The sequence below is a fragment of the Myotis yumanensis genome, unplaced genomic scaffold (genome assembly GCF_028538775.1).
Source record: "Myotis yumanensis isolate MYYU_CA2020_CCGP unplaced genomic scaffold, mMyoYum1.0.hap1 SCAF_15, whole genome shotgun sequence".
In the NCBI taxonomy this organism is placed as follows: domain Eukaryota; kingdom Metazoa; phylum Chordata; class Mammalia; order Chiroptera; family Vespertilionidae; genus Myotis; species Myotis yumanensis.
This window is the reverse complement of record NW_027223766.1, coordinates 17,620,449-17,692,537: the sequence shown is the minus strand read 5'-3', so window position 1 is coordinate 17,692,537 and position 72,089 is coordinate 17,620,449. Positions and strand designations below refer to the sequence as shown.

General features: G+C 39.5%; 1 non-coding gene across 1 annotated transcript; it reads left to right on the top strand.

The window, feature by feature from the left end:
• The first annotated feature begins 55,159 nt into the window (after window positions 1-55,159).
• LOC138993612 (U7 small nuclear RNA) lies at window positions 55,160-55,222 on the top strand. Its single transcript, XR_011468324.1, has one exon. It is a non-coding gene; the product is annotated as a U7 small nuclear RNA (small nuclear RNA).
• The last annotated feature ends 16,867 nt before the right edge of the window (window positions 55,223-72,089 follow it).

Sequence of the window (72,089 nt, the reverse complement as noted above, 5' to 3'; positions counted from 1 at the left end):
TCCCAGGAGAGAAAGAAGCAGAATGGAACTGACTGGAGCAGTGAGAAGGGGGAAGTTTGGAGAGGATCAGTCTCAGTTCCAAGTAATTCTTCTTTTTCTTCTAAGTGCTAGACATTCTTCTGAGCATTTTTACCTGCATTCTCTCAATTCTCAGCCATGGTGATTGTCATTTTACTTAATGGATGAGGAACTGGAAATTCCAAGAGTTCAACAATTTGCCTAAGATTCACCAGATCATATGTGGCAAAGTTATCATTTGACTGATGCCTGCCTGACCATCAAGTTTGTGCCCTTAACCACTACCCCATATCCAGCGTCACTCAGACAGACCTGTTCACAATGATTAGAGTAAAACACATCATATGACCCGCACCATAAGATTTGAATCTTCTCTCTGACCCCACTCATTAGTTCTGCATCCTCTCTACTGGTGCACAGCATAAAAATGTATTTCCGTAGTCCTTTCGCCTTCCATTCAAGCAAGAAGACCAATTTACATTTAGCTGGTGAGTCAATGTCTCCAGCAGGCACACTCTGTAAGCCTCTCTGCTCAGGCTCCAGTGAGCTCGCTACCGCTGCCATAGTACATCACTGTTGTCTCAGTCCACATCACTCATCCCAGACGTGCACTGAATAGTGGGAATGCTACCTGACAGCCTTGTCTATATCTTTAGGTTTAGCAAGAAGTATTTGCTTGTTCACAGGTGTTAGCAAAATCTTCTCAATCAAACAACGTATACAGTCAGAATGCATACAAGGGAATGACCAATGAGCTGAATTTCCTTTTGCGTCTTTCCAATCCTTTTGTTTTACTGTTTGTCTCCAGAATGCCTCCTATTCTGTGGCTCAAACACTGAGGATTTTCTTTGTGACTAGTTTGCCTTGTGATGACTAAGGAAAAGTAGGTGATTATATTGAGAAGTGATGAGAGAGAAGGTTCACACTCCCTCCGGCTTCAATTATGAGGCCAGGTTACTTGTTTAGGAAAAATATCCTGAGTAAATAAAATTAATCACTCTTATTTGAGTAAAGATAACCTTAGATATCAGTGTATTTATTTATTAACGCCCTAGCACTATCTTTTTCTTATTGTCCATTGGGACATTATATCTTTTGAGTGTTGTTATTAAAAGAGAAAGACTAGATTTCTCAAGGAACATCATTTATTTTAAAATGAAACAGGTTATACATTTTCTTTCAGGATACAAGACATCAAATCAGCTCATTGATCATGAAAAAAACTCCATCTCAAAACAAAGGCATAAACCAGTCTAGTTTGTGCTCCATCTATGAAATATCATACAAACTAGGTTTGGGTTTTAACATAGCCCCATATATCAATCTGTAAGTTTCGTGTGAGAAATAGTGTCAATGTCAGTGCATTTTTACCAGTGATATTGCTTCCGCTGAATCCCACCGACCCTGTAAATAACCCAAGAGTGATGGAGTGATGGGACAGAGTGGACAAGGAGCAAAACAGTTCTTATTAGGGCCTTAAAACACCCATTTGTAACATCATTCATACTCACAACCCCTCATCTTACCATTTATTTTCCATGGCCGTATTCCAGTTGACCATGTGTTCCCACTTAAAGTGGCATGTTAGCATTTTAGTTTCCAGTTGCCTGCTTACTCTTCATTTTTAATAGCTTATATATTTCACTCAGTATATCATTTTTGGAAGAATTTGAAAGAAACTATAGGCATGCTGTAATCGGTACCATTAGTTTCAGCAAGCTGATTAGGTATAGGGACTCTGACTCACATTTTTGATGTGGTCCATATTTTTGGTGATACTTCACTGAAACATCTCTTTCTGTCCATGATGACAGCATCATGGGAGACAGAGCTCTGCTCTTTGCACCATATGCTAATCAATAACTCTACTGTGACAGTTATTTTAGCTATGTTGAAAATTCTACTTAAAAATGAAGTGGTTCTATCTTTATCTATAAGGACCTGAATGAAGAACTTAATGTGATGCTTGTTTTCCCAATGAAATCATAGGGGTAAGTCCTGATCAAACCAGGATTTTTATGGTTTGAATGGTAATGGGGCTCTGGAATCCAGCTTCTTCCATCTGTCTTTCACGACCTCACCTCAACTCTAGAACTTAGTGAAATACAAATATTGACTCAAACTCTTCTGTGAGTAGGTCCATCTGAAAACATCAGGTAGATCTCAAAGGTAAATAGATTTGGATCCCTAGCTGTATCACTCTGGGCCTGTATCACTCAGAAGTGTCTCCTCCACTCCTCTTAAGCAAGCATCAGGAGTCTGGGTCGACAACTCCCCAAAACTTTCTGGCTCATATCACTCTGAAACATTTATATGATCACATCAAAATGGGAATTTCCATTTCTCTACCTGGACTGGACTTGACATTAGTACTTGGAAGCAGCAGTTTCAAAGGCAAGAATCAGGACAAAAAATAAAACTACATGATGCTCTGATGCAGGAAGTCACATCTGCCCTCTTCCTTAGGGCTTTCCTTTCCAGTCTTCCCATTGCTTTCCACGGGTGCTGCCTGCAAAGACCCGCAGAATCTAATTAGTTGAGTTAGCATCTTGTCAAGTGATAAAGACTCTTAACAAGTAATGGCATTTTCTTACATACATACTCAGGAGAAATCGACATTTTTGAAGAGACAAAGGACAGAAGTCTGAAGCATTTTATGTTTGGAAATAACTGTCAGAATCTCTGCATGAGGATCCCTAGAACCTACACCATAATTGAGGATCTGTAAAAAGTTCTGAGGGTTCAGGAGGAAAAGCCTTTGCCTTGGGTCAGTCTTCTTAAATGTGTACAGATAGTAAGTCATCAGGAATGTCTTCCTCAATTACAACAGGCAGCAATACCCATGTAAGCAAGTGAAAACAGACGCCAGCCCAGCCCTCAGGGGATTTTAGATTCCCCTTAGTACATTTATAAGATGGATTCAATGTAATTTTCCTATAAAATGAATATATGGGAAGTGATTTTTCCAAGAACACACAGTGACAATGTAGGCAAGGAGTCTGAGAACCAGAACAAATGTCATAAAACATGAAATCTGTTCTCAACCCCTTCACGCACTAATGTGACTTAGATGAAGTCAATTTTCAATCCTTTTGTAAAAACAATATTTTCTGTGTATTTTTAGAATCATCTGTTCAAAAATTTTAAGATTTCTTGTCTCTTTTGAGTTATAACACAAGAAAAGTTAGAACTTTATTTCAGACTATCATGACATCCACTGAGCACAATAAGAAGAAGAATCATACTGAGGTAGGTTACCATTGTGCCAGATCAAACGCCATCACAGGGCATGCGTATTGAATATACACTCTCCTGACTGGTTTCTAGAGGCACAGACTAGGACACTGTGAAAGTCTTCATCAATTAGGGGCAGCTGTCAATAGTAAATATCTAATGAACCTGGACAAATTTCAGTTGTACTTTGCAGATGTTTGCTAATGAGTCTGTGTCTACAGCAGTCTGGGTCTGGATAGAGACCCCTGAAAGCCATAGTCCATGAAGAAACCAGAACTCTCTGGGTATAGATCCGATACAGAAGGTAGCTTCTGATGTATTCATCCTCAGCCAATTTTTCCATCTAGAGATAAGACATTGTCAACTTTAGATCAATTGCTTTTCTAAAATGTACTAAGTTGACAAAGGCAAGGAATATTAGCATCCCTGAGATGTCTTCAGCATGATTTCCCCAATCATTGATCCTGAGATTAGAGAGTCTTTTGATAATGTTGATACTTAACCAGACTGAGCTGTGCCCAGGGTGGGGAGGACCTCAGCATCCCAGACTAAACTCATCAGAGATGTCTGACAGCAGAATAATGCCCCCAAATTAAGCAGGAGTTAAATTTAAAAGCAGTAAGCTATAAGGCATAATGGCAAGCAAGACAGGAAAGCTAAAACACAGGACACCTAATTTTAAGGTCAAAGATGAAGATGAAGAAAGGCAGGCACTACACCCAACTACCGAATCCCTTCTCTGTGACAATTTACAGCCTTATGCTGGGACCAGAGAATGGCCCAGAGCAGGTTCATAATGAATCAGTTGCCTTGATTGTATACTTTTTGCTAACATTAATAGACATGCTATCATAATACTTTTCTCCTGTTTCTCAAGACCAATATGTTTATACATGCAAGATAACATCAATAATATTACAACCATATGTTTTTGATGCTTGCTTATCAGAGTCATACTCAAAGATGCATGGGGCCATTACAGCCTGTCTTGGGAATTCTCTAGTTTGGGGAAAGGAAATTTAAGACCTGAATCGAGTAAAAGGATGAAAATTGCAGTGGCTGGAAGCAATATTTGAAAGTTGCTCACAAAGAAAAAAAACAAGCTGTGGAGGTTTGGGAAACCAAGGAATTTGTAACCACAAATCATTAAGAGAAGCATCTGTATGATAAAACAAACAGCAATCACACAACCCCTCTACGTTTTAGTCAGAACAAAGTGTGATTTCTAAAAGTGAAATATTTGAGAATTTGTAACCAGATGACAATCTTTAGAAACCACTTGGATTGATTTTTATTTTTATTGTTTCTGCTTTCTGGGGCTTTCCCTCATATTCCAAAACAAAATCCTACCTGAATTGCTAAAAAGAAATTGTCCAGATGTGTCCGTTGGAAACTAAACTCATTAGAGGATAGGAGCGATTTGTAATGTCCTTTAATTTCACATTATTCACAGACAGAATTTAGCATTAATTGCTAGCTTCCAAATACTTAGTTACATTGTGCATTCATTATTTGAAATATTTTCTTACTGGAATGGCACATCTTGGTAGCTAAATATACTAAACATGTGTTTACTGGGTAGAGAGTAAATAACACTAAACATGTAATTAACAATGGATAGTTTTTAAAGTGCTGGGAGATTGACATTTTCTCATGATAGTTCTAAGAAAGGTAAAGAAGCAAGATAAGATCTGAATTTCATTTATTATAAAAGATATGATATAGAAATATTTAGCATTGTGCAATGTAGAATGTTATTCAGATTCAAATTACCATTTTATATACATTTAAAAATAATTGCATATATTTCAAACATAAGATACCTTTATTTTAAATATATGTGGTTTTCCATAAAATTTTCATTAATTATTCCTTTTCCTAAAGGTAGAGTCAAGGAAAGATTTCATAATGCTACTTGGTTAGTGTAACACAATACTCATTTTGATAAAAACATTATGGAGTAAGTGGTAAAGAATGTATTTCCCAAGTGGTTCTATACCCTCCATTTTTTTTTATCTTCCATTGTCATTTGATAATTCAGAAAATTTTCTGGTTTTTTTTCTGCACACTTAACAAAATAGAGGTGCTTTCTGCTTTGTTGATTTATACCTAACATATCCTCCATTTGCAATATTTTTTTCATAGTGTAGGATGAAGAATTCTACACTGTTTCAAGAATTCATGCTAGTGTATCTGAGGGTAACACTCCTATATTTATGATGACAAAGCTTTTGAATTTTGTAACAATGAAATCAGATGAGATCTCATAGTTTCTTCTCAACATTTGACTTTGAATTGAATTCTAGCCTAAACCAAGATTTAAACTATATCTAAAAATTGTAAGCAAATTATTATATTGAAATTTTCTTATAGTTTACTCATTAATCAAGTATTCATAAAATCTCTTTGAAATCATATCATGTCTCAATTTGGGTTCCTTGAAAGTAGACTGAGGCAGGGATTTGCATGATAAAGTTTTATTGGGAGGGTGTTCTCAGAGGAAGTGAGGAATACAGGACTGGCAAAAGGGAAAAGCTGGCTCACAGTGTGGTTGCAAGTGAAGTCTCCATTTATCAATTCTACAAGGGGTTTGGACTTAAGAAGGACCTTCTTAGTTGTCCTACATCCTGGCTGTGGGCATATCCATGGTGGGGATGAAGGGATGGAACATGAACTTGGGCAAAACGGTTCCTTGCAGGTCAGAGTGACTTCCATTGAGGGCATAGCTGTGAGCCTTCAGGGCTGATACTCCTGGAAGCTGGAGGATGGGCACATAGGCCCTGAAAAGGAGATCAGGGCCAGGCACAAAATAGGTTTTGGTTAAAATCAGTTATATATACTGAATCATGGAGGTAGAGCTCAGGAAAAGGGGTAGAATAATAATAATAATCATAATAATAAATCTTAATCTTCTACATCAGGATGATGTCTACATTTGTCTATCTATAACATAACCCCTTTTTGTCTTCTCCTTAAGGGTGTTCATGTATCAGATAGCTTTCCAATAAACATAAACATGTTCAATTACCTTGGAAAATAGGGTAACTTGTCATTCTTCTTCTGCTTAAAATCTATTATCTTCTTCTTCCTAGTCACATGGCTGCCCAGCTAGAGATAAAATTTCCCAGCCTCCCTTGTAATACCTGTCGTCATGTGATTGAGTTCTCAACATTGAGTTGTGAGTAGAATTGATTAGGAAACTTCCAGATCCCTTAAAAATGCTTTTATGTAACTGTTCTTCCTTTTCTTTTTTCCTGGTGGAAATTACTAGAACAACCCTGGAAATGTCAAGTTAAAGTTAGCAAAGATGTCCCTACTCTGTGGAGTAAAGCCCACCTACCTGCCATAGACTGGTACATATGCAAGATATAAATGTCTAGTTCTTGTAAGCTGCTCTGTTTTAAAATCTATTTGTTAGAAGAATTTAGCTTTTTACCTAATTAAACAAAGAGATTACTTTAAGAAGATACAACAATTAAGGGGTATAGGAATATCCATGCTTTATAAATGATCAAGAATAGCAAGGCCATTCATGATGCAAACAGCTCTAGAAACCAGATTATCTTGTTTTGGGGGTTTTGTTTTGTTTTTCAGTGTAAGATTTCCAATACTCCCTCCTCTGGTTCTGTGCTCATAGTGATAAAGTTAAACCTTGTCTTAGCTGGCACTTATTAATTTCTCTCTACAGTCCTAAGCCACAACATCTGCTTAGGAATACCTTCTATCTTATGGGTTTTTTTTATTTTGTTTTGTTTTGTGGGGGTTTTTGTTTGTTTTTGTTTTTTTGCTGATTGGCTACTCTTTGCATGCTTTACAGCTAAAAGAACCCCAAATGAAACACTGACTCTCTCTGTCTGCTTCACATTTCAACCTTTTAAGACAAAAGGTCTAACTGGTTTCCATGGTAATTATTATCCCTGTTGGGCAGAGCACTCATTCCAGACCACTTATGGGCAGCCCTTGGGGCAAGTATTGGAGGGGATTTTGCCAGTTTTGGCTGCTCTGCATCCAACATTCTTCCTAATGTTTAGAGTTTCCACTGTGTGTGTTTTTAGAAGCAGCCACAGAAAGCCAAAAATTTCTTCTGCTTGTTCCTTCACTTAAAGAATGGACACATGAACTAAGCTCAGAAACTCAGGTGCTTCCACCAGGAGGAAATGACATAAAGTCCCAGGGCCAGTTAGAGATTATTTGCAATGGTGGTAACATGGCCAAGATTCCAGTAGGCTGAGCAGTGGTAACTTAAGTAAACTGTACCTGAGATGTTCCTTTGGCAATATCCCCTGCTGCTCCTATACTCCTGTTTCCAAGGAATGCTTTTTTTAAACTTCCTATAAATTCTATAAGCTTTCCCATATCTGTTCCCCATTCAAAAAAATCTTTTCTAACAAGTTAGCAATTTATCTTGCTTGTACCCAAGATCCCTATTGTAGTGGGTCTTGGCACCCACCTGTGGTCCAATTAGCTGTGGCCCAGTTGGCAGGGCCATATGATTGGCTTTCTTCAGAAATGGTGGCATGAATGATGCAGGAAACCTGATGATATTAGGCTACATTCATTCAAAACTATCTCTATATATAAAAGGCTAATATGCTAAGTGTCCCTCCTACCGTCTGACCGGTTGCTATGATGTGCACTGATTACCAGGGGGCAGATGCTCAATGCAGGAGCTGCCATGATGTGCACTGGCTGGCACCATGGTCCTGGTGCCAACAAACCAACACTCGGCTTCCCCCAAGTGGGAGACAGGCCCAGCCACTACCCCGGAGCGACACCCCACCAAATCGCAGCCAATGCTGCCAAGACCCCATAGTGCAAAATGCAACCTACAGCCCAGCCCAGCCCGGAAATGGTCACTGTGGGCTCCGGGTAATGACATCATGTAGCAACGCCTGGCTTCCTCTCCCTAGCAGCTAGCCTTCTTGCAGTTTTTTCAGCCCAGGCACACAGGTGGAAACATTTCACACTTTAATCAAATGTCTGTGAAGTGTTTTCCCGTGACTCATCTCATTTGATCCTCACAGAAGTCCTAGAGCAGGTAGATAGGAGACTCAGTGGAATCCGATTTTCTTTTCATTAGCTAGGAAACGGAGATTTAGAAAGCTTAGAAACTTGACCTGATTGAAAAGTAAGAAATGGTGGGCCTTGAAAATGACTTCAGGTTTTCTCACTGCACAGAATATCGTCAAACACTGCTGCAGTGAAATATTTTACCGTTTGTTCTCCCTGCATGATCTACAATAATAATCTGCTTTGTGTTGATATTTACTGCTGTGTTGCTGACAATTACCTGAAAGAGAATTTGGGGTGCTTCACTGAGCTGGAAAAAGTTTAGCTAAATCATAAAGCAGGTCTAATTAAGCAAGTGTATTCTATATCTGTAAAAGGCTAAGTTGACTCGCACATATGCAATGCATATAAAGCTCTCGCTGGCGCCAATCGCACGGGTGTGTTTCCATCTATCACTGTTGATTGTGAATTTGGTTGACACTTCTATTATAGCGAAAGGGCAAATAGCGATATTAAAATATTTCTTCTAATTAATTTCCTTTTACTGTGCACAAATTCATGCACCGGGCCACTAGTTAAAATATAACAGAATAAGAGAAAAAGAAATGTCTTTTTGCATGCACTAGCTTACTTCTGTAAACAAAGAGCAAAGGTGCAATAACTTTGAAAACACAACGAATTCATTCAGTTATCAAAAGTTTTCTCTTAGTGGAGTCTCAAGTCCAGGAGAGGAAAGGAAAGCCAGCCCCTCTTCTGTTTACACTCAGCAACTCTTCCCTCTTCACTGGTGACTGGAGGTGAGCACTGTGACTCTAGCTAGAGCTTAAAACCTAAAACAGTTCAAAATCCATTGTCTGGAAAAGCCACATTAATGTGCGTCAGTTTATTCTTCACAAATGTCATAACCCATAACAAGTATCCTTATATATTGCCTCAAATAGAAGCACAAAATCTATTCTCTGAAAAATAAATATAATTGAGTATTATAACAAAATATTCTACTTTTTAAATAAGCATAATGGCCATTTCAGAATACGCTTCTTCCTGAGATTTCTGAAAATCATTGCTATCAGACTGTGTTGCTCTAATGTGGGCAAGTGGTGGATATAGCGCTTCTTAAAAGCTTTAGATAAATGACATGGAGTCTGTAAAGAATTTTAATGACTGACTTTCTGAGTCTTAATGTTATACAAGGTAATTGAACTAATATCACACTGATCAATCAAGATCCACCTTTTATTTCCCCTTATCAGTCCTTTTATTTTTTTCTCTTTTAAGATTTGCAACAGTACTTCGCTAAGCAATGGAAAATATATACATATTCATGGTAATGTAAGCACTATTGATTTTCCATTTTCAGAATCAACCCATATGTAAAACATATAGGAGATTTGCTTATGGTCACAAAAGTGAATATAACAGTCCTGACAACTATGCAGTAAAAGTACAACTGGCAGAATCTGAAAAATAGGAGTGGGTGTGAGAGAAAAGATAAAGGTAAAGGTCATGCAATAATAAACTATTTTTACAAAATGGAAGTGAAAGGATACTGAAGAAAATCGATGGAACTCAGAATAGAGGTTTAAATTTATCAAAGAGATTTAAAGTTACTAAAGTAGGACCAAGAAAATAGTGAAAAAAGGGAGACTAAAGTATCATAAGCACATAAAATGTTCATGTTTAATTTAATGGACAAGTAATATGCAATATCTAGAGTTGACAAATCTAAATTTGATTTTACTTTGCATTTCAACGTGGCTTGGTAATAGGTATTGATATGTAGATATTCTGCTAGTCACCCATATGCTTCCATAGTACAGTAGGGCCCACAATGTCATTGGGCTCTGCTGCACTACACCTAGGTTAAAATAGTACAAACTGGCAGTCTGCTATTTACAGTTCCTTTCACACTTTTTCATTTCCTCTTTGCTTTCACTTTTTAAAAAAGTCCTGTTTTACTGCAAACACATTGATAAGAAATGGATTATGGATTATGGGTTATGGGTTATATTTCCCCTGGGTCTAGTATGGCAGAGAACAAACCCCTGGAGGTCCCAGTGGGTTGTTTTTGTTTGTCTGTTTGTCTTCTTGTCTATCTTATTGTCCCCTCCTTCCCATTCCTATGATGGTGCCTTCACGGGTGATGAAAGTGCAGACAGTTCTTTCATAGCCATCTTCATTTCCAAATGCAGAGAGCATTTCTATCTCCTCCCACTGCCATTTGTAAAAGCTGTCACTGCTTCACTTCTATTTCTTATTCATCCTTTTTCTCTTCCCTTCTCTCTCCTGACTCTCTTCTTGCTTTTCTTAGTATTTTTTGTAAGAGGCTGATCATGTAAATGTACGCATATATAGATATACATAGAGATTACACACATATGTAAATGTATGCATATATAGATATACATAGAGATTACACACATATGTAAATGTATGCATATATAGATATACATAGAGATTACACACATATGTATATTAATGTATATGTACACATATACATATATACATATTGCCCATGTACTCTTGTAGACAGCAAAAATAATATGCAACTCTGCGTATAATTTACATTATTGTTATTTCAGGTTTGTGATAATATTGCTGAATAATCAGAGTAAGTTTCCTTATAGTCAGAGACATTGGACTGGAGTTTTAGAAACTATTAGCAGTTTTTTTACTCCAGTAAATATTTGAGAGTGAAAGCATGTTGGTTTAAAAAGTAGTAGAGTAGATCCTTAAAGTAAGGGCTACATTTTTTTTCCCTAGAAAAGAAGTATATTTACCATCCAATGCACACATTGTTGGGCAATCTACTAATAAGGACTTTTTATAATTGTTAATAAAGAATGTTATATTTCAACAAGATAGAGACATCATACAAAACATACTTAAGAAAGATAGGATTACAGATATATGATAAAGTGAGATCAGGACAGAAAAATGTAAGCTGATACATCTGGCAAAGAAAAGTTGTAGATATAGATAATTTATGAAATGGAGAAACTTGGCAAAATATTAAAAATGAGCTTTAAATGTAAGCATCAGACAAAATGTATTAAATGGTTGTGATGTGAGCTTTCAATAAAATATGTTGAAACCAAGGTGCAGGGTATAGTTCTGGATACCACATTGCAAAATATTGCTTTTTCTGATAATGTGTAAAAGTTGAAATTATACAATAATATCAAGGTGAGCTAGTGGTCATCTGAATGAGTTCAATGATGGCTTTAAGTTGTACACTCCTGGAAGGCCGAATTTGTTTAGCTCACTCTGGGATTCTTAGCATTTCAATGTGTATAGCTTAAGTCCTTTACTGATGCTTTGAAATAATGACCATATCTAATATTAGAAACACTGCTATATTAAAATAGCAAGAATATCCACCAGAATGTTTCCTTCAGGAAGGATAAAACTCACAATCATTTTCCATTGTGGCTCTAAGGGTCTTCAAAGTCAGACAGTGCTTCTACAATACATTTAAAGATAGCTAACAAGTAGGGGCAAGGAAATTAAAAATGTAAATATAGCAATTATTTTCTTGAAAGCAAATGCTGAATTGGCTTTAAAATATTTTTTAGTCTCTTTTTTTTTTTTTAATATATTTTATTGATTTTTTGCAGAGAGGAAGGGAGAGAGATAGAGAGTTAGAAACATCGATGAGAGAGAAACATCGACCAGCTGCCTCCTGCACATCTCCTACTGGGGATGTGCCTGCAACCCAGGTACATGCCCTTGACCGTAATCGAACCTGGGACCTTTCAGTCCGCAGGCTGACACTCTATCCACTGAGCCAAACCGGTTTCGGCATTTTTTAGTCTCTTTTTAAGAAGAATCTGCCACATAAGAAGTGAGTCCTTGGACTACCATAGTGGGGGACAGTGGCCTCGTAGTTCCCAGGACTCCATCAGGCAACCACCTTTGCAAACTTGGCGAATGTGTTTGAAATTTTCACATCACTACTTCCTCATTAAAGCACAGAAAGACAGTTCTCTTTCTTCCTCTGCAAAAGTTTTGGTTGTTAGTGAATTTCCACAGAATGGCTGATTTCTAGGGATTCGTCCTCCTGTCTAACCCCTCCCTGAATAGCAGGCCTTCAATGCCATCTCTCTGCCACCTACAACAGAGCAAATCCATGAATGTTCTTCCTTGGCTTACCTATTATCTACATTTTCTACTTCTTTCAAGCAATAACTCACCACTTATTTATTTCCAGGGGCTTTTCCTAGCAAGCACCATCATAAAATGAGTCTTAAAGGCCATCAAAATATGAGAACTATGAGTTGGACCAGATTATGATGTAGGCTTGTATGTTGCTTTAGATGAGTCTATCATTCTTTTTTATATAAGTGTATCCTGCTTCCCCAGCTAGACTATATGCCCCTCAAACGGGAGTGCACTACATTTTATATATTCTTGAGCTACTGCATTTAAAAAAAAAAATAATCTGGGCATTCCATAGGCACTATTAGAGACACTCAATAAATTAATATAATCTCAAAATTTATTTGGTCCATTTATATTGTCTGCTCTGTGTCTCTCGTCAGATCTAACACCTAGGCCTGGGCTAAAACTTTGAACAGTGTCTGGACCAGAAGAGCTTGATAAATATTTGTTGGACAGAAGAAATAATATACACTTTAAAAAATATTTTTTATTTTTAAAAGATGCATTTTTAACATGGAAATTTTCCTTTCTCCTTTCCTAGTCACCTTAACCTTTTTGGACAGATCATAAGGATCTCTCTCAAAGAGAGTTCATTCTGCGTTTTAGCTCTTATAGCCAGATTTTGGGGGATAGAAGGCTCTCGATTCTGATTTAATTTTGTGCTGAGATTTGGACACGATTCCTTTGGCGCTCACCCCTAAATGGCGCTCTGGGTAGACTAACGCATATAAGGTGGGTTTCATTTTACATATTCTTTTCTTTTTCTGTTGAAGGTATCTAAGCCATTTCTTTGTAGGAGACAACTTGCAACCCTCTGCTATGAAATACATAACATTCCATGTTTACATATCACATTTTTTGCAACCCCTCCCAAGAGCCTAGAAAAGGTACAATATCAAATCAGAGCTGACACAGCCTTGGGGTGGTTTCTCTACCCTAGATTCTAAAACTTTAACAAGCTGAAAAAAAAATGTATGCTTTCTTAAACCTTCCTCCGACTTGAAGACAATATCAGAGATAAAAAATAAATTTATAGCAAAAACACTAATAAGTTAATTGTCTTTTTACTTCTAATTGTAACAGCTATCTGGCTCGTGTGATTTATAAAGTTGTGGTTTGATTGGGTGACCCCTTTTCATCTTGCTGGTAATTAGACTCTGGGATATCCACTTACCCTTCTGGATCCTAAGTAAATATTTTGATTGCATACCAGACTGTTTACAGTGCTTTTAGCCTGGTACCCACTGTGAGGACATAAAGTTAAACCCACTTTACAGCAATTATGAAATTAGAGATTAATTACTCCCGTTGGATTGGAAAGATTTTGTTCCAATAAGATGTAAATTGTCCAGAACTAATAGTCTCAGACAAACACGGTTTATGTGGCAATCCAATAATCCAAAGGAAAAAGTGATTAAATAAATTAGACATCGTAGTATTCACTAAGGCTTTGACTTACACACCCAGCTGATGCTGGTAAAATGCATCAAATGATTTTAAGGAGATAGAAAACTAGTCACTCCCAATAGCACCCAAAACCCAGAAAAGCAAGTGCTTTGCCCTAGAGACACTGTAGAGACTGACCAAGCCAGTGAAGACCAACATGCTAGTCTCCAGGGCAGCTTTCCTTCTCCGGGGCACCATGCTGCCTCCTACTGAGGGAAAGCCAATGTTTCCATGCCACACCACCCATCCCCAGCATCAGCTCCATCCTGATCCGCTCTCGATGAAAATCCAGCCCAGCCTGGCAAGGAGAACTCAGTCACTGCCTGTCAGCTTCCTTAGTCCCCCAGGACCATTGGCAGGGTTCCTGCATGAGGCTTAAAGCTGATTACATTCAGGAAGCCACTGCTAAAACATTCCCAGCAAGAATGAAAGAGAAGTAGGATAACGTTGGCATGAGAATTTGCTGGGTCTTCTTGGAAGACACAATGTTACCAAGAACATTGTGTGTGTGTGTTTGTGTGTGTGTGTAAATTTATCTTTATTGTTGAAAGTATTACAGATGTCCCTCTTCCTCCCCCATACCTCCCCCCCATTGACCCCATCTACTCCACTCCTGCCCCCTCCCCAGGCCTTCAAGTCATTGTCTGTGTCCATGGGTTATATATGCATTTATGCTTATAAGTTCTTTGGTTAATCTCTTCCCACCTCATCCCCCTTCCCTCTAGGATTCATCAGTCTGTGCATGCTTCCATGTCTCTTGATCTATTTTGTTCATCAGTTTATTTTATTCATTAGCTTTCACGTATAAGTGTGATCATGTGATACTTGTCTTTCCCCGACTGGGCTTATTTCACTTAGCATAATACTCTCCAGTCCCTCCATGCTGTCTCAAAGGGTATTTTTGTATTTGTAATTCAATAAACAGCCATTGACTATATAATATATGCTAGATCCTACCCTTGTGAAACCCAAATATTTTAGGGCCCCAGTAGCCTGTGCCCACAACTGAGGACATGTTACTGTGGTAGCTCAAACAGTGCCTTCCTGGGTAACTATAGGATGTCAGTCCCCTTTTCCTGGTTCCCCAGCCCTTTACTCTGCAATGGAATCTCCAGGAGAAACAGGCTGTACCTCATCCCTGTCCACGCTGTCCTGGCACTGCTAATTCTACTGTATTGTCATGTCCCTTCTCCATAAGCCCCATCAGTGACTTCCCATCACCTTTAAAAGAGGATTCTCAACATTTTGCTCCAACCTACACTCCCCTACGTAATCATCCCCAGCCTTCCCGTCTGAGGTCCCCTGTCACCACCCCTTTGCCTGCTCCGCTCCAAGGCTGGCCTGCTAGCTTTCACTCACAGGTGGTTCTGATTACTGCCTCAGGCTCCTGCATTAATGGTTCCCTCTGCCTAGGACATGCTTCCCCAGGGATTCCTTCATCTGAATAAATTCCTTTAATCTCAGTCCAATATCACAATCTAAATTAGCAACCTGGTGGTCTAGTGGTTAGGTTTCAGCATTCTCATTGCTGTGGCTTGGGTTCAACTCCTGGTCAGGGAACGCCTTTCTTTGCTAATCAATGAGTATAAAGTTTCAGTTATGCAAGATGAATGAAGTCCTAGACATCTGCTATACAACATAGATGATGAGATAGTATGTTGCACTGAAAAACCTGCTAAGAGAGCAGATCTCATGTGAAGTGTTCTTGCTATCATAAAATAAAACTTAAGTTTAAAAGTAAATTAGCTATCTAACACCCTTCAATATATCACCCATCATTCTATTTTCTTCATCACACCAATAGATCTCTAAGAAAAATATGACGCAAACCACAAAGGTAATGTTAAAGTTCCTAGTAGTAGCTTTTAAAAAAGAAAGAGGTGAAATTATTTTTATTTTATTTTATTGAATTTATTAGGGTGACATTGGTTAATAAAATTATATAGGTTTCAGGTGTACAATTCTATAATTCACCATTTGTATATTGTATTGTGTGTTCACCACAAAAAGTCAAGTCTACTTCCATCACCATTTATCCCCCATTTATCCTCTTCTACCTCCAACCACCCACCTTTCCCTCTGGTAAATTAGCATACTGTTGTCTGTGTCTAAGAGGTTTTTTTGGTTTAATTTTTTTGCTTAATCCCTTCACTTTTTTTTATCAAGCCACCCAACCTCTCTCCCCTCTAACAGCTGTCAGTCTGTTTTCTGGATCTATGAGTCTATTTCTATTTTGTTTGTTTATTTTGTTCATTAGATTCCACATATAAGTGAAATCATATGGTATTTGTTTTTCTCTGACTGGCTTATTTCACTTAGCATAATACTCTCCAGGTGCATCCATGCTGTCATAAAAGGTAAGATTTCATTCTTTATTACAGCCAAATAGCATTCCATTGTGTAAATGTACCACTACTTTTTTATCCACTCATCTACTGATGGGTACTTGGGCTGCGTGCAAATCTTGGCTATCCTATCTAATAATAGAGAAGCATGGTAATTAACCATACCTCCGCTACCCTTCCCATTGGCTAATCAGCGAGATATGCAAATGGCGGCTGGCAGCCAGGCAGCTTGAAGCGAACAGGAGGCTTGCTTGCTTCAGTGACGGAGGAAGCCAACGTTCCCCGCCTGCCTTGCCGGCCTCCTACCTTGCAGTTTAAGAAACATTGTTACAAATATAGAAACTAAACAAAACCCCAGAAACCTGCTTTCAGCCAGCCGGGTTTCAGCCAGCAGGACTGCAACATTGTTTCAATTATAGAACAAATGCAGATCCCTGCTTTCAGCCAGCCGGGATCTCAGAGCTGGAGTGAGCAGGACCACAACAGTGTTACAATTATAGAACCCAAACAAACCAGATACCTTCTTTCAGCAGCCGAGGCCTCAGAGCTGGAGCCAAGCCTCAGAGCTAAAGCTGGCCCAGAATAAAAAAGAAAAAAGAAAAAAAGGACAGGTTGGGAGCTTCAGTCATCCGCCAGCCTGAAAACGGCCCTCAGCCCCTCACCCAGACTGGCCAGGCACCCCAGTGGGGACCCCCACCCTGAAGGGGGTGTGACCAGCTGCAAACAGCCATCATCCTCTCATCCAGGCTGGCCAGGCACCCTAGTGGGGACCCCCACCCTGATCCAGGACACCTTTCAGGGCAAACCAGCCGACCCCCACCCGTGCACCAGGCCTCTATCCTATATAGTAAAAGGGTAATATGCCTCCCAGCACCGGAATCAGCGTGACAGGGGGCAGCACCCAAACCCCCTGATCGCCCTGCGGCTCTGTGTGTGACAGGGGGCGGGGCCACAACCTCCCTATCTGCCCTGCTCTGTTCGTGACAGGGGAAGGCGCCCTGCTCTGTGCCTGATAGGGGGGAGCTCCCCAACCCCCTGGTCGCCCTGCAGCTCTGTGTGTGACAGGGTGTGGTGCCCCAACCCCCTGATCGGCCCTGCTCTGTGTGTGACAGGGTAAAGCCATAACCTCCCCATCGGCCCTGCCCTGAGTGTGACAGTGGCGGCGCCCCAACCCCCTGATCGGCCCTGCTCTGTGGGTGATAGAGGGCAGCGCCCCAACCCCCTGATCCGCCCTGCTCTGTGTGTGACAGGGGACAGTGCCCCAACTCCCCTATCGGCCCTACTCTGTGAGTGACAGGGGGCAGCGCCCCAACCCCCTGACCGCCGTGCTCTGTGCGTGACAAGCGGTGGTGCCACAACCTCCCTATCGACCCTGCCTTGAGTGTGACAGGGGACGGTGCCCAACCCCCCAATCGGCCCTACCCTGAGCGTGACTAGGGGTGGCATCGCAACCTCCCAATCCGCCCTACTCTGTGCATGACAGGGGGCGGCACCCCAACTTCCCAATCGGCCCTGCTCTGAGCCCGACCAGGGGCTGCACCTAGGGATTGGGCCTGCCCTCTGCCACCCGGGAGCAGGCCTAAGCCAGCAGGTCATTATTTCCCGAGGGGTCCCAGACTGGGAGAGGGCACAGATCGGGCTGAGGGACACCCTCTCCCCCCCCCCCCCCCCGAGTGCACAAATTTTTGTGCACCGGGCCTCTAGTCTATACTAATAAAAGGGTAATATGCTAATTAGACCAGACGTCCTTCCAGATACCCTTCCAGACAAAGCCACGGTGGCGGGGGCTGAGGCAGAGACAGTTAGGGGCAATCTGGCTGGCAGGGGAGAGCAGTTAGGGGTGATCAGGCAGGCAGGCAGAGGTGGTTAGGGGCGATCAGGCAGCAGGCAGAGGCAGTTAGGGGTGATCGGGCAGGCAGGGGAGCAGTTAGGGGCAATCAGGCAGGCAGGCAGAGGTGGTTAGGGGCGATCAGGCAGCAGGTAGAGGCAGTTAGGGGCGATCAGGCAGGCAGGCAGAGGTGGTTAGGGGCGATCAGGCAGGCAGGCAGGCAGGCAGAGGCAGTTAGGGACAATCAGGCAGGCAGGGGAGCAGTTAGGGGCATCAGACAGGCAGGCAGAGTGGTTAGGGGTGATTAGGCAGGCAGGCAGAGTGGTTAGGGGCAATCAGACAGGCAGGAAGGTGAGTGGTTAGGATCCAGTGGTCCCATATTGGGAGAGGGATGTCCCAGATTGGAGAGGGTGCAGGCCAGGCTGAGGGATTCTCCACCCTGTGCACAAATTTCGCACACCAGGCCTCTAGTTGTAAATAATATTGGAATGTACATATGGGTGCATATATTCTTTTGAATCAGTGTTTTGGGTATATTCAAATATATTCCCAGAAGTGAAATCACTGGGTAATGAGGCAGTTCTATTTTTAATTTTTGAGGAAACATATTGTTTTCCACAGTGGCTGCACCAATCTGCATTCCCACCAGCAGTTCACAGGAGTTTCCTTTTCTTTGCATCCTTGCCAACACTTGTTGTTTGTTGATTTATTGATGACTAGAGGCCCGATGCATGAAATTCATGCAAGGGGCTCGGCCCTCGCAGCCACGGCAGCTTGCCTTGGCCCTTGCAGCTACGGCTTCATCCAGAAGGTCATCCGGAAGGACATCTGGCTGTCTGGTCTAATTAGCATATTATGCTTTTATTATTATAGATAGCCCTTTTGAAAGGTGTGAGCTGATATCTGATTGTGGTTTTAATGTGCCTTTCTCTGATGTTAGTGACATTGAGCATCTTTTCATATGTCTAATAGCAATCTGTATGTCCTCTTTAGAGAAATATCTATTTAGGTCCTTTGTCCATTTTTTAATTGGACTATTTGTGGGTTTATTGGTGTTCAGTTGTATCACTCCCTTATAAATGCTGGATATTGTTTAATGTATCATTTGCGAATATGTACTCCCATTCAGTGGGCTGTCTTTCATTTTGTTGATGGTTTTGGTTTCCTTTACTGTGCAAAACTTTTTAGCTTGATGTGGTCCCATTTGTTTATTTTTCCTTTTGTTTCCCTTGCCCAAGAAGACATATCAGAAAAAATATTGTTACAAGAAATGAAATTTTACTGCCTATGTGTGTATAGGGCAGCTAGGTCCTGACAGGTGTGTATGACAGCCACAGGAGCCATTTCTCTCAGCTACGGCTTAGGGACTTTGCCAAGACCACTCTCTCTCTCTGCCTGGATTCTCTCCTTAGAACCTCACAAACTTCCTTTACTTTTTTATCTCTACTCTCCTTTGTTATTTAGGGTTCTCTAGAATAAAACAGAACCAATAGGATAGATCAGGGGTCCTCAAACTTTTTAAACAGGGGGCCAGTTTACTGTCCCTCAGACTGTTGGAGGGTCGGACTATAGTTTTAAAAAAAAACAACTATGAACAAATTCCTATGCACACTGCACATATCTTATTTTGAAGTAAAAAAACAAATGTTTCCGGTGGGCCGCATGTGGCCCATGGGCCGTAGTTTGAGGACCCCTGGTAGATGATAGATAGATAGATAGATAGATAGATAGATAGATAGATAGATGATAGATAATTGATAGATAGATTATATATATATGAGAGAGAGAGAGAGAGAGAGAGAGAGAGAGAGAAGAGAGAGAGAGAGAGAGAGAGAGAGAGAGAGAGAGAATGAAATTATAAGGAATTGTTTCACACAATTATGGAGGCTAAGAGGTCTCGTGAGGGGCTGTGTGAAAGCTGAGGACCCAGGAAAGGCAGTGGTATAAGTTCCAGTCTGAGACAGAACATTGAAATTCCAGCTCTAGAGTCAGGCAGTGAAAGAGAATGTTCCCTTTCTTTTTTGTATTCTACTCAAGCTCTCAACAGATTAGAGGATAGCCACCCCCACGAGGAGGGGGTGGGGGGGATCTGCTTTACTCAATCCATTGATTCACATGCTGATCTCTTCCAGAAACACCCTCCCCTCACAGGCACACCCAGGAAATAATGTTTGACCAGATATCTCCATATCCTGTGGCCCAGTCAAAGTGACACATAAAATTAACCATCACACCACCCATGTTTGTGTATATCTGAATTCCAATTATTGACATTGCCTAATTTGTTTTTTAATGGAAGGAAGGGTCTTGGCAGTTGTGGCAAGATTAAGAGTTCATTGAGAAACATACATCACATATAGTATATGACATATGACACATAGTAGGCACTCAATAAATATTTGTGAATTGAAAGAATAGATGAATAGATGATGTTCCTTAGGCCAGGTATAAATCAACTGGGAGAGGGGAAGGGGAATGGCTATATTCTGTCACCTCTTAAGTTCAGCCTCACTCTGACACACGGTATCATGACCTTTTCAAAAGTAAGAACCTTAGCCCCAGCTGGTTTGGCTCAGTGGATAGAGCATCAGCCTGTGGACTGAAGGGTCCTGGGTTTCATTCTGGTCAAGGGCACATGACCAGATCCCCAGTAGGGGGTGTGCAGGAGGCAGCCAATCAATGATTCCCTCTCATCATTGATGTTTCTCTCTCTCTTCCTCTCCCTTCCTCTCTGAAATTAATCAAAAATATATATATTTTTTAAAAGAACCTTAAAGTCCTTGTCTTCAATTAGATTATAGTTGGTAGAGGTGATAGATAAATACATAGATTATTATACTGCATAAAATCCCACAGATAAGCCATGTGGGCCAGGAAAGCATGGATCCTGGCAGTGGGTGAAGCAGGAAGGACACCAGGTTGGGATTATACAGAACTACGTTCAAATCCTACCTCCAAGGCTGAGTAACTCGGTAATCAAGGGCAAGTTATTCTCAACCTTCTTCATCTATAAAGATAAAATTTACTACAGGATGAGTTTCCTTCTCCCTCCCAACTCTCTGGTCATTCTCAGTTCTCCTAAATTAGGAATGGACAGGCTGGTTCTCAAGAAACAAGCACAGAACTATTCTCCCCCTCTAGCCTCCAAAACAGCTCAGAGAAGGATGTTTTTACAGGTGCGGCCTTTAAATATCTCACCATAAAGGAAAGCTATTTTGGTGGGGTTTCTATGGGGATTTCTTTGTTTATAATCTGGAATAGTTTTGAAAAAGAAACCATCTATGTGGTTTAAAAATGGTTTACTCTACAGCAGACTTAATAGCAGAAAATTACGCTTGCATTACACAATACAAACTTCTCTTCATGTTTTAAGACTATGAAATTTTAAAAATAAATAGCTTCTTTGTGTTTTATTCTTTTGCACTATTAGCAAAAGCACATAGAAAGAAATTATGCTATTTGGGTAGGCCATGAGGAGTGATATCTTTTGGAGGAGTGAAATTTTTTGTCTATGGCAGGGAAGCAAAGTTACCAAAATTATTTTAAAATAAAAACTAAAGCAACCAATAAAAAACAAGTCCAACACAAAAGCAAAAACAAAACAAAACAAAACAAAAAACACCTGTATCTGTCACATGTTCTGAGGTGACCAAGCTGACAGTGATCTCATAAACACTGTGGTCGCAAATTTCAAGTGGACCCTGGGAGCTGCCACTTATGACTCAATCTCCTCTCCAAGCCAACTATTTCATATTTTCCTGTTATGAGTTGAGTTGCATCCCCCTAAAAAAGATATGCTGAAGTCTTAATCCCAATAGCTCAGAATGTGACCTTGTTTGGAAATAGGATTGTTGCAAATGTAATTGGTTAAGGTGAGCTCATACTGGAGCAGGGTGGGCCCCTAACATGATATGACTGTAGTCCTTGTATAAAGGGGAGAGAGGCACACAGAGGAAAGATGTCATGTGACAACAGAGCATGGAGAGAAAGTGTGTAAGCCAAGAAGTGCCAAGGATTGCCAGCAAACCACCAGAAGCTGGGAAGAGGCAAGGAAGGATTCCGCTACAGTTTTCAGAGGGAGCACAGCCCTGCTGACACTTTGATTTCAGATTTCTGGACTCCAGAATGTGAGAAAATACATTTCTGTACCACCCAGTGTGTGGTACTTGGTTACAGCAGCCCTAGGGAACTAATACATTTCCCCTCACTCTTCCAACATCCATCATTTCTTCAACTTCTCACCAGCTGTTACAATCAGCTGATATACTTCAGTGAGAAAGTAAAAGTAATCATAAAATTGTCCACATTACCCCTCCTCACCCCAACCAACTGAGCTACATCGATGCCTTCTCTCCTGTTCTAAGGAATGCACTGTCCCTGCTCCATCTAAGGCTAGCCTACCTACCCCACTCCCACCTGTTCACTGGGCCTCTCTCTTATCTACTCTAGCACTTCACTCTTGCAGTTACATCCATCTACTCCTACAGCATCTAAATTTTCCTTCCAACTGCATAATTCTCTCAGCAAAGAGACATGCTTTAAAATGCTTTTAAAATGTGGAAGTCAGGGAGGAAGGAAGGAAGGATGAAAAGAAGGAAGGAAGGGAGAGAGGGAGGGGAGGAGGGAGGGAGGGAGGGAAGGAGGGTGGGAGTAAGGAGGGGGATCCTTTCTTTTTTAAAAATATATTTTTATTAATTTCAGAGAGGAAGGGAGAGAGAGAGATAAAAACATCAATGATGAGAGAGAATCATTGATTGCCTGCCTCCTGCATGCCCCACACTGGGGATTGAGGCCACAACCCGGGCATGTGCCTGACCAGGAATCAAACCATGACCTCCTGGTTCATAGGTCAACACTCAACCACTGAACCATGCCAGTGGGGTGGGATCGTTTTCTTGATCCCACATTCCCTTCCAACAATAGCCCCATGTCTTGTGCCCATCTCTAGAGAAATATGTCAGAATGGTTGTGTATCCTCACAGACTCTACTTCCTCAACACTCATTATCCACTAAAATAATTCTTTACAGAGTTAAAAAGGACCGTCACCTTGGGCCCTTGCTCCTTATCCTACTTGACCTCTCAGCTATTTTTTCCATAGTTGATCACTCTTTTTTAGACATTCTTGTCATTTGTCTTCTAGAGACACCATATTCCCTAGTGTCCATTGTTGGCTGCTCTATCTGCCAATCTCAAAGTGTTTGAGTCCTCAGGCCCCATACCTTATGAGATTTCATCTGATAAGCTAATAACTAACATTTGTACCTCAAGCCAAACCTCTGCTTTACCTACAGATTTATAGTTTCAGTCACCTGCCTCGCATTTCCATGTGGATCACTAACAGGGATCTCAAGGACGGCATGCCCAAACCCAAATTCTATTGACTCCCAAACTCTTCCTCCAGCAGCATTTCCCATCTTGTAAATGACACATCATTAACCCAGTTGTTCAAACTCAGAAATTACACTTCTTTCCTTCTCTCATATCTCACATTCAATCTGAAAAAAAAAAAGAGTTATGTTAACTCAACCATCAAAATGTAGAATAAGTCTGCTACTTACCACCGTCACTGCTTACACCATACATCAAACCACCATATTTTGCCTGGATTGTTGCCATAGCCTTTTAAATGGCTTCCCCACTTCTTCTCCTGTAGCATCTTTTCTATGAAGAAGTACTCTTTTCAGCCCTCATCTCTCTCCTGTCTTTCATGGCTTCCTATCATACTGCAAAGAAAATCCAAAGTTCTTCCCATGGCCAAGAAAACCCAACATGACTAACCAGTGCTCACATCTCTGATAAAATTGCTAACATTCTCCTCTTTACTTACTCAACTCCCTTGAAGACACCAATTTAATTCCTGCCCTAATACTTTGGAACTTCTCAGTCCATGACCCTGGAAAATGCTTTGTCCAGAGATTCCCCTGTCTCATGACCTCATTTAATTCAGGTTTCTAGTCTTGTGCCACCTCCTCAAAATAAAACTTTCCTGGTCATCTGATCTGAAATCCCCTATTCCATTGTCACTGTCTCTGACACTGCTTTGTTTCCCTTTCTGGCCCTTGCCACCAACTGGCATTATGCATTTGTTGACTCATTTGTTTGTGATTAATCTCCCCACTAGAACATAAGCTCTACCAGAGCAGGGACTTGGTCTACATGTTGTCTTATCCCTAATAAGGAAAGCAATTCTTGGCACAGTGTAGACAGTATATGAGTGTTGATAAATGAATGTCTGAGTGACTTTTCTTCCTTTTGATACTTATTAAAATTCAAAGGGATGTTCCTTCAGGTAGAAAAAAATTTATCTCACTAGTTGTGATTAAAATAATTAATGGAGCCTTACGAAGCTGTATAAGAAGCAGAGACCCTCTTTTCCTGTGTGTAATTATTAGGGAGATAGTTTCAATGTTTTTCAGTATTAGAGTAGAGAAGAAATGTATAGTTTTGCTTGATGCCAAATCAGCAAGGGCCATAAGTGGTAAAGTTGTTATTTAGAATCAGATGTTAAAATGTCAGATTAAAAACATATTTAAAAAGCAAGGAGTGATAGAAGAAAATAGATGTTCTTTGCTTTGCATTTACTGAGATTAACTGAGATACCATTTGTAGGACAAGGCTTCAATGAGCAGTTTGTTTCTAGTGACCTTAGCACTGAAACTATAATCATTTCACAAAGGATTCAGGAAAGATTGTGTAAACACCATCTATGTACACTTCAGATTTTTTCATCTGTTATGGGGAAAGTATGAATATATAGTCATAAAACACTACAGCCCTAATATGTTAAAAATTAAAGGAAATTTAATTTATTTATAAAATTTATAACCATAGTCTAATGATAAATAGGGTTAAAAGGTTTGCACAAATGTATCCATTTATGGGCAAGCACATATGTTCATTCAGTTTAAATTGAAATTTTTAATCTTAATTAATATTTCCAGGTGTGGTAGGAAACAACCAATTCAGCTGCCTGGCAGGGAATTTGCAGATACCAACTTCTTTTTGTCCTAGGTTCCATGTTTAGTATTGAATAAGAATTGGAGTCAGTGAAAATTTTTACCTTTATGAATTGCAGAATATTCAGCTTTCAAATTATCAGTGGACTCTTTTAACACTTCCTCGATATCACTGCTGTCAAAGTCACTATTATCCTTTATTAGGCCTATGTGACTGCATCAGTTTATTGGAAGGCATCCATCGCAATTGCCTATTCTCAAGCCCGTTTCACTGTAATTGAACCTAGCCCATCAGTTGGAGTTTGGTCTTCAGTGCGATTTGAAAAACAGCATCATTTAGTAGGAATTACTTTGACTTTAGAGCCAGATAGCAGCCTCTGCTCAGCCATTTACTGCTAACGCTCAGTTATTTCATCTGGAAAAGAGATAATAATCCTGACATAAAGACATATCGGAAATATTTGAAGGGCCATATATAAAGTCTCCAGTATGATACGTACTCAATAAAGGAAAGTTGTTACTTATTTTTTATTTCCACTGCACAAGTGGAGGCAAGTGCACTTCAGTCCTATCTGTAATGGTTCTGGCTGTTTCTGAGACAATTGGAGCAAACAGATGAATTAGGCACTTGAAGGTATTCACAGAGCACCTGAGCCATTATTTTCAAAGGACCCATCACCATTTCATTGCTGCTGATGATACAGAACGTAATAGAGAGCCTGATTAAATGTCAAACCACTTCATTGGGTTACTGTGGCATTTCTGAAGCCAGATTTCTCAGTCATATTTTTCAGAAGCACAGTGAAAATGAGGTCCACCAAGCCCTCATGAAAAGAATGCTTACTTCCACAAGGACATTCGTGTAACTTCAGATTCTCTGTCCTATCCAGGAAGGCAAATCACAGTGCTATTTCGACAATAGATGATAGTAAGGGTAGTGTTTACTTTTTAAAAAAATACACCATCGTTACAACCATGTTATTCATAAAATAATTACGTTTGTCATTTCACTGCTGATCATGACACATTAATTAGATTGTGGCCACACATCCATGGAGAATGCTGCTATATACCACCAGAGGAATAGACACCCTGGAGGTGAACAGATAAGCGATAATGTATGAAATATATCAAGATAAAAGAGACAGATAAGAGAGTTTACGCATCAATGATCTGATTCAGGAACTATGTGCTTCATAATGCAAATTAATGGCTCCAGAAAGTGGCATCCAAGGAAGGAACTCATGAAAATAATCTATGCCAAGGGGAAAAAATCACTATCTGTAAACTCATCATAATCTTCATCCTGATGAACAACCGTAGCTAACACACACGCACACACACACACACACACACACACACACACTGCTTAGCAGCTGCTAAAGCCAGATAACCGAACTCAGATGTTTTTCCCTAGTTCCTTCAGACACTCTTCAGTTTGTTATGCCCAGATTTCAGGATCCCCAAGAAACCACATCAGGGAGCCAGCCAGTCCGATGCAAAAGCATAAGAGTCTTTATCCGAGCTAGCTCGGCTCCCCCACCTTGCCGACGCAGCGACAAGAAGCAGAGAGAGAGAAAACTCTGTATGGAGACGGGTTTTATAGGGGGTTGGAGTAAGGGGAGGAGAAAGGACTGTGCTCGGCCGATTGGCCAGGCGCAAGTCGGTGTCTTGTTCCTGGGTGTGGCTAGCAGAGTCTTAGACTTCCGGGAAGAAGCTCCTTGCCAAGCACATGGCCAAGGTAAGATGGAGGGCGTAGCCCTTACCCTGGGGCAAGATGGAGGGCCTAGCCCTCGCCCATTCAAGTTCATTGGCTGACTTCAGCAGTGCAAGAAATAATTAGCACCTTTATTCTGCAATCTTAATGTTGGTTGGCAAAAGAAAAAGATTAATAGAATGTATATGATTGTCAAAGATAGGTGCTCTGCTGTTAGAAAAAGAGAATTCAAAACAATTTTTTTTGTCTCTATGGTCATTTTCTACCTTAAAGTGTCATGTAAAACTGAAAATCTGAGATTTGAATACATTGAAAATCTTAGCTATCTGTGTATTGGTTTATATATTTTCTCGCTTTTAATTTTAACCTCATTAAAACTCTAAGGATTCAGTTCTCATCTCATAAGGAAGACTGTTTAACATATCATTCATCACCATTTTCTTCACACATAAATTCCCTGCCTTATTTAAAAGATGTCAGGTGCAGTAGTACCATGGATCCAAACTGGAAATCACTCCCGAATGAGATAGATTTTCCTTCATGCTTCAGCAAGATTTCCACTTCGGGTGCATGTTAAGAAAGAATATAGCCTCAAGTGTTCATTTATGAAAACTTTCTTTTCTGGAAGGCAGAGGTTTTTTAATGATTTTTAATACAGAGAAAGCATCACATATTATCATCATCAGTAATTGGATGATCATTTCCTCCAAACAGTTGAATTGCATTTGCTTCTGCAAGTCTGGAGTAAATAAAACTGTCATTATTCCAATGGTACTCTACTGTTGGCTCTACATTCTTACATTCTTTCTATGCACATTCCTCAGGTATTTGTAAAGAATTTCTGATATATTTGAACATTTGAAACATTTGGGATGCATAGTACTTTAAAAAAAAATGTGTTTGAACTTCATGTCCTGGCCTTTTCTCTTGTCTCAACTCATGTCTTCTTAAAATCAGAAATGTATTTATATGATTAAATAAGCCATAAGCATATTTTAATAATTTTCAGTAACTCCATAAGGGTAACATCTGGCTGTTTACATCAAAAGGCAAAATCTGGTATTCATAAGAATTTATAAATAATATATATATTAGATCAGATGAATTCCCTGTCTGTGAAGTTTTTACTCTGCCACCTACTGTGAATATATAAACTTGAAAGGTTAATCGAATATTCTCTAACCATAAATAAGTAAATTCTTATTACTTAATGCTGTAAATAGGTTTCCAAATTAATTTCCACTTTGCATTGCAATTCTGCAGAATTCCACCTCCATCATACTAATAAGTACACTTTGTACTGAATGGGGCCTCTTCATGACCAAAACTACTTCTCGAGGTAAAGTATGAATGTAACACAGAAAATAGTCCTGAATAATTGGTCTGTGGTCTAAAGCAATTACTTCATTTTCTCAACATAACTACCATATTTGTGGGAGTTTTACTCCCCTGAGACAAGAAGTCTAACAAGTTTTTATTAAAGTTATTTGGGTCAATGTTTTTTTTCATCTTTCCTTTTATTTTATTTGTGTTGAAGCTCTTTTATGGACATACCATTGTGCAGGTGTATTAATTAAAACTAGATGGGAAATTGGCATATATTCATACCTTACATCAGTAATTACAATAGTCAAAAATCTGACGCAGATATTTCTAACTGAAACTACTGAACACCTCTGACAATTATTGATTCCACATGAGTTACATGAAACCCCTACCAGGAGACTAGCCACATTAGAACACTTAAGAGAAATTAGTAGGGAAGCCTAGAATTTTTTCAAGGCAGTATTGAGGCACCAATAGAGGTAGGAGACCATAAGATTACAGTGGTAAAAACCTAAATGATGGTGGTATCTTTGCTTATAAATTACGAAAAAGATTGACAGATAGGGTTTTTCCAGGGTAGGGGGTTTGCCAGCAAAATGCTATAGTAACCAATGAAGTAAGGGATGTGAGGATACCAGCTAAAAAGTGGTTGAAATTATAGATGATGAAATGTAACCTGGGTAGAAAATGAAGACATGAGTGATAGACTTGGAAACAGTGAGGTGAAGGAGATCTTCTAGCCTAAGAATAGAGCCCTAGCCTCCTTGGCTCAGTGGATAGAGTGCCGTCCTGTGGACTAAAGGGTCCTGGGTTCGATTTCTGATCAGGGCACATGCCCGAGTTGCACGCTCAAACCCCAATACACTAATTGATTCTCTCTCATCATTGATGTTTCTATCCCTCCCTCCCCCTTCCTCTCTGAAAGCAATAAAAAGATATTTTTTTTAAAAAGAAAGAAATAGGGATAGTGAGTGGATGTAGCTGAACGGAATGGCTGGACTGCTCTTAAATGCATTTATGATATTTTGAAAAATATGTTTGACTTTGATTTTCATGGTGCGCAGTTCCAGGAAGTGGCATACTTCAAAGTATGGAAATGGAGTTGAAGTAAAGGTTAGTCACAAGTTGAGCAGGCCCTGAATATGAGAAGCTAGGGAATAGAAGGTCTCAGTGACCCAACATGATGGGAAGACCCAGCACAGGGAGGAAGATGGTGAGCCAGGGGCAGAAGAGGTCAGTACATAGAGGAAGTGACCTAAACATCCATACTGGGGGAGATAAGGAAGAAAAGCTCTGTCTGTGCATGAATGGAAAAAAACCTGCCAGAGCAGCGGTTTCTCAAGAGTGTGGAGGAGGGATGAACTGCCGGGCAATAGTGTAGTGAGGAGTGCCTGGCACCCCCTAGACCAGGGGTGGGCAACCTTTTTGTGAGTGCGTGCCAAAACCAGCAAAATCTCTGACTCAAAATCCTTCTGCGTGCCAACCCTCATTTTTTGAGAACATGTTACGCCTACTTGATATTTCTTAAGGTGTACGTATGTGAAGAACCTTGAAGAAATAATAAAATTCATTCGAGCGACAAAAACACAGTATATGATGATGAAAAATACATTTATTTTTTAATGTGTACATGTACACTGATAGTCCGACAGAAAACTTTATGGCTCCGTTTGATATTATCAGTGGGACTTTTGCTGCTGCATCACTGATGACAGAGATTTTACATCAGGTTTATATTTCGTGACCTTCGGAGATATGCACGAGCTACTACTTTCATCCGTCAGGCTACTCCTATTACGAGACTTAACAAAATTCATCACTGAGAACAAAGATTCACGAGCGTATGTGGATGAAACCAAAACACTGGTCAGATCTAGGAAGGCAGGGAGAGTTAAGGCAGAGGCATAGAAATTGCTCTCCCCCTCTCTTGTCAATCCATGTCTATGGTCTTTAAGGTAACTTGTTATGTAAAATTATTTATTTATCTAAGATGCACCTACACTGAATTTATCTGAAAAATAAAAAAGTCGATATTAAGAAAAAAATTGTAAATGGAAGATTTTAACAGAGGGTTTCACGTGCCAGCAAAAGTTACTGGCATGTTTGGCACGCGTGCCAGGGGTTCCCCACCCCTGCCCTAGACCCTGCTACCTGTAGGAGGAGCAGCCCTCAGTGGAGAGACCTGAAGTGCTCGCTTCAGGAATGTGCTAAGGCTAAGCTGCTGGAAAAGAGAAAGCAAGAGCATTGGGAAGGAATTTGGGGGTGGGGGTGGGGGTGATTGTTTATCTATTACATGTAAATGAGCTTTGGCTACTAGTGTCTTTTGCAAAACAATTCTTTTAAATACTTCTTATCTATTTGCCTCCAGGAAGTTCTATGTGCCAATAATCAAGCTAAAGTTCTTTCCCAGAAATAATTCTCAAGCTTTATTTGTTTATTGTTTCTGTGTAACTGTATTTTTCTCTTTCAATGTAAAGCCTGCCACTCTGAGGTTCTCTGACTTCTAAACGTGGGTGGAAATGTTGCAGATGGTGGGAACAACGCCAGGTGTCTGGCCTGTGGAGTCAGATCCAACCTGAGCACAGCAACCTTGGTTCTTGGGTTCCGGCTAGGAAAGAATTCAGAGCAAGACCCAAACTGTAAGAGAACATTTACTTATAAAATTACAGAGGTAGAAAAAGTAATTTCTAGAAGAAATGGGCTTAGCAAACAAGTTAACAGAGGTAAAGAGAGGGCCCTTGAAGCTTGGGAGTGAGGAAGCGAACGGTAATGTGCCTGGGGGAGCAGGGAGAGGAAGGCAGGGACATTACCATTCGCTTCCTCGCTCCCAAGTGCTCCCTGGAGGGAGAGCGCACTGGGTCCCCCCTGCTAAGGGCTATAAGGGCGGAGATTTTAGGAGGTCCAGGGCAAGGGCTTACTTAATAGAATATTCAGCAGTTTTCCAGGTGTGACCTTTCAGGGTTGTGGCCTCCACTGATGGATGGGCGGGCACCAGGGCAGGGCGTCATTATTCAATGCAGCTGGTCCTGACGTCAGCTGTGGCTGGTTTTGTTGCTTATCTGGGCCTGGAGCTGAAATACAACTGAGGCCTAGAGGTTATCTCTAGGGAGGAAAGGTCAGGCATATGACCAGCAATATGCAAGGGGAGGAAAATTCACCCTGGGGGCGAGGTCCCACCCCACAGTTGATTGCTCATTACTAGGCACCTGGGGCTTTCCATCCTCGTGACCTTCTGTACCTCCTCCATCGGTCCATCGGCTCGCTCTGCTCCTGTCTGTCTACCTACAGCAGAAAAAGTGTGGAGGGAGACAAATTGAGTCCGGGAGAGGCCATAACTGCCTGATCAGAACCATCAGGTCCCTGACCAAATAGAGGTGGGTGTTCATCAGTTTGCCTTAATGTTCCAGTTAGAACTGGTTCTGAAACTGCTCTGCCGCCATTTCATAGTGATTCGTAGCGGAAGGGAACCCATTTCCTTTATTTTATTTGAACTTCTAAGTAAGAGATAAGCATAAAACACAGCTAGAAAACTGTTTGCGATATCATAAATGCCTTTTTCCACATTTGCACCTTGGAAAACAGAAACCGTTTCCATGTGATGGTTATGATGTGCACATGGGCAGAAAACAGCAGCTTCGGAATCTGCACTTTCTGGACCTGTTTTAATCCTCAGTGTTGAATGTAAGCCACCCGTGCATTCTGTTTTCAGAGTGTGTTTTAAAGAAAATACATTAATTGATGCATCTACTTAAAAGTCATTTTGTCAGTAAATAATCCTAATTGTTGAGTTTCATTTGATATCACAGATTGCTAAGTGTCTAAGAAGTCACTGTCATTTCTAACCATCTACTTAAAATAACTGAGGACTTTTCAAAGTCCTTTACATATTAAGGATTAGATTTTCCCTGAGAAAATTCATGGGATCTAAAATGACCTTTCGTAGAGGAATAAGTTCCAGAGAGACTCAGATCAAATTTCATCAACAAAGAGAAAGACCCATAACAAACTTATGTGTATCTGTGTGTTTATTTTTTATTTGTTATAGTACTAGCCCTTCTGTTCTTAACATGCCGTCTGGATCATAATAGGGACTAGAAAGTTTTCTTTGTTCCCCAAATTGGAGAGAGAAAATTAGAGCTCACAATGAGAGCCTGTGAGGCTTATTACTATTCTGTTTCTTTAAAAACAATCAATATAGTTTTAACATACATTATTCGGTATGGTCCTGGGCTTTCTAAATTATGAAACAGAAATGAGTGCAGACAGTTTTTCTTTGCTTTGCTTTTCTTTTTTAAACATCGGCTATAAAGTTAGGTAAAGCAACGCAAGCATCTATTCTGTGAGGCACAATTATCTTTGCCACATATTAGCTGTGTGCTTTTCCCCACCTCACTAAAAAAAAAATAACAACAAACTCAACATGCTGGTGGGCTTGCTCACCAGCCGGAAAAGGGGGCAGGGAAAGCTGCTAGGAGAATGAGCTTTTGTTACTTAGCTTTGTGTGTGTGTTTTCTTACAGGCTGGTCTTGACTATTACTTCCTTCTTTGTGCCTTATCTGTGGGCGAAATAATCCTTTGGAAAAATGGAGGGTAGCTTGACCTCTCATTTATCTCTGTCCAGAGTTACTGTCACCAGGCTGATGAAAAGTAGGGAAAAGGGCCCATCAGCAGAGCCTGTTCATTCGAAGTTCTCTGTCTGACTCGTTTTTGTTTGGGGAGGATAGACTTTCTTTCTGCTAAGTGAACAAATTATTTTCTTTCTGTCCAGCTCGGCCTATAGAATGATCAGGGCCCCTGAAGAGTAAATTAGACTCTGATGACTGGTAACGGAGAAGTTGGAAAGTCAGCAGGGTTGTTAAAATAAGACTTTCTTTCCAAATGGCATTGGGTGTGCCAGAGCCAACTGTTCGGGACAGAACTGGATGGATAAGTCTCAATTAGATTTGCCCAAATCAAGGGGGAAAGATATGGACAAACCAGACAGCGTAGGTACATGGAGACAATCAAAGTTGGCCTCTGACTGGAATGCCTAAAGCATACTTTACCCAGCAATTTGACTTTCTTTCCAAAGTCCCTTGGCTTTTCCCCAAAGGTATTTTGTGTTTTGATAACGCGCATGATTTTCAACATTCTCCTTCCCCTTAAACTGCAAGCCATGAGTATCTGCAAGTTCACACATATAATAAAGAAAAGTAAACATGTGAAAGTATTTGTTATCTTAGAATATGTTCATGGGAACCTTATTTTTTAGGCCACATTTGATAACAATGGAGATTGTGCTGAAATTGTGGAGGGCATTAATTTTACCTTGATGGTAGGGGATGAGGGAAGAAAATTATGAGTACAGAAAAAAAATGATAATGAAGAATTCTAATAATTGAAATGAGAAAAAGTGCATACAATATATTATTCTCTGTGGGGTGGGTGTCCAAAAAACTGTATGATCCCAATTTGTGATATACATATGTTTCTATACCAAATAACAACACTGGCTATTTGTGAATGCAGGAATGTCGAAGATTTTTTAATTTGTATGTATTTATTTTTAAATTTTACAACACAGTTAACAATATAACTGGCACCAGTTGCTTTGTAGATTATGGCTTGGCAGGGGCAATACACCACATACTTTCCCATCTGCAAAATAGGGCAAGAAATACTTCATGGAATTGTTGTGAAGACTGGTAAGTTGTGTTAACAGGGTAAATAATTATTCACCAGTACTCTAGGAGTCTGGGTAAAGCCAATGGGTGTGGAAAAGGGCCTAGAACAGTGGTCGGCAAACTGCGGCCCCTTGAGTGTGGCTCTTCCACAAAACACCATGTGCGGGCGCGCACATACAGTTCGATTGAAACTTCGTGGCCACACTCAAGGGGCCAAAGAGCCGCATGTGGCTCGAGAGCCGCAGTTTGCCAACCACTGGCCTAGAAGAAAGAGAGATAAAGTGCAGGAGCAGAGAAGGAAAGAGCTGAAATCTGATTATAGTGTGTGTGGGACATGGCAGGTCAGATGGGAGAAGAGCCAGATTGTTACAGGTGATTCTGCTGAACCTCCTGCAGCTACACTCCCTGAGCACCACAAAACTCTTCTAACTTCCTGTGACAGAGGCTAGTGAGTTCAGGGACTGCCCACAGTCCCCTCTTTCGGCACCGCCTCTAGTCTTTGACGTTTACCCGTTCATTTCCCACGCTGTGACCAGCTCCTAAAGTCAGAGAGCACCACTGCAGGCCTTGCTTGGCTGCTCCCGTGTCTCTTTCTCTCATCATCTCTAGGTTTTACCTTCACGCCATCAACCTCAGGCTCCATGTCCCCTTGGGTGTGCCTCCCCTCACCTGTCTTCTTGAGCAAGGATGCTCCAATTCCCAACTCCTGGCATGTCACCTTGGGTCGCACCAGCACTCACATCTGCTCCACCAAGCCAGAGCATGATTTCGGCAATACTGGATTAAACGGTGCTCTTGCACTTGAAACAGATTACAATTCTGATTTGTCTGTCCCTTTAACATATGAAGCTTTTTCTCTCCATTGCATCTCCTTGTTTTGAGAGAGCACTTAGATACAGACAGAATGGTTATTAAAAGTCTTAAAGAAGTAGTTTGGTAATTACTATTTTGGGGAGCATGTGGTAGAAAAGTAAAATGAGACACGGAAGATAAAAGCCATACAAATATGTTTGCTCTATAATTTTCTTTTCCTGAAATATTAATAGCTAAAATGTCTCTTACCTAAGTGCTTTCACAAGCATATGTAAAAGTAATAAAAGCAGAAAATTTTATTATAATGTTAACACATGTTTGTTCATGCCCTCATTTTTTTGAAAGTTTATATTTTTAACTTTTGTTTTGGTATACACGTCTGACAGTGACATGGTTGCCAAGTTCAAGAATGACAAATATTCTAAGTTTAAAAATTTTTTTAAAGAATATTGATGATTTTCAAATGTGGAAAGACATTTTTACACCTACCTGAAGAAAACAAATTTAGTTTATTTAAACTTTAAAATGAGAGTAAAGCCAAAAAGCAGTAGCAGTTTGTCTTTAAACATAGCCAGATGAGTCTCTGTTTCCAAGAAACAATTTTCTCTTGGTGACCACTGCAAAAGAATAAAAAATTCTGTCATTTTGTGAGTCCCTTGGGTAATTAGTTGAGTCATTGCCCTAAAAAAGAGACCAGAATTCTCTTAAAAATCCAGAGTTGGCTCACTAACTATTGATGGCTGGGCCATTCTCATGTATGTTTTCTTAAGAAAAAGAGAAACTTTTATAACCATCCCATCTATTTCTAATCGATAGAAATCAGACCATTTCAGTATCTTCAAATTTAAAAAAAAAAAGCCTCTTTAAAACCAGGTGGACAGAATATCCATTCTGAAATATAAGGTTTTATTAGAACTCTTCGGTTTTGTCCATGTTTTCCAAGGCACAGTTCTAGATATTTTATGAATCATACCCAAAACAATCAATAAGGTCATTTTCCACAGAAGCATTTGTAAGAATCACCTAATGAATTTCTGTCCTTTTTTATTTTAATGGCATATCTATCTATGTTCCCACCGTTAAGCAAATTAAATGAAATTTCAAGGAAACTCTATCATTAATTGAATTACATGTAAGACAGCACATATTTGGTTGCAAACAAGGGTAAATATTTCCACTCGGAATTTTCTTATTAATGCTAATTCAGTGTCAGTTTTATTTTTAAAGTTCAGTGTTCATTTAGGAGAATATACGTTCCGTCTGTCTGTTCAGCTCCTACTTTGTCACCCCTGTGAGGAAGACCTATCGATCAGCAATCACCTGAGCACCTGTCGTGTTTCTTGCGCTGTGTTCAACACCAGAGTGACATGGAAGAATATTTGATGTGGTCTCTGAACTCGAGGCAGTTCAAAGCTAATTGAGGGAAGGAGGAATAATGCCCATTAAGTTAATTAAAGAACATTGCAGTAAACTATATGTGACCTCTAATAAACTCTCTAGATGTTCAGTAGAGAGAACAGTTGGTATAACTTGGAGCTCTTTTTTCCTCGGAGTGTGTTCTAGCATGGTCAAGCTCGGAAAACTCCTTTACTTTGACTATTTAGTATGTTAATATGTCTTATGAATGTTAGAAAATGTAATATTGTATTAACCCATCTATTCAAAAAAATGTTTATTGGATGCCCAATATGGAAATTCAGCAGTAAGAAAAATAAGCATGTCTTTTTTTTTTAATCCTCACCCAAGGATATGTTTTTATTGATTTTAGAGAGAGAAGAGGGAAAGACAGAGATAATCATTGATTGCCTCCTGTAGGTGCCCCATAGGCCCTGCAACCTAGGTATGTGCCCTGACCGGGAATTAAACCTGCAACCTTTTGGTGTGCAGGACGATGCTCCAATCAATCAACTGAGCCGCCCGACCAAAGCAAGATGTCCTTTATATGGAGTTTTTACTAGTATGCAGGTTAGGCAGCTAAGCCCTCACCAGCAACGTCACATCTGAGCAGAGAGAGAACCAGGCCCAGTGGTTTTGCGGAGGAAGGTCTTTCAGGGCCAGGAAACCAGTGAGTAGCCAAGGCAGGAGCACACAGGTCTTGTTTAAGGAATGGCAAGGAGGTTCTGGGCTAGAATAAAACAGAGGAGCCACCGACCTACCTAAGAGATGGCAAGTTTCCACATGAATTTGACCGCTGAACCCTCACCTCTTTTTTTGAGAGAATCTTACTCGGCAAAGCAGAACCATGTGGCCAAGAATAATTAGGGGATCAGAGGCTGGATGTGCTCTAGGCATTAGAACCTGAGCTGGAGTTTCTGGTTGACCATGTTGAGAAAGACATTGGAGGAAGCAAACGCCCGAAGGAAGTGGGGAAAGTAGAGCAGGAGGTGAGACAAGAATGTCAGCATGGAACCTGACACCAGGTAGTTATTTGTCTAGTTTATTTGTTCAGACTGATCGTCTGGAACATGGAGTATGTTACTTGTATATTTCAAGCTGAAAGTATATTTTGCTGGAATTAGGGGCAGCTTGAATTCACAAGAAACTGGTTTCATTTCTCCTTCTGACTTTGAATGACTACGTGTCCCTTTCATTGACGAGGACAATTTTAAGTCATGATGTCTCTCTTGGGAGTAAATGCCAGGCATTGTTCACAGTGATTTGTCTGGAATTATTTATTGAACTCATGCAACAAATCGCTCACTTATTCATTTAATCATTTCATCCGTGAGTCAGTCGGTTAACATTTATTAAACATCTACTGTTGAGAAAACATTTTGTCAAGGACTGCGTGAGTCAAAACAGTTGGATACGCAGACATACAGTCACTGCCCTCAAAGAGTATTTGGTTTTCCGTGAATTTTAATAAGGCTGACATTTGTTTTTGGGGGACAAATCGTTGTAACACTCCAGAAATTAATACCAGGCTGGCTATCATTCTAGAATTCTCAAGGATACGCATCCAAATGTACTATCCAGGATTGTCAAGCCACTCAGCGCGTATTAAATTATTGCCCTGGTGTGAATATAAGATAAGTCGGAAGAAACTAAAGATTTGATGGTGAGCTGGAGTTTGTCTGCTAAGTTTTTGTAGTAGCATTTGTTTTTATGCAAAGAGGAAGAATGGAAACTATGAGCGTTTGATGTTGACAAATGTTGGAAAACAAACGTGTTTATGCGCTTGGCAACATGTGCTCTGCAATCTGCTATGGGGTCGAGCTCGTTCGGGAAGGCTTGTTTTCAGGAATACACATTGCGAAAAGCACAGCCGTTGATGAGGCCGCATTGAATTCACGCCTTCCACATTTTCCACAATTAAAGACATGGAAACATATGAGACATGCTCATTTCGCTGCATGAGTAGGCTGTTCATCCTTCCTTTTTAACATCTTTGCTCCATTTGCAGACAAAATCTCTTACTTGCATTGCACTTTTAGAACATTTTCTTTGTCATGAACAAACTCCTTCCATTTCTCCTGATATACCACTGTCTGGAGGGGGGGAGGGGAAGATAATAGAGGGTAAATGGGTTTTGTCCAACAGGAAAACTGAAAGCTCCTCTTCCTGTTTCCATCATAGTCTTGCACATTAAGTGCACAGTATGTCTGGCCGGCATGGCTCAGTGGTTGAGCGTCAACCTATGAACCAGGAGGTCATGGTTCAATTCCCAGTCAGGGCACATGCCTGGGTTGCGGACTCAATCTCCAGTGGGGGGTGTGCAGGAGGCAGCCAGTCAATGGTTCTCTCTCATCATTGATGTTTCTGTCTCTCCCTCTCCCTTCCTCTCTGAAATCAATAAAACATATGTAATTTTTAAAAGTGCACATTAAATGCACCAAGAGAGGAGGACCTCAGGGCAACAAACTGATTCAATATTTTCTCTGTCCTCTGGACCTGCCTGAGTTCTGCATCCTCCCAGAGCTGACACATGTAGGACACCACAGGAGTCAGTATTTAGAATTTAGTAATATAATAATCTCTATATTAAACTACATCCTTCTACGATGATCAATATTGCTCATTTAACATGAAATATTTAGTGCCTAATGGTTTTGAAAATTTAGTTATCAATTTATGTCTCCTCAACTATATTGTAATCATTTTAAAGGGATATAGCTGCAAACATCGTCATGAACCTGGACAGAGAGAGAGCCGTGTCTTTCTGGATTTAGCAAAGTACTTTGGACACGGAGGTGGTTGTTTCCTATGTAGGGTCTAGTTGCTGATTGCACAGAAGCAGCATGCTACTTAGGTTCTGTCTGTGACATTGGCACGGAACCTAAGCTCTTTTCCCTGCTCTGCATTTAATTAAATATTGGCTCTCTGGGAAGTGACTTCATGGCTCCTATCTTGGTGTCCTTATGTATAAAATAAAATAAATCTACATTCATATCTCTTCCATAATAGTTGAAACTCTATAAATCCTTAATAATTCTATAATTCCACAGTAGCTCAAAATAAGGACTATTAGCACATTGATTTGGCTTTACACTAGCAAACAAAGTGCCTAGTACACAGTTTTTTCTATTGAACTAATTGGGTATTTTTCTTCTTTTATATTTTATTTTGAAATAATTTTAGGCTTACAAGAGTTACAAAGATAATACAGAAAGTTCCCATATATGCCTCATCCAGCTTCTATTATAAACACTGTGCATGATCATAATAAAATTATCAAAATCAAGACATTAACATTGGTACAATACTATTATCTGAACTGTAGAATTTTTTCAGCTTTTACTAGTTTTTCCACTAGCGTCCTTTTTCTGTTCCAGAATCCAATCTAAGATTCCTAGATTGGTTGTAATTTTTCCTTAGCCTTCTCCCTAATTAGATGTTTTGGCTGTTTGAAATGGGTACTTGTGGATTGTGCTAGCGTTGAAAGGATTCTATTGCTGCACATGGAGAAAGCCCTCCTCTGGTTCTTTTCCCGTGAACAATGCTATTGTTTTTACCTTTTAGCTCTTTGTCTTCTCATAAAGAGTCCATCTTGAATCTCATCCAACTTTCTGAAGACTTCGAAAGGTGAAGCTGAATCTGCAAAATGGAATTTTTCATTTTCTTCTTTGCCCCTTAAAATCATTCCTACCTGGGAAGCCATCCACGTGCGAACTGAAGTAGGTCTTTGTGCAGAGCAGCTTTGTGGATTCTGAGTTAGTGCCAGGAGAGGTTTTCAGTAGGTTGCCTAAGTGTAACGAACTGAAGTGGGTCCTCAAAAAGCAATCCTTATCTGCAGGAAACATGGATCTATGGCATTATATGATTTCATTCTTCTGTTATCAGTAGAAACACGTTAAGATCTTTGGCTCACTCACTACTCAGCACAGACACACTTCACAGTGGAGATTTTCAACCTTGAACTTTAGGAAGATTATCATCTCAGAAGTTTAAGTGCACAACAGTTAGGTCTGGGGACACATCCTGGCACACCACCAAGGGCTGCCAAACAGCACACCTGAAACTTAGTGATTGGCTCCTACTCAAACCATTGGCCACTCTAAGGCCGACAGTAATTGTGAGGCACACCTCTGGTCTCCTGTGTGCCAGGTTTTCATGGCTAACTGCTGAGCAGATGTCTCAAGTGAGACATTCAGCCTGGATAGTAATTGGGAACTGCTGAAAGCCTCCTCCTCCGGGGGAAATTCTGGAAGTCATGTCTTTCCCTCCTACTGTTTAAAAACTGCACATTGTCAAATTATACATGGCAGATGGATTATAGTTTGTCCTTTTAGTGACAGGAAAAGCTGTTTCTATACCCTGGAAAAAGCATCCACTTACATCAAGAAATGATTCTACTGCTCCTCAGCTATATTTGGGAAAAAGTTTTTTGTTCTGTTTTAACGAGTGACTATAAAAGCCTTTCATTATATTACGCCATAATGAAATAGCTGGCTTTCATTAATATATTGTACTAGAAATGCTATAGGCATCCTATAATTACATGTAAGACTTGGCTAGTCTTATTAGCTCAACTGTGTTGTCCTTGCAGTGTGTGGGAAAATTACAAGATACATAAAATGTGCGTTGTGAGTCATCTTGGCATTATTGGGAAAATGCTCTATTTATTTAAAAGGCAAATGTGGCATTTATTTTTCTGTTTGAGCCATTAGAGAAATTCAGTGCCTATTCTTTCAGTGTCAGTGTCTTTCCATGCCTCGTTTTCTCCTTCAGTTTTTATGTCCTCGTGTCTTTCTTGCTCTTTCCCATTGCTTTTCATCTTTTCTATATCTTTGTTCTTTCTATAAATGCCATTGATTTCCTCCCCAGAAGTTCTTCAGGGTCTTTTGACCTTGCTCCAGTTTGGATGGATAAATTTCAAAGAATGATTGTCATTAAGTTTTGTCATTGCTGAGTGAATAAGTGAAAGACAATATTAAATAGAAAATCATGTTTTGTAATTCTGAATGAAGCACCTAAATGTTCTCATTTCCTGTCTAATTTCTCCTTTATAATCTATTCTGTCTTGGAAAATAATTATTTCCAGTGTAAAAATCGACCTACACTTCCCTTTGTGGTCTACTGTTTAATCTACAACCTTTGGGGAATTTCCTGTTGTATTTCTGCTGTTTTCCTCAAATGCAAAACATTCAAACCCAAAAAGATCTTTCTCCCCCATACTCTAATCTATTCATCGTCTCAGATGTCAGTAATGTTGTCATGCCACAGTACCCCAAGCTCCAAACTTCTGAATAAACCTTTATTCCTCCATCACCTTTGTGTCATGGGAAAGAGTTACTGAGTCCTGCCAGTCTTCCATTGAATTATCTCTGGAGCCTCATCCCTTCTTCTCTTTCATTTCTGTCACTGCCAAAAGCATGTTCATACCCAGACATGTAGGCCCTTGCAAGCCACAAGTGCTTAAGTGTTCTACCTGCTCCTGACTTTTTCCATATGCCTGCATCCTTCTTAGAGAACTGTTGTCAATTAAGTCTTTAAAAAGTGGAAACTTAGTCGAATTTGCAAAATATCCTAGACAATGCAGTATAATTTCCAGTTTATTCAGTTTGCCAAAGGCCCATGAACACTAAAGAAATAGTATGGTAACCCTCCAAGGATTATCAAGTTAGCAAATGAAGAATGAATCATGTTAAACTTGCAAGACAGGAAGATAAGTGTTTATATTGAGACCAGTGGCCCAGTGCATGAATTCGTGTACATTAAAAGGAAATTAATAAGAAATATTTTAATATCACTATTTGCCCTTTCTCTATAATAGAAGTGCCAACCACATTCACGATTGACAATGATAGATGGAAACACATGCGTGCAATTGGTCCCAGTGAGAGCTTTATATGTATTGCACATGTGTGAGTCAACTTAGCCATATATATATATGATAAACTTAATTATATATATATGATAAACTTAATTATATATATATATGATAAACTTAATTAGACCTGCTTTCTGATTTAGCTAAACTTTTTCCAGCCTAGTAAAGCACCCCAACTTCTCTTTCAGGTAATTGTCAGCAACACAGCAGTGAATATCAACACAAGCAGATTATTATTGTAGATCATGCAAGGAGAACAAAGGGTAAAATATTTAACTGTAGCAGTGTTTGACAATATTCTGTGCAGTGAGAAAACCTGAAGTTATTTTCAAGGCCCACCATTTCTTACTTCTTTTCAGTCGGGTCAAGTTTAAAAGCTTTCTAAATCTCCATTTTCCAGCTAGTGAAAAGAAAATAGGATTCCACTCCAGGAGCTCTGTGAGGATAAAATGAGATGAGGCACAGGAAAACGCTTCACAGACATTTGGTTAAAGTGTGAAATGTTTGCACTTGGCTATAAAGCAAATCGTGTTCCTGGGCTGAAGAAACTGCAAGGAGGCTAGTCATTGCTAGGGAGAGGAAGCCAGGCATTGCTATGTGATGTCATTATCCGGCGCCCACAGTGACCATTTCTGGGCTGGGCTGTGGGCCGCATTTTGTGCCATGGTAGCATTGGCTGTGATTTGGTGGGCTGTCGCTCTGGGGTGGTGGCAGGAGGAAGCCGAGAGTTGCTTTGTGGGTGTCAGGTCCGCACTACTATTTCTCTGCAAAAGGCCAGTGTGCATCGCAGCAGCTTCTGCCCTTGGTGGTCAGTACGCATCATAACAACCGGTCGCATGGGCAGAAGGACACTTAGCATATTAGCCTTTTATATATATAGATAACTGCTCATTGATCTGTATGTCTGCTAATTTTTAGACTCTTCTTGTGCTCTTATGCTTGTGTTTGGTTACTTGTGCTAAACATCAGAGTGCCCAGCTTCCTCTAAGAATGATTTTGTACAGAGTGTAAAGCAGTGATATTAGCCATTAGAGATCAGTGTTTCTCCATTATGAATTAAAATGTGTTAGGACCAGGACTTCATTAACTATTATTGAATTAACAAAGCATTTCTGTTGCTGACACCTTAATTAGCTCATTAATTGTATTTTAATTATCCATTGTTTGTTTCCTACAACTGTCAGCAACTAAATTTTCAGCCATTGATGTTAATTACATATTCTGTAATGACTTTGAAATCAGAGTCTGGAGCACTCGGTACAAATTAACTAGTGTAGCAAGCCAGTGGTTTACAACCAATTCACCCTCATGAGGATGACTATAGTGACTACAGCTTGCACACTTATGGGAATTACTCTAGTGAGTAATGTAGAAAGTGGCTTTCAGCTAAACATTGCATGATTCTTTTTCCCACCCAGTTTTAGAATTTTAGGGATCACACATTAATATCATTCTATCAGAAATGTTGACTATAGACATCCCATTACTGTAAAACAAAACAAAAAAACGTTCTTAAAATATTGTATCTCCTTTAAGTGGAATCGTTGCCAACCAAAAGAATAATTGAAGACTTACACTGCTAAACGTCCAGAGAACTAAACCTGTCCCGGTCCACCATGTGTGTGATTTGAGAAGGTCCAGGGACTCTCCTTCCAAAAGTATCTGTAAAGGTAACTGTCTGTTTCAATTACCTGGACCTTGTTGCTAAGCCAATACATAAGAACAGTCTGACAAAGGATTTTTTGATTTGCTTATTTATATATGACAAGACTTGCAAAGGCAATAAAATTAAATTACATTTGGAATAACTTTTAATGAGTTCTTTTTATTGAAAAGGCTAAAACCCTCATAATATTTGCACTGAGCTAGAAAATGTAGGACATGTGGTTTTTAGAGATGTTTTCAATTTCTGCATTAGAGTTTTATTTCTTAGAGCTTTGAAAGCATTGAAATCCTTTAGAGGCCCCCATTAGGATTTATCAATGAACACCTAGTGAAAAATAGCCCACAGAAAGTAAGAATTGGTAAGAACTTTACACAAGGTCAGCAGTGGGGAGTGCCAAAGCTACTTCATCTAGTTTACTCTTCTCTGGAGCTAAGAAAGTAAAGGAAATCAGGAAAAAAATAACACCTAATTCTTACATATTGCTTTATAAAACATACACACAAATAAATAAACATATATATATATGCTTTTTTCTTAACTGAATAAAAGCCCGCCATCTCTTCATGGCCTCTAACCCATCTTTCCATTGCCCATCTACACAAAGGTAAGACTGCTGTACAATAACAATTCAGATCCATTACATTTCTCAATGATTTTAAGCCTCATATTCTTCTGATGGCACAGTTCTATATCTGGAAATGTTCAAGCCAAGTCAAGAAATATATTCATCAATCAAAGATAAATTCTTAACAATCAGGGCACATGAGTATGATAAAAATGCAATGATGAAATACAAGTTGTTGCTAATGACTTCTCAGAAAATGGATTGAAGAGAAAATATCTATTAAAAGATATATACTAAATATTTGGGGGACATATAAATTTCTTCCTCACCCCCCCAATTATTTTATTAAAATGGATGCTTTCTATTTCCATTTGATTGAGAAATCTAAAGACTGAAAGCATTGCCAAATATTGACAGTTTCTTCTTTTCTCAAATTTTGTTCTGATTCTTATAAATTACTAACCTCTAAGGGTCTGTAGTCCCTAATTTTCAGTAGTTGGGAGCTCTTGTGATGAGGATTGATGACAGGATGCCAGGGTTGTGCAAGGCGCCATTCACTGGGAGCATTCCACATGCTGTAGGACCTTTAACTGCAGGGCAATATAGAATTTAGAGCTGCAACCATCACACATACTCAGGTACAGCCCTTTATCTTGTTAGATGATGAACCTGAGCCCACCCTGGCTAGACCATTTCCCAGTGTTCCAAATGTGTGGAGGCTTAGGGTTGAACAGAAGCCTCTTGCTTCCTAGAGAAACATTCATACACTCCAGCTACCCCCTTTCAATTATGAAAAATTGTCAGTTTTTCAAGTTTTAGAAATTATTTTTGCTTTTCTTGATGTTTTTTCAGTTGTCTTGTTTTACTCTCTAAGCTTCCTATATTAGTACATCCATAAGTGATTCATCCTGTAACAAGCTTAAGACGGGTGAAGACTTCGTTTTCAATGAGCCAGAGCTTTAAGGTTTTTGGATCTAGTCCCCTTCTAAATGCCTATTTTTTAATTATAAAAATTATGCATATAATTTCTTAAATACATAATTATGAGTGATTTTATTTCATTATATTACTCTGTAATGCAGTTATATTAACTTTGATTATTTGGTGACTTAACAATTGCCCGCTGAAAGCAAGAAATTTAGGAAAGAAAAGTAGATCTCAGAAAGCATCCTGTGTAAGTATCCTAAAGTTTTCTCGTAGAGAATGTTATTTTATTTTTTTAAATATATTTTGTTGATTTTTTTACAGAGAGGAAGGGAGAAGGATAGAGACTTAGAAACATCCATAAGAGAGAAACATCAATCAGCTGCCTCCTGCACACCCCCTACTGGGAATGTGCCCTCAACCCAGGTACATGCCCTTGACCAGAATCGAACCTGGGACCCTTCAGTCCGCAGGCTGATGCTCTATCCACTGAGCCAAACCGGTTAGGTCGAGAAAGTGATTTCATTATAACTTGGTATGTCCCAAAGTTATTGGGGAGACAATTACATCTGCAGTCTACCTTGTCCAACATCCCAAGAGAAAGCAAGTTAAATAGACACACTTGGTAATCAGTTCTTGCTGAGAAATCGAGCAGATGTGTGTTTCTCATTTCATGCTACCCACACTGCTCCACCATTCGGCTATGCATATTCAGCTGTCTTCCTCTCCCTCCCTCCTTACCAAGTTAACACAGAGTAAGTGGGAAGTGCTTGTTAGACTTTAGGACTATTTACGTCCAATTCAGTCACCCAACCTTGGCTCATAACCTTCTTTTTCTTGGTTGGTACCTAATAAAATGTAGCTGGATTTGCCAGAAACTGTGCTCTCCCCTGGCAATATACCCCCATTAATAGCACAGTGTGCCAGCTGGATTATATAATGCTGTCACCCTCAATCAGTGAAAGTGTTTTGTGCTGTAGGACACTCCTCCCAAATTATGTGATGAGTATGAAAAAGATACTTGTACCTGATAAAGTTACGTTTTTCAGCTTGGCCAGATATGATCTTGTGATGAAGGCCATTTATAAAAGCAGGCAAACAAATCCCAGAAGTCTGACATGTGTCTCAGTTATCATCATCTGCCTCTATCAACTCCACCCTGGCATCTTCTGGAATTTAGTAGTTTCACTTTGCTTTCTTTATAGGTGAGTATTATACACAATGCAAATGGCAACTGCAAATATAATTAATTTTTAAAACAGGTAATTTTTGCATTTACTTACATACCTAAATACTCAAGAATCTAATGTTTGAAAGCGAAATAGAGCATTATAGTACCTTTTCAAAAACTGTTAAGCATTAATTATCTCCAACCATCAGAAGTCCAATATAAATTTACTTAAATGGACTTCGTGTGATACATTTTTATAGCACACACAAAATTTCATTTACATCCTACCTTCATATATGAGAGTACTAACCCTTGCTCTGCTCTGTAACTTGGGTTAGAATTAGCCACTTCATTCCCCTAAATCTTTCCATGAAAGAAATGATTTTTTTTAATTGGTTCAAAACTCTTGGTGTATTTAGAAGGACTCTGAAACAGAGCAGCCATTTGGCCAGAGTGCTGTTGCTGAGCTGATGAGTGGAAATCGCTTATTCACCACCTGTTGGAAAATGTTAGTGTTCATGTTCAATCATGTGCCTAATTTAGTGTGTAATTGAAAATGTAGCGCTTGCAAGGCAGGCAAATCTTTTTGAAGGTTTAGCTATTTATATTGAGCGTATTAATTACACTGAAGTAGAGGAGAACACAACACTATCAGAAGAACAGAGACCACTTTCAAAGTAACAGCTCAACAGGACACACACTGGCTACTTGGAGAGATAAAAGCACTGTGTGTGTTGTTTGAGTAAGTGTGAAATACTTCAGAGCTGCCATATTATCACCATCACAAATTGTCAGCAGATGTTTCTTCTACTCAACTCAAATGGGCACTGGTTCTTACCACTGGAAAGAAACATAAACCAGTGGCTTTTAAAGTCCTGGTGTCTTTTTTCCTGTCCTGTGTTAACGTTAAAATTTCCCTATTGAGTTTACCGATAAACGTAATTTGAAATACTATATAGTGCTCTACAGGCACATTGCAGTGTTTCCAGTTCTAGAATGTTCTTGAATTTTCCACTGAATCCAAACATTCAATAGGTTGGTTCTAGGAACTTTTGAGTGAAACTTTTAGTTAATATGGTCTGTTTGCCCAGCATCACCATGAGAAGGATGAGGGCCCCTCATGCTTGAACCATTTTGTCCATGTCAAGGAGAGATTAGTACTTCAGTGATAAAGGCCAACTAAGAAAAATAGAAGAAAGTACCTAAGTGTGACTTTTCCAACAGTTGGGGTTACCATTGTCTTTATTTATAGTCCTTAATGTTTTCCTGATAATTTTAGGAAATGTCTTCAATCAGAGGAAGCAGTGAAGGTATGAGTGAGGCATGACAAGGATAGGCATCATTTAAAAACATTTATTAAATGTAAATGTATGAGCTTTGGCTAATAGTTTCTTTTGCAAAACAATTCTTTTACATACTTCTTATCTATTTGCCTCAAGGAAGTTCCTTGTGCCAATAATCAAGCTAAAATTCTTTCCTAGAAGTAATTCTCAAGCTTGATTTGTTTATTGCTTCTGTGTAGCTGTATTGTTCTTTTTCAGTGTAAAGCCTGACACTTTGAGGTTCTCTGACTTCTAAACTTGGGTGGCAAGGCCACACCTTTAAACTGATCTTTGCCCCAAGAGTAGATCTTAATGCGACTTTGTCAAAATTTTTCTCTGGATTTTCCCTTCTAATTCCAGATCTATACGCAACTGATTTTTCTAAATTTTCAAGGCCCCAAATTTCTAAACTCTCTAGTTTATCTTATTTTTACATGCAAACCAGACAGTATTTCATGATCTGGATTCCCTTTCTTGAAAGAGCACCTTAAAAACACAAAATAAAAGCCAACACACCTCACCACTGTTCTGATATTTTGTAACCCTTTACTTTAGGACTACAGACTCAGTAGGCACCTGATAAGCCTTCCAAGTTATTCAGGTGACACTTTTGCAAAAGTTTCATTATTGCCTAACATGGGTCTCAAACTTTCCAGTTTGGTTTCAGTTTTCTTGCACTTGATATCTAAGACAAATATATATTTTTGTTCTGCTTTGGTTTTATTTATATGACAGCATCTCATTTCTGGTACCAGTTTTGGTGATAGTTAAAATAATTCTAGCTTTATTACTAAATAAATCCCCATATCCCTGTAGAGTAACACAATTGAAGTTTGTTTTTTACTCTCAAGTTTAAATGGATTTTCCATCTTGTGCCTCTGTTATTCTCCAAGGACCTCAGTGTCTTCTGCATTCGTTTGGGCTGATGGGCAAGAAAGACGAAATCACACAACAGGGTGTTTTGGTTTTTTTTAAAATGGCGTTTCAGTTTTATAAATACACTAGAGGCCCGGTGCACAAAAATTTGTGCACTTGGGGGGGTGGATCCCTCAGCCCAGCCCGTGCCCTCTCACAGTCTGGGACCCCTCGGGGAATGACCATCTGCTGGCTGAGGCCTGCTCCCCAGGGGATTGGGCCTAAGCTGGCAATCAGACATCCCTCTGGCAGCCCGGCAGCTGTTGGGGGATGTCCACTTGCCAGCGGGGAGCAGACCTAAGCTGCAGTCAGACATCCTTAGCGCTGCTGAGGAGGCAGGAGAGGCTCCCACCACCACCGCTGTACTGGCAGCCATCAGCCTGGCTTGTGGCTGAGCAGAGCTCCTCCATGTGGGAGCTCACTGACCACCAGAGGGCAGCTCCTGCATTGAGCGCCTACCCCCTGGTGGTCAGTGTGTATCATAGTGACCAGTCATTCCCAGTCTTTCTGCTGTTAGGGTCAGTTTTCATATTACCCTTTTACTATATAGGATAGAGGCCTGGTGCACGGATTGGGGCCGGCTGGTTTGCCCTGAATGGTGTCCCGGTCAGGGTGGGGGTCCCCACTGTGGTGCCTGGCCAGTCTGGATGAGGGGCTGATGGCTGTTTTCTGGCTGCCCACACCCCCTTCAGGGTGGGGGTCCCCACTGGGGTGCCTGGCCAGCCTGGATGATGGGCTGATGGCTGTTTTCAGGCTGCCTGCACCCCCTTCAGGGTCAGGGTCCCCACTGTGGTACCTGGCCAGCCTGGATGAGGGGCTGAGGGCTGTTTTCAGGCGGGCCAAGCCTGCAACTGAAGCTCCCAGTAGTCTCTCCTTTTTTTCTTTCTTTTTTATTCTGGGATTTATTTACCTTCTGTAATTGAAACTTTGTTGCAGCTCCAGCTCTGAGGCTGGCTGGCTGAAAGCAGGTTTCTGGAGTTTGTTTAGCTTCTATAATTGCAACATTGTTGCTTAGAGTGCAGCTCAGAGCCCGGCTGCGGCAGGCGGGGAACCTTGGCTTCCTCTATCACTGGAGCAAGCAAGCCTCCTGCTCACTTCAGCTGCCTGGCTGCCGGCTGCCATCTTGGTTGGCAGTTAATTTGCATATCACCCTGATTAGCCAATGGGAAGCATAGCGGAGGTATGGTTAATTACCATGTTTGTCTATTATTAGATAGGATTATTTTTAAGCTGTCCGTTTCATTTACTATTGCACTTGAGAAGGAAAATTTGTGCAAAACACACAGGGTGTTTTTATCTGCCAGGACTCAAAATGACACTCATCATGACCTTTATATGCCATTGGCTAGACCCAAGTCACATGGGCCCCCCTTTGATGAAGACTGAAAAAGGTAGTCTAGTTTTGTGCACACAAAGAAAAGAATGTGACTTTGGAGATTAGGTAGCCAGTCTCTGGCACAAATAAATAAGTCAATAAAAAATTTTAAAAAATCTCCCACATAGCTTGAGAACCAGGGCTCCACAGTCAGGAACAATTCCAGATTATATTTCAGAACTGGAACAGTAGAGACACCATTACTGCCCTTGGGCAGAGATGCAGCCAGCAGCTAAACAGCTGTCACTGTACCTCTGAAAACTGGATGCAGCTGCTGCCACCTTTAACTGATTTGATTCTTTGAAGTGTCTACCTCTTTCTATCAACCTATCAATGTCAAGAGAAGCGAATCTGCTCGGTGGGCCTTGGTGAGACTGGGAAAGGCAGTTTCAGCTTCAATGAAAAGTGTCATGTTCTTCTTCAAAAACTAAAGAAACTCCCTAAACGTGGGGAAAAGTTTCAGACACTGAGTAGCCCTCCCCTTGCCAAAAATAGGACAGATGTTCACCACGCCTACCAGGAAGACATAAGGTGCCTAGAATGTTAGAAATCATTGTATGAGTCAGAAAACTATTCAGAATTTTTGGCTGCAGACAAAAGTCTGGCAACATTTTGATCCATCTGGCATTGTGAAAGTATAGTCTCTTTTATAAGCTGTTGAAAATCAAGGTGAGACCTGCCATAGTGATATAAGTATAAATAAAAAATGAAAGGTGCCCAACTGAATGCAATTGCCTCCCAATTGTTATGTGGTTGCTCTATGCATTTTGAGAATGAAATATTTTCTTTTTTATTACACTTTGAAAAAGTACCCTCAACAATTTCAGAAGAGTATAGTTTAAACGGATCTCCAAAAAGATTTGGGTCTCACATTGGTAGTGAAATTCTTAAGCACTGCCTGAGGGCCATGCATGTGGGGTCAACACTATTCATACACTGAAGCCAGCATGTCTTGCTAATGACATGCCCCTGCCCATTGCTGTGTGATGTGTTGTTCAGGATGGAGCTTTATGAACCTGGTTGTGTCCAGTGACTTTTTGTTTTGACTCTTACGGGAAATAGTGACTGAAAATAATCAAATTCACATAAAGACCTCAAGGTAAAGAAGGTTGATTAAAGTCATCACTTATGAAGTAAAATGAAACTGCCCAACCCCACTGAGAAAAGTATACCCATCATTGAGGTTAACTACATGGGTGACCCAAATAAAAACATCATCAGATGAGTGCATGAAAATACATTCACCTATACATACTTCATAGGTCAAAAAACAAAAAAACTCATGACTGAAAATGATGAAGCTGATATGGTATGACCATGAATATTGTCAGTTGCTTTTATTGTTTTTGCTTATCTATGAGAGAATGTGAACAATGGTGAAGAACACACTCTTGTTTCTCTTAGTCCCTACTCTATAAACTTGAATGATTCTCTTAGCCTCTCTACATGCTTGTTTTGTTTCTCCATCTGCAAAATGGGGAAGAAATACTACCTCTCCATAGAATTGTTGTATTTCATGTATTTGACAAATGCCTACTACATGCCAGAGATTACTCTAAGTGCTAGGGATGTCTAAGTGACTAGAATAGGCAAAAGTATCTCTGCCCTCATGGGACTTACACTCTAGAAATGAGATAACACATATAAAGCATTTAAAAGAGTCTTTGGTACAAAATAAGAGTTCAATAAATATCTACTATTTTTTTCTTTTTGTTCTCTCTTAAACTATTGATTTGCAGTACATGCTAATGTAATATAGAGCAAAAAGTAATACAGTGGGGCCTTGACTTACGAGTTTAATTCGTTCCGTGACAGAGCTCATAACTCAAATTACTCGTATGTCAAATCACTGTGACATTTGCTCCGCCAACTAGCAATGGGGTATCTGAAGCTGGCTCGTAACCCAGATTTTTTTGAGCTTGCAACTCAAAGCAAAAAATCAGCCGAGAGATGGCTCGTATCTAAAAAAAACTCGTTAGTCAGGACACTCGTAAGTTAAGGCCCCACTGTACAGGGAAAGTGTCAGGACTTTTTAACCTACTAGATCAGATCTCCTAGTCTTTCTTTTTTTATAATAAAACTAGAGGTCTGGTGCATGAAATTCGTGCACAGGAGGGGGGGGTCCCTCAGCCCGGCTTGCACCCTCTCCAATCCAGGACCCCGCAGGGAATGATGGGCAGTTGGACATCCCTCTGGCAATCCGGGACCAGTGGCTCCTAACCGCTCACCTGCCTGCCTGCCTGATTGCCCCTAACCTCTCTGCCTGCCAGCCTGATCACCCCTAACCACTCTCCCCTTCCAGCTGATCTCCCTAACTGCTCTCCCCTGCCAGCCTGATCGCCCCCTAACTGCTCCCCTGCCAGCCTGATTGCCCCTAACTGCCTCTCCTTTGGCCCCCGCCATCATGACTTTGTCCGGAAGGACGTCCAGCAGATGTCCAGTCTAATTAGCATATTACCCTTTTATTAGTATAGATTCATTTCAATTTTAATGTCTCTGAATTGTTCTTCAGGTCATGGAAATCTAATAAGCAAATAAAACTATGGGTTTTGTTGCTAAATACTATTCCTTTCCTTGGCTGATTAAAATTTATTAGTGAATGACAGCATCTCACTTCTGGTAATAATTTCTGGTAGCAAAACTCAGAAGAATTACACAATTATTTACTAATAAAAATAGTTTTAGACTACTTTCGATTGGATGCTAAAAATTCATCTTTTTTAAAGTTAACTTTTCCTTTGCTATTTTTTTATTTTTAAAAATATATTTTTATTCATTTCAGAGAAGAAGGAAGAGAGAGATAGAAACATCAATAATGAGATTGAATCATTGATCAGCTGCCTCCTGCACACCCCACATTGGGGATCGAGCCCGCAATCTGGGCATGTGCCTTGTCTGGGAATCAAACCATGACCTCCTGGTTCATAGGTCGACACTCAACCACTAAGCCATGAAGCCCTTTTACTTTATTACTAATTATTGTGGGTGGGGATTAAATACCCAAAACAGTGCATCAATCAAAGTGCAAAAATGCTTTTCAGATACAGAAAAGTGATAGCTATAAACTATCGGGCTGATGGATTTCAAACATTCCACAGAGGTTTGGGGAAATTGCCTATTATCTTAAATTACATGAATTTTATGTAAAGTCACTATCTCAAAAAGATGCTTTATCCTTTCATAAGCTTCTTTACTTTTTATTTTTAGTTAAACATCTTTCCTCTAATTTATTGTGTCTGAGAGATGCTGTTAATTGTTGGATCCACAGACATCGAATCAGGAATGAGTGAGTGTCCTTACTTTGGTACAGAAGAGTTGGACATGCCAGTGTCAACATGACTGGTGATTTGGGAGCTTTTCACTCTGGAGGAGACTTTCATTTACCTCCCACCTCCACTTATGGACTCCCAGGAGTTCAAGATGAGTAGTAATTACCTCTCCCTCAGTAGGTGGTTTCTAGAGCACTAAGTGTATTCTTTAAAATGAGTTTGGTTTTGGAAATTTGATGTGATAAGTCTTTTGTGATTATCATGGAAGACATTTTCTTTATTGTTCATGTCAAGCAGCCATACACACAGATGCATACAGATAGATGTTAAAGAAACTTAACAGGTAATATTAGATATGTATTTCTATAGGCTCTAATGAAGGAGAATTCTAAGAGTCTAAAGTCAATTTTCTGTTTTATAAATATGAAATTAAAATTGGTTAGAATAAGAAGAAAATACTTCTAACTCATCATCTATGATTGCAACCACAACGACTTTCTTATTTTATTAATTTTTTTATCTTCTTAATAGTTCTGGAAATATCAACTTGTTTCTATCCTCAATTTTAGTCACCATTAGCTTTCCCCATATTATCTCAGTAGCCTTCTCCCTACCCATGTCTTGCCCATGGTCTTGGTCACCTTAAGTCTACAGTCTACTATTAAAGAACAAATCGAATTCATTCAGTTGATTATTACTATAGCACAAATCTGACCGTGGCACTCTGCTGCCATGGCTTTCCACTTTAAGTTCAAGTGTCTTGCTACAAAGACATGATCTGCTTCTTGCTCACCTTTCATCTTATCTTTCACCCATTGCTTAGTCTTCTTTCCTACTGTGGGCTACATGCAATCTTGTGAAAACGTTGTACTCTCTTATCACTGGACTCTTGTATATGCTGTTCTTTCTCCCTATACGACCATAAGCTCCCAGATGAGGATCTGAATCTTGCTCTCCTTCCAGTGACTGACACACTATGACTTCTCGATACACATTTACTGAATAAAGGGTTTGTCAGCTATGTACAAGGCATGGCACTGGGTCCTGCAAATGCTTGTAAGCTCTGCTACCCATGGAACTACATCTCCTAGTCTCCAGCTTGCAGATCATGGGACTTCTCAGCCTCCATATCCTTAGAAATATGCACCCCATTGGTTCTGTTTCTCTGGAGAACCCTCATACTTCCTCTGCAAGAGTTCAATTTGTTTTTAGCTAAAATCAGGCAGGAAGAATTTTTCTTCCCCCCAAATGATGTAATGACTAAAAGGAGAAAAGAAGGCTCAATACCTTCATAAATTCACTGGTATATAAAATTCTCTCTTACTCTCTCTCTCTCTCTTATTTACAATAAGTAAATTGTTGTAATGGAGATGAAGACTATACTATGAAGAAAACTCTAATTTAGTTACCAGAAGGTAACTACATAGTGAGTGTTGTGCAGGAATCAATGAACTTATTCAGTAAAGGACTAGTTATTAAATATGTGAGAGTTTGCTGACCATACATATCATGCTATCACCACTACCCAACTGCTTGGTGGTGTGAAAGCAGACACTGGCACTATATAAATAACTAGGCATGGTTGTGTTGTAATAAAACTTTATTTGCAAAAGTAGGGGGCAGGCCCATTTTTGCCTATAGGCCATAGCTTACTGACCCCAGTGTAGCTGTTTAGAGCACAGACAAACAAGTTAGAGAACAAGGGTTCAGGTTCTGACTTCACCAACTATCTGTTCTGTACCCATGTGCAGGCCACCTAAACTCTATTAATTAAGTACCCACCTCCTAGGTTTGTTATGACAATTAAATGAACTATGGGCTTCAATTGCTTGATGAAACATTTGAATTATAGTAAGCATTATAGGTTAGTTATTATTTTCAAATCATTTCTTTGACACTTGAGGGTAAGGGTTTTATATACACCACCTCTTTAAAAAAAAAAAAAAGTAGCCTGAAATAAAGTTGTAGTAAGTTTTGTAGAAGAAAGTTTTCATTCCATTGTTGGTGCAATCTGGAACTTTGGAACATGTTATTGAAAATATTTCATCATCTCGTTCTGAGTAATGTATTCTCTTTGCAACAGAGAACATCTCATTCCAGTGAAGCCCGAGAGATCGTCTTGAGCGAAAAAAACAGTTTAGATAAGACTTGGGGAAAAATTTTTAGTGCTTTCAGCTCCTTTTGAATTTGTCCAGCAGGTCTTCTGGCTTTTACCAAAAAGCCCTCAAAGAAAACAAACAAACAAAAAAAAACACTTGGGGGAAAATTTTTAACTGCTCTAGTTTTCTTAGCTAATTGTTAAGCTTCTTTGTATAACTTCTCAAGATTTTAACATCTAGTTTTCCTCAATTAACCAATTTTTTCTTTTCTAATGCAGTTTCAACTGATAAAAAAAAAAATAACCCAGTAAAAACATGGCCATATTTATTTCTCCTTAAGGTCAGTCATTAATATTTCACCCCCAATTATCTTTTCTTGCTACCACTTTGATCATTTTACACTCATCCTGAAAACCCTAATGTAGCTTTTTATTCTCTTCTATGCATATCATGACCAAGTGCTTCAACTTGGAGTTCACAGCTCCCTTCAGGTTTCTCAGGACCCTCCGGCACTCTCCCTGACTCCCCCACCTACCAGGGCCCTCCACCCAGATAGGAAAGCAAGCCACCCCTTTCATCTGTGCATTCCCAGGGCTGAGTTATGTCTGGAATGCTTTCTCCCTCCCCTTGATGGGTTCCCTCCCTTCTATCATTTATGGAGCTTATCAGAACACACTGTCTCCTCAACCTTTCCCCCAAACTGAAAACACCAAAGTAGTTCTCTGCCTCCCACTATGCCTTCGGAAGACAGAAAATTTTGACTCTCGTGTAAGAGTGCATGCACAGTATATTTTACCCCTTCTTACTGTGATGCTTTATTTAATCTTTGCATTTTGTAAGACTTGAATGTCATTCTTTCAGGTAGTTCTCCCTGTTACAGATTGTTATTTCAAATCGGATAATTTGGAAATGTTGCTGTGGCTCCTGGCAGAAGTGTGTGCCCCCTGAGGACCAGGTCCTCCAGACACACAGAGGTACAGGACAGGAGACACGGGTCCCCATGAAGGTCACTGGGAGTTAAAGTAAATGACAGTGAGTGGTAAGCAGAAAGGCTCCCAAAGGTGTCCACAACCTAATCCCTGGAACTTTGAACATGATGTTACATGGCAAAAGAGACTTTGCAGATGTAATTAACATTATGAGCTTTAAAATAGGTGGAGTTCACCAGGCTGGCATGGCTCAGTGGTTGAGAATTGACCTGTAAACCAGGAGGTCACCGTTCGATTCCCGATCAGGGCACATGCCCAGATTGTGGCTTGATCCCCAGTGTGGGGTGTGCAGGAGGCAGCTGATCAATGATTTTCCCATCATTGATGTTTCCATCTCTCCCTTTCCCTTCCTCTATGAAATCACTAAAAATATATTTTTAAATAATAATAATTAATTAAATTAAACAGGGGACGTTCCCTGGATTATTGGTGTAGGACAGTGATGGCGAACCTATGACATGCGTGTCAGAGGTGACACACGAACTCATTGTTTTGGTTGATTTTTCTTTGTTAAATGGCATTTAAACATATAAAATAAATATCAAAAATATAAGTCTTTGTTTTACTATGGTTGCAAATATCAAAAAATTTCTAAATGTGACACGGCACCAGAGTTAAGTTAGGGTTTTTCAAAATGTTGTCACGCCAAGCTCAAAAGGTTCACCATCACTGGTGTAGGACCAATCCATGATTATATACAGTCATATGAGCCCTTGAAAACAGAAAACTTTCTCTGCACTGGGTAAGAGTATGGAGCTAATAATAATAATAATAATAATAAATAATAATAGTAAATAATAAGAATAATAGTACTTTTTCTCTCCCATCTTCTAAGTTCTTCTTGCTGGGCTATAATCAAATGAACAGAGACAGGGTAACAGGAGACAATCAAAATTGTAATACATGTGCATAGGGAAGCCACATAAGCATGAAATTCCAGAGAGTGAGGCAACATTATATATTTGACATTTTTGGACAAAGAAGAAAGAGAGAGGATGGGAAATTAGATTTCTGAAGTGAGAATGGTGATTTACAGGTAGTTGAGGAAGAATGAACACACAAGGCAGGACAATTATTGGAAGGCAACTCAGAAACAATGGGACATGGGGTATCTAGCTGCCAGGCCCCTGTCTGAAGCCCTCTTATTTACCACTAGAGGCCTGATGCACGAAATTCATGCAAGGGGCTTGGCCCTCGCAGCCAGGGCTTCGTCTGGAAGGTCATTCGGAAGGATGTCCAGAAAGTGGTTCAGCTGTCCGGTCTAATTAGCACATTACGCTTTTATTATGATAGATACTTAATTCCACTTAAACAAAGGAGAACACCCTAAGATTTCCTGCCTGAAGCAAAATGTTCTGTCTGCATCTCTTAGGCAGGAAAGAGATGGCGGAAAGGAGGGGTTTCAGAGGTTCTTTCTGAGTTTTGTTTCTTAATGAACAGCTTCAAATCAACATCTCAAAAGGGCAGCGTAAGGGTGGCAAACTGGTTGCCTTCAAGAAATACAGCAAAAGAAGTCAGAGAGATGCAAAGTATAAAAGGGACTCGTGTGTGGGAGAGCCACATGGGAAACATGAGAAGGAGTGTAGGCAGCCTCCAGCAGGGAAGCCCAGCCCCAGTCAGCACAGAAACAGGCTTCAGTCCTAGGCCTGGAGACAACTAGAAACAGCCCCTGGGCCCCAGGGCCCACGGACACTTTTTGATCCAGCCAATCCTAAGCCTGTTTATCATGCCTCACCCATTCCTTCCTGCAGAAATGATAATACAGGCTCTTGCCCATGCTTTCCTCCCGCTCCCCTGCTCCTGATTGACCCAGGGTTTCCTCACATGGTCCCTCCTGTGTGGCCTCCTGTGAGTGCATCCTGTTCCAGGTGTTGTTCTTGACTTAACTGTTCCCCGTGTTTAGGGAAACATCCTTCCTGACTTCCTTCATCTGTAGCTTGGTCATGTTATTCTTCCTGCCTCACCAGGATCCCCTCACCTTTTCTCATACACACACTTACCTCCCTGTCTTGAGTGAACTGCAAATTAAACAAGACCCAGTGCTGGTTTCTGGGAAACAGTGTTGAATAAAGCAGATAAAATTCCTTCTTCCAATCATTTCATAATTCCCTGGGGTGGTAGCCCGTATCGTTCCACCTGCATAGCTGATATTAGCTTCCAGGGTTTCACAAGCCACAGCTGCCGTCATGTCTCCAGGCCGCATTCTTCCAGGTGGGTCACTGTCACCAATGATCGCTTCTGTCACAGTCACCCTGCTGCGGACAACCCAGCTCAAACTGGACATCCATCCTTCTCTGCTTTTAGAAAAGGCACAGAAGACGACTTCGAATTGAAGTTGGTAATTTTTTAAAGTCAATCATCTTCCCTCACAGCCTTGTCATCAGGATGGCAAGATGATGTGGGTTCAAGTGACTGTCGTAACACTGTACCCAAAGCTCCCACTGACGCTGGTGGCTGAATCTAGCTATTCATGCCAACCGTTCTTCATTCAGGTATGATTTTCTCCGAGGCACCAAATGCCCTTTTCTCTTCCCTGGAGAGAATCTAAATGTAATTCAGTTGATACAAATAGTAGATACATCAAAGAGAGGTGGAGAGAGGCCATCCAATTGTCCTTGTGTTCAGCTCGGATACCAGGTGACTCAGTAATTTAGGTAATTCTATAAAGAATGATGAGTTATTATTTAGATTCAAAGAGAGAGAAGGAGAGGGAGATGGAAAGGGAGAAAAAGAGGGAGAGATGTATATTTTTCTGAGGAATTTGTAAGCATTCCTGTTTTACTTTTTAATAAAGTGAGTAAATTATCTTCTGGAAAATGTTGACACTGAATGTACTGTGATATAAAAGACAATAGTCACAAATTGTTCATCTTCTCTTTCCCCAGAAAAAAATTAAAAATCATCAATTTTGGTGATGGTTTGTAGTTCACGGTTAGATGGTTCAAGCTTATGAAAGGAAATTTGTCCAAGGGACTCCCAGGTGGAGGGTTTAAGTTATGAAAACAACCATAATTGTTGATTTCCTTCTAGTAAGTACAAAACTAGAGTAGAGTCCCAGGCCTTAATGGGGTTAATGGGATGTTTACTCAGGATTTACCCTGGAAGCACATAAAATCCAAGAGCCTGTTGAGGGTGGTCGTTGCGGGGAGATCCTTGAGACAAGCATTATCAAGACACGGGTCTGAGGTTTAAGTATTAGGTTTAGACAATAAGATGAACGAGGACAGGTTAAATGATGACATCTTTTGCATGTTGTGTTTAATTTGCTCCAAGTTTGTGTTTATGAGTTCTGTACCATACATCTCACCAAAGCTGGTTATTTCATGCTGTGGCATAGATCTTCAGTTTTAACCTGTCATGTCAATCCTAAGGCACCACTATGACCGTCCCTTCCAACTGTGATCACACAGTCAGTCTTCTCCTCATCTTATAAAATGCACATTTTCTTCATGTCTGTTTTATGTTGACACTGTATTTCCCACCCAAGTGTTGGTTTATGTTTTAAAAATTATATTGCCTATATATCTTCTTTCATACTTTTACAACCAAGAGTCCCTCAGAAAGCAGAGCTTCCACGGGCCATCCCGGTTTACTGACAATTCCAATTAGGAATTTAATAAATTGATTTTGATGGGAGAACGTAGTACCCCCACACCTTCCACCTGCCTACATCGGATATTCCTACATGTCCTGACCTAGAGCAATACGGGCACTTTGTCTACATCAACTCACTTGTAGCTAGTCTGTCCTGAATGGCCCCCTAGTACCACAATGAGTACTTTTTTCTGTTAATTTTCAAATTAGTTTAACACATATTTCAGTTTCCAAAGTATGAGTACATAAAATTCTGGTAAGCATTTTATGATCCTAAGGTGTTGTTGTCTTTTTAAGACCTTTTATTTCTCTCAATAATCTTGAGCTAACATTCATGTTTTTGTCTTTTGCAATTTGGTCATTCTCAGGGTCCATTAACTAAGCCCATAAGATTAGGATATTTTTCTAATAAGATAGCAAGGAAATAAATCAAGATTCTTTTTCCTGCTGAAATGATAGCCAGCACCATTTTCCAGAGACCTTAATCTATAAACGTCACATGCCTTTTGGTGAAAATGAGAAGTTAAGTAAAAAATAATTGATGATCATATTTTATTTGCAAGAGTTATAAACTTTTCACAAACACTGTTACTTATCAGCTGTTTCATTCGCAGCATTAAAAATACTCTGCAATTGAAATTTTATCAAATTAGTTTAATAACAAAGGCAAAAAGATTTTAATAACTGAGGTTTAGTTTATTTAAAAATTGAGCATAAATTTGTTCCTAAGTTTTGTTTTCCATTCTTGCTTTTTCTCCCCCCCTCTCCCCTTCTTTTTAAAAATTTCATTTTCTTCCTCACCAATGGTTCATAATAACAGCTTTGTCTGGCCTCTGAATTCTTCCTTGTCATTTAATGCCAGTTGGAGTCTTGAGGAGCCCTGGCTTCACTTCTAGCTTTTAACTTCTCCAGACTGTAGGTCATTAGTTGTTCAGTAAAAGAGCTGAAGATCAGATAAAGTTGCTTAACCCCTCCCAAGCCAATGGCCCTACAGCCTGTGATCTCCTCTTTGCTTCCCTCGGAGCTATTATATGGTCAGCTCTGCAGGGTTTCAGATGTTACCCTTTTGTTGAACTCCGTGTTCCTTTTCCAGGGCACTAAAAGGGTTAAGTAACATTAAAATAAAAATTTGCTTGCCCTTGACCCTTTTCATCAGTTGTGCTCTGGTTGGCTGCATATGGCCTTTCTCTTTCCTTGCTCTCCCTCACAGAGCTTCTGGTTAATGGATCTAGTGAAGAGGAGAGCTATTCAAGAGGAGGGTGTTACCTACTTAGGCTGTAATTTAGTATAGCTCTTTTGTTTACTTAATTAATTAACTCATTAGCTGCCTCTTTCCCCCAAATTGTTCATGGTGGCTTATAAAAGTGCACTCTACAGAAAACAGGACAGAGGTGGATATGTGTATGTGTGTATATGTAGAAAACACACAACAGAAAAAAGTACAAACATAGAATGCACACTACAGAAAGTAGGAGGCAGAAATATATATTTTATATGGCACCACATGTAATTAATTAATACTTAATATTAATGTAAATATATTCATTATAAAATATAATTGATCATATAAAATACATTTTATGTATAATGGACATGTTAAATATATAGAGTATAAGAAAACATAATAAAACTTATACAAACCAGTTCTCATATGAAAAATTGAAAATCAAGGTATTTGTTCTACCTAAAGTAGATTTTGATGTTTACATTAGTTACTTTTTGAACAAAAGCCTAAGGAGACAACAAAAAACATTAAACATGCAAAGCTGTCAGATCCTTGGCCCAGCTCCCCCTCACATTTAATTTCCTTAATGGTTCTACTTTTTTAAAAAAAAAATGAAAGGACTTTGTAAAGATAAGGGTACATACATTACAGCCCATTAACACCATTAGGGCAAGTGTCTTAAAGAAAATCTGTTCAATATAACAAAAATGTGGAATTTCTTCTCTCTTCGGTGTCTTTTTTTTTTTTTCATTTAGCTCCTAGGACTACAGCCAGGTGCAGTACATTTCAAAGCACCTTAATACCATTTATATTTTACTTGTAGAATATTATGACCACAGATAAACCTCGGGAAGACAGACCGTTTAGTTAAACCTTACATTGGGCCACATGACATAAACTGCACACAGACAGTTTCCAGCTGGGAAAACACTTACGTTCCGTTTATACCTCTAAACTGTGGTCCTGTCTTTGAAAGTTCTCACTAGATTCTCACCCAGCCCAGTGCTTGGTGGGTTACCTATCTGAGAACTACAGGAACCTACACCTTTCCTTTCCCTTTTAGAAAATCGCATGGAGTCTTAACCAGCCTGTTGTAGTATCATGGGACTACTGTCGCAAGGTTTTAAATGCAATACAATTAAAGAAGGAAAATACTGTTACATAAAGGGAACTACTGTAGTTAAACTCTGACTTCTGGTTACTGCCACTTCCCTACTTGTTAAAAACCATAGACAGAAAAGTTTTCTTTTGATCTCTAAGGAGGCACTTCTAAATGACTTATCTCATGTCTACGAGTATTTTGATGTTCAAGAGTAAGAAAGGAAATTTTAAGAAAGAAAGGAAAATTTCCCTGCTGACAGGAAAAAAAAAAATAGTTCATGAGAGTTTGCACCTCCTTGAATAGTTAAGAACTGGCCAGATTTATTTGAACCCTAACATATACCTTCATATCTTTTGTTGTTTGGTTTGGTTGCTCTTGTGGTATCACTTTTTTTATCTGTTATTCTTTCAGCTATAATTTTCTAATTAATCATTCATAACATGGACAGTTTACAGTAGTTGTTCACAACCATTTTCCAAAGATCCCTCATGAAAGATGAGGTTTCTATGGAGGAAAAATTGCTGTGTAACCATCACTGACTCCTACATATATCATCACTCTTACATGACCCCTCAAAAAAAACCCATCATAGAAATTAATGAAAGTAAGAGAGGGATAACCTTGAATACAATCTGCTGTCTTTCTTGTAAATCATTCACAAACTTTATTTCTTTCACTTGTAAGATATGCCCAAGGTAGTAAGACAAACCCACCGTATCATGACAGAAGTGCTGAGTACAGAGCAGTGCCGGGCAGAACTGGGTCTGAGAGACACCTATGCCATTTACTAGCTGTGGCGCCTTGGGCAAACTACTTAACTTCTCTCATTTTTTCAATCTGTAAAAGGGGAGCAAGAACAGTACATACATGATAAAATTATTGAGAAGACCAAAGGACATAACACACATAATAAGCTAAGCACAGTACCTGGCACATACTAAATAAATATTCTGTTAAGCTCTATTAGAGAAGTTCCAGCATTAAAATCCTTAGTTCTAAAACATTAGTTTAGGCATCAAAAACCCTTCTGCTTTTAACCATGAATGAACAGCATGATCTGGACATACCCTTCTACATCACCAATGTAAAAACTGAACAACATATATGAAACACCGATTTTCACACATTGGACAATAGGCAGGACAGGACTCTGATGATCTCTCAGAGAGGGGAAACAAATGAGGTGACTCCTAGGATTGGCCGAGCTTTTCACCTAGAGATGTGTTCCAAAACTGTAGCACAATGAGGGAAGCTAAGTAAAAAATGCTGAGTTGAGAAGACAGAGTTTGGAGTTAAGTGTCAACGTGGCTGGAATTTGTGGGTCATGTTACTCGAGAGGAAGGAGTTATTTAAAGAAAGAGCTCCAGAATTCTGCATGGTGTTCACTTGACTCTTTGGCTGATTGCCAATCGGTGCGTGCTTATTGGAGAATTCTACCAGGCTGGACAAAGAACAACATCTGGTGAAAGAATATTACCGAAAATCAGTAAACCAAGCAATTCCCAGAGCTCACACAAACCCAGGAATCATTCAAGTTTTCATCGTCCAGAGTGGACAGACCACATAAAATATACAGGACATTCTGTAGCGACTCCCCACAAAGTCAAACCGTAGTAGTGGGACAGAACTAGGCCTAGAGTAACATCAACCCCAAATCTGCCCTCGCCTCAAAATGATCAGACTAATTGACAAGTCATTTAACTGCCTCCCCAACACATTAAAAGATTTTTAAAGGTATTTAACAAAGTCTAGTACTCAAAAATGTACAATTGTAATTTCAGCATCCAATCAAAAATTAATAAGCAAGAAGCAAGAAAATGTGACTCATAATTAGGAGAAAAACACAAAAATAGAAATAGATGTAAAGCTATCAGAGATTGTGGAATTATCAGGACACTAATGTTATAAATGCTATTATAAATATGCTCAAGTATTTAAACCAGCGGTTCTCAACCTGTGGGTCACGACCCCTTTGGGGGTCGAACGACCCTTTAACAGGGGTCGCCTAAGACCATCAGAAAACACATATATAATTACATATTGTTTTTGTGATTAATCACTATGCTTTAATTGTGTTCAATTTGTAACAATGAAAATACATCCTGCATATCAGATATTTACATTACGATTCATAACAGTAGCAAAATTACAGTTATGAAGTAACAATGAAAATAATTTTATGGTTGGGGGTCACCACAACATGAGGAACTGTATTAAAGGGTCGCGGCATTAGGAAGGTTGAGAACCACTGATTTAAACAAAAAGATGATCTTAATGGGGACAGATCCTAGTGGGACAAATGTAACATTAAACATGAAAAATAAAGTATCTGTAATAAAAATTTATTGGATGGAATTCATAGCAAATCAGGCACTTCTAAAGAAAAGGTGACTCAACTTGTAATTATAGCAATAAAACCATCTACAATGAAGCACAGTGAGAAAAAAAAAAAAGACTGAACAACAACAAACAGAATTGTACTGACTTCTCAGGACAATATTTGTGCAATTGAAGTGAAATCCTAATAGAAAAAGAGAGTGGGAAGACAGGAAAAAAATTGATGAAATTTGATTAGTTATAATTCTACAATTGAAATAAGCTCAATAAACCCCAAGCTGAATAAACTGAAGATATACTAGTAAACAAGCAAGAACAAGCCAAGGTATCCTATATAATAAAACCCTAATATGCAAATCAACCAAATGGCAGAACGACTGGTTGCTATGATGCGCACTTACCACCAGGGCGCAGATGCTCAACGCAGGAGCTGCCCCCTGGTGGTCAGTGTGCTTCCACAGGGGGTGTGCTGCTCAGCCAGAAACTAGGCTTAAGACTGGTAAGTGCAGCAGCGGTGGTGGGGGATCCCGGACTGCGAGAGGGTGCAGGCTGGGCTGAGGGACCTCCACCAGTGCACGAATTTCATGCACCGGGCCTCTAGTGTTATGATACCGGTGCATGAAATTCGTGCACTGGTGGGGGGTCCCTAGCAGCTGCAGGCTGCTGGCCAGGGGCTTCCCTTCCCTGGCTGCCAGCTACGGGCCTGGGCCTCCCTTCATTTCACACCACCCCCTGGTGGCCAGTGCACATCATAGCGAGCATTCAAACTCCCGATCAGTTGAACTGAGGGGACTTTGCATATTAGGCTTTTATATAGATAGATTACTTAAAGACATTCAAAAAGAGAAACTCAAAGGCAAACATGGAGGGGGGAAGGAAAGGCATATACTATAAAGATATAAGCGATACAGCAGATTTTCCATTAGAAACGATAAAATATAGAAGATAACGAGACAACAATGTTAAAGTGTTGGAAGAAACAAATTGTTAGTCTAGAAATCTTTTGAATATGAAGCAAAAAAAAAAAAGTAAGTACATATTTATCACTAGCAAACCCACATGATAAAAAATGTGAAAGGAAGTTCTCTAGACAGGAAGAAAATGATACTAGGGGATACTTGGACCTACAAAAATGGTAAATACGTAGGTAAATGTAAAATATTTTTTCTAATTTTTGACTAATTGAAAAAGATAATTGCTTTAAAAAGTCAATAAATGTATAGGGGGTTTATAATATATAGGGACAGAATATATAATAACTAAAGCACCAAAGGTGGCAGAGGTAAAATGGATGTATATTGGAGTTTTATTGTATGTAAAGTGGTATAATGATATTTGAGAAGTATTGCAATTAGATAAAGTTGCATATTATAAACCTGGGCAAAAACCAGGGATTAAAGAAATAAAATAGAGTGATAGCTAATAAAGTAACAGTAAGAATATAAAGGATGTTTAAAATACACTCCATTGAAAATGGAAGAAATAAGAGAAATGAGAACAAATAGTACAAGTAAAAAAAATAGCATTTAAAATCAAACCACGTTGATAATAATTTTAACTGTAAATTTGGTTTAAGCCAAATTAAAAGAAAAAAATGTCAAATGGGACAACAGAGTAAAATCGAACATAAACTACCTATAAGAAGCTCATTTTAAATGTAAAGACACAGGTTAAAAATTTAAAAAATGGAAAAAATACATGTTATGCAGCAAACACTAATGATTAGAAAGGTAGAGTGGCAGCAATATTAATATCTGACAAAATAAAATTTAGAACAAGGAAAGATTCCAAGGATAAAGATGGACATTTCATAAAGATAAAGGGATAATTCCTCAAGACAACAAAGCAATCCTGAATGGGTATGTAATTGGTAATGGCGCTTCAAAATGTTTACAGCAAAAACTCACAGAACTGACATGAATACAATTGTATATTTAGCCATTCTCTTCTTAGTACCTGAAGGGGAAAAAAAATAGAAAATTTAAGTGGCTCTAGAAGATTTAACCAACTTGACCTAAATGACATCTAACAGAACACTCCAACTCAAAACTCAATTATATAGGATCTATGTAGAACATTCACTATGATCGAACATATGCTAGGCCATAAAGAACATATTTTTCCATGTAGAAGAGGCCCCCATGTATAAGATGCCCCCCACTTTCCCCATCCAAAATTAAGAAATCAATGTTTTAAACATTTTGCTGGTTTTCCTTTAGGACTTCTTCTTTTTTGACATTCTTCTGTTTTTCTCCACTGTCTGATCATACACTCAGTAGGAGGAGGTCCAAATTGTCTCTCCGCAGCTCTATTTCCACGCTCTTTTGCATAGCTGATTACATTCAGTTTGAATTTTACAGAGTAAGACAATCGCTTACCAGTATTTATCTTTTTATTTTCTGACATCTTTATGGGCTCAGAACGCTCGGATCCCTGTTGCATCTGCACACTCTCCACCTCCACCTCCAATTATGGCATCAGGAGGAATCATGGAGGAATTCTGTTTGATAAGTATGGGCAACTACTCACCTGCGGGGTTCGCTCCTCGGCTGACTTCCATTTATAAGATGCCCCTCAATTTTCAGTCTAACCATTTTATAAAAAAATAGTGTCTTATACATTGAAAAATATTTTTTTTAAAGGTTCAGTAGCAATGATGTATACTTCAACTTTAGGAATCTCTAAATTTAAGTAGAATGAAGGCAGTAATAAAGGGGGAAACAACAAAAAGAAAATGGACAGACAATATAAAAAATAAACAAGTATCTTAAGATACAAATACCAAAATATATTTAATAAGAAATATAAAATCTGAAAAATTATATATATGTATATATTTAAGAAAATTAATTTGCATTAAAGCCTCCTCTCCCACCCCTGCCAAAAAATAAAATTTAACACCTAGATGGCAAAGGAACATGGCAAAGTGATGCCATATCACCCCTGCGATTCCATTTTGTTATATGACCCCTTTTTTACATAGATGCGCTTTACAGAAAGTGTAGCTCTCCATTTCTGGCTTCTAAGAAGCAAACCACAGTGTCTTCTACAGCCTTTAGGAAATGAATTCTGCCAAAGCCCCACTGAGTTCAGAAAACACTCCTTCCCCAGTCTAGCCTCCAGATGAGAATGCAGTCCTAGCCAACAACGTGATTACAACCTTTCAGAGGACCCAGCTGAGCTATGCCCAGTCTCCTGACCCAAAGATTCTGTGAGACAACAAATGTGTATGGTTTTAAACTGCTAAGTTTGAGTCAGTGCACCACACAGCAACGAAAAACTAATACAAGCCAACAAAACAACCTAAATATGCAACAAGTACATGGGTATGTGACATAGCCAAAGGAAAAATTGACTAATATACATAACAAGGATGAATCTCAAAAATATACTAAGCAAAAAAAGCAAGAAATGAAAGAGTGCACGCTGCATGGTTCCATTTATATGATATTATTCAGAGAAAGCTAATCTATAGCTCCAGAAAGCAGATCAAAGCTCATCAAACGGCACCCATAAATTATACTTGAATAAGCATGATTTTTAAAAACTTCAGGAACTCAGTACAAGCACATCTGTATCTAAATATTTAAACTAATAAAAGGAGAAACAGTTTACGTTACTGTATGATATAGTATATCTGGCAGCAGATAACATTTTTAAGACTGGAAATCTTGCTCCTGATATGGACTGAGTATTTAATAAATTATCACCATAAAGGAATTTTAGGAGTGTAGATAAAATTCTGTATTGGCTCTAGCTACACAATAACAAATACCTAGAAATCTCAGGCCAAATATGGACTTTCACTAATTTCTTAACTAATAGTGTTCAGATGATTTTTCTCCTGATTGCTTATTAATTGCAAGGCACACCAGATCTTTTGAATCATGGAAAAATATAGTCCCTGTACTCCAGAAACAAAGAGTATTAGGAGATCAAAGACAGTACTAGAAGTCACTAAAAGGCCAAGTAGAACATTTGGGGACAGATAAAGTCCTAGGTACATTCACAGAAAGTAGTGCTTGCTTTGGAACAGGAGCCCAAGCCAAACTAATGTAGAATGGGATTCTTTATCTTGATGTAGAGCTTGAAGGATATATGGAATTTTGGTGTTTACAGAAGGAAAGTAACTGTAGAGAGGTGTTTTTGTTTAAATGCAAGAATACTGAGATTCATTTTAAGGATCACAGTATACATTTTGGGAGATAATGCAGATTTTGGAGGGATTTAAGGATTCAACTCTAAATAAACTCTCTCTGGGTGATTTTATCCAATCTCGCAGCGTTAAATAACACATGTATGCCAATGATTCCAAATTATATCGTTGTTTGGCCTCTCCATTGACCTTCAAATTCGATATCTAACTGCCTCCTTGATGCTGATTCAAATGGCTAATAGTAATCACAACCTCAACATTGTTTACCTACTTGTTAAAAAAAAACCCTAGGAATTCTCTTTAAATCCTTTCTTTCCCTCATTTCCATTTCAAATACATTGAAAATTCTTGCTTACTTTTCCTTGAAAATATATACTGCCTATCTGTCTCCAGTGCTGTTGACCTAGTCCAGGCAGCTCTAATCTCATGCCTTGGCAAGCTAACTGATCTCCCTGCTCCCATTCTTCCCCTCTCCAATCTCCCTCCCACATAAAAGCCAGAATAATCTTCTTTAACGTTAAATTATATTGTGTAACACCCATTAAAACTTTTCATCAGCTTCACATTGCAGTGGGAGTAAAATCCAACTTCCTTCTAATGTCTGCAAAGCCCTGCATGGCCGGGCTACTGGCCGCCTCCCTATCTCAGGTGTCACCCTTCCCCACCTCACTGACTCAGCTTCAGACACACTGCTGGTTCAAGCTCAGTTCTGCCCAGGGCCCTTGCCTCCCTGTTTTACCTGTCTGGAAAATTTCTTCAAATGGTTACTCTAAATTGTCTTTGTGTTCTCATTCAGTAAGGCTCTTTCTGATCAACACATCTAATTAGTCCCCTACCTGGTGTTGACTCTAAATCATAAATAGTTTTGGGGATCCTCTTGAGAATCAGAGTGGAATGAACCAACAGTGTTAACCTCCTTAGGGTTAAAATATCTTACTCTGGTTAAATATGACCGTGTGAACTCATTGCAGGGCTCCCTACGGCTTGGGGGAAGGGTCTTTGTCATTGAGGATCCCTCAGCTTTAGCTTTCTTAGCTTCACAGTGAACCTTTCCTTAGTCCCACCTTGTCAGTTTTCATATCAGTGTTTCATTCTCTTCATAGCACTTGTTACTTTTCAAAATTAGCTTTTCATCAATCTGACTCCTCTTTAAAGATCTGATCTCCTTTTTCCTATTAGAATGTGAACTCTCTGGGAGCAAGGACCTTGTTGAAAATTTATAACTATAATCCAAGAACCTGGAAAAGTGCCTGTCACATCGGGGACCTCAATAAATATTTTTAAAATGAGTGAATATTAGAGAGTTTGAGCTTGAATTTTTAGAAAATGGTTTTAAAAATAAATCTTAAAAGGTAAAACTGAAAGCAAGGATATCATTAAGGGGCTATTACTATGGCTTTAACCAGAGAAAATTAGGACATAAATTCAGGTCATGCAAATGGAAATACTCAGGAGAAGAAAAATATGAAAGATATAATGCTTATAGAATGCATAGATTTTGTTGGCTTAAATGAGAGTAGCAAGCGGAAGGAAGGAGACAAATATAGCTGTAATATTTTAAGCCTAGACAATGGGAGGATGATGATACCATTAAAAGAAGGGGAAAAAAGCAATTCATCTGAAGAAAATTCCAAGGTTAGTGCCCAAAATGGAATCAGAGATGAACTAAAACATTGCCTATAAATATGTGAATATCTTCTTTAAAATCCTATTTTCTGGTTGATTGTTTTTACAATATTAGTATTATTTACTCTTAGAAAATGTTTTGGCCTCCAGTCTTTAAAAAAAAATCATATGTATCATTAGTATATGCTGAAATCATATCATTACAGGGAAAGGGTTACTTTCCTGAAATCATCAGTGATACTATGAATAAGTTAAAATATAAATGTAAAGAAATCTGGTTTATCTTTATATTTGACCTGCTTTAACTCCCAAAGAAAGCTTGTCAGTGAAGAAAGCATGTCAGTGTCAACCAGACTGAGCAAAACACTAGGGCAAAATCAGTCACCCTTCTGTTTAATCATCTTGTGAAGCAGGGTAACATGCTGCTCTTGCTTTCTGCCCAAATGTTTGTACCTAGCACTGCTGTGCAACCTACAGGCTTTTAGGAACTGGAGGAAGGCCTGGGGTTCGACATGGAGCCGTAGAAGAGTCTCAACAGGAAACATGCTTAATGAAACACTTAGCTGGGTAGTCCTAAAATGTTGTAAAGTAAAAATTCAAATGACATCCTTTCAATCTGTTCCCAGGCTTAAAGTTTGCCATTATGCAGTGTGCTGAGAAATTCTGATTTCTCTCCTTCTCCTGATTGAATTCTCCTCCAACCTACAACCAGAAAGAGGAGGCAGCATTTGCATAAACATAAAACTGATGATTCTGGTTCAATAAAGAAAAATTATGTTGATAAGTTATAAGAGATAAAGAACCTGAGATGGAGTTTCAACAGGTTCTCATACAATTCATTGTTCACCAGTGACATTTGAAGGACTCTTGTTCCACTTACTCTTCTTGGGTACAATTATGACTATACTAGAGGCCCAATGCATGAAAATTAGTGCAAGAGTAGGCCTTCCTTCCCCTGGCTGCCGGCACTGGCTTCCCTCCATCACTTGGGACCCGGGCTGCTTCCCTCCTCTGGCCGCCCGCAGGCACCCGGGACCCAGCTGGCTTCCCGCAGGCACCTGGGACCTGGCTGCCTTCCCCCTGGCCCCGGCTTCGTCAGGAAGGACGTCCAGAATGAAATCTGGAAGACATCCAGTCTAATTAGCATATTACACTTTTATTAGTATAGGTAGTGACTCTAGAAAAGAGTCTTGCAGACCCCACTTCCACAACAGACATTTCAAGACGAAGTGGTTTATTTTCCATCAGATGTCAACCTCAAGGGACTACAAAGCTAGTTTTTTGTGCCCCCTGGTAGGCTTCCATTTTCCTTTCCAGGCTAAAATGCCTCCACCTTGATTCAAGCCCCTCCTCCTTTGAGATGCATTTCATCTGGGTACAAAGAACCTGCCAAATTCTCTCCCCTTCTCCCACTACCTCTACCCATAATGAATCGAAGATAATGGTATTTGTCTTATAATCTTCTGACCCAGGAAGGTCCAAGGGTCATCATGAGTGACCTCTGAGTTCAATGTGAAAGTCACCCAACTCCCAGGTCACAAACTTCTTGCTCTTCGAGGGTCAATGAGTATCTTCATTTCACTTTAGCAACCTATTCCCTTGAGCTAGGATTTCAAGCAGAATTGCAGTTTCTCTCACCACAACTCCCATCCCTTCCACCTTCTCACTCTTTAATTCACAGTACATGAATATTCACAGGACATATAACAAAGGATTAATACCCCAGAAGTCAATGAGAAAAGGTCAAACCACCAGGAGAAAATGGGCCAATTATAAGAACAGGCAATTTAGAGAAGAGGACCTCAAAAGACCTCCAGTTACTGATTATTTTTTTCCCAATCCATCATCTTCATCCTGTAATTTATTTTTTAATGTATATATATATATATTTTTTCAATTACAGTTTACATTCAATATTATTTTGTATTAGTTGCAGATGTACAGCAGAGTTAGACTAGCAGTTCT